At 38.5% G+C, this 72,089-nt stretch overlaps 4 protein-coding genes across 4 annotated transcripts in view; 2 read left to right on the top strand and 2 right to left on the bottom strand.

Annotated features, from left to right (window-relative positions):
* The window catches only part of LOC128099770 (NKG2-A/NKG2-B type II integral membrane protein-like), a 10,380-nt gene extending 9,481 nt beyond the window's left edge, over positions 1-899 (top strand). The window contains exons 5-6 of the mRNA XM_052721590.1: positions 666-744; positions 845-899. Coding sequence (XP_052577550.1) covers positions 666-744; positions 845-899 — 134 coding nt within the window. The remainder of the gene's footprint in view (positions 1-665; positions 745-844) is intronic.
* An 18,256-nt stretch (positions 900-19,155) lies between these two features.
* Positions 19,156-29,235, top strand: Klrk1 (killer cell lectin like receptor K1). The gene is made up of 8 exons (XM_052721832.1): positions 19,156-19,195; positions 20,501-20,608; positions 23,096-23,134; positions 23,784-23,888; positions 24,306-24,341; positions 25,056-25,207; positions 25,839-25,942; positions 28,489-29,235. Exons 1-8 carry the CDS (start codon positions 19,156-19,158, stop codon positions 28,604-28,606), a joined length of 702 nt encoding a protein of 233 aa, XP_052577792.1. The 3' UTR covers positions 28,607-29,235.
* A 15,847-nt stretch (positions 29,236-45,082) lies between these two features.
* On the bottom strand, positions 45,083-51,994 carry LOC128099769 (natural killer cells antigen CD94-like). Its single transcript, XM_052721588.1, has 6 exons — positions 51,988-51,994; positions 50,651-50,743; positions 50,452-50,514; positions 48,671-48,822; positions 47,106-47,209; positions 45,083-45,707 (listed from the first exon to the last, which is right to left on the bottom strand). Exons 1-6 carry the CDS (start codon positions 51,992-51,994, stop codon positions 45,587-45,589), a joined length of 540 nt encoding a protein of 179 aa, XP_052577548.1. The 3' UTR covers positions 45,083-45,586.
* Positions 51,995-60,066: 8,072 nt separating this feature from the next.
* LOC128099768 (killer cell lectin-like receptor subfamily E member 1) lies at positions 60,067-67,667 on the bottom strand. The gene is made up of 6 exons (XM_052721587.1): positions 67,487-67,667; positions 65,136-65,240; positions 64,627-64,665; positions 63,836-63,981; positions 62,635-62,735; positions 60,067-60,187 (listed from the first exon to the last, which is right to left on the bottom strand). Exons 1-6 carry the CDS (start codon positions 67,665-67,667, stop codon positions 60,067-60,069), a joined length of 693 nt encoding a protein of 230 aa, XP_052577547.1.
* Positions 67,668-72,089: the final 4,422 nt, after the last annotated feature.

Below are 72,089 nucleotides of genomic sequence, written 5' to 3'. Positions count from 1 at the left end.
ATGCACGGTAAGTCTATTTTGCATAAAAGAAAAAGCTTGCCATAAATGAAAAATTCAGCAGAAAACAATCCTTTTGTTTATATATTAGGGCTCAAAAGTAGAAATTGCTTCTTAGTAAACCCTCAGTAGAAAGAGAATTGTGTAAGAAAACATTCTTGTCATGAAATCTCTAACAGAAATTCTGTAATGAAGTATTAACCAAGAAATTTTATTGTCTGGATCACCAGTTTCTGATGGCTTGCAATTTTTCTTTTTCAGTCCCTTATGACATTAACATGAAAGATACTTAAACATGCTTTAGAGTTATTGTCTATAAATATGGTGGCATGATGGCTAATCTTTCATAGTCTCCCTATTTCATTGAGAAGTTCTAAGTAGGTAATTGGCGCCTTGCCTTTCTGACTTCTCTCTCCCACAATAGCCAGTCTGAATCCATTTTAACAACACTGAACACAGTGATTACCTCATCTACCAGAAGTGACAGTTCAGGACTATTTGCTGCATTATAATCAGAGAACCCTGGCCTTCCTGCTGCCACTTGATTCTTTAAGGTCATTTCGACCTCCCTTCGGGGTCACTATTTGCCACCCCAACATAATGGAAATAATAAGTGTTCTTGCTGATTGCATATGTGACTGATGCTTATTCTTGGGGGCTTCTCTCAGACCCTAACATATGGTGCATTGGCTGGGAAGCCCCCTCCAAGATCCCTGACACCTTGAGTGTTGGAAACCTGGCCAGCTGGTAAGTGTAAATGTGAGTACTTTTTTGTCTTGGTATGTCATTGTTCTGATTGTCTGACTATTCTGTGTTTCTGTTCCTTGTTCTGTGTTTCTTTCTCTAGGAAGCTCAAGGTAACTGAGTCTGGAGGCTCAAGTTTGCCTGGTGGACGCCCTTGAGGCACCTCTGCCATGTGGGCTGGGAGACATCCTGGACTCACTTGAGAGGGACGACTGGGTGCCTTTGAATGAACTGGGACAGAGGGTCCCTTTGGTTGAATGAGAACACAGGTTGCTTCTATTACAAAATGGAACTCCCCAGGGAGACGTGCCCATTTCTGATTTCTTTCTTTCTTTCTTTCTTTCTTTCTTTCTTTCTTTCTTTCTTTCTTTCTTTTTTTTTTCTTTCTTTCTTTCTTTCTTGTTCACTGTACCGGTAAATTGTGGTATTGTGGTCTCTGTTGCCCCCTTATGTTTTTTGACTGCTTACTATATAACACTTGAGTCACTTCCTGTATTTTCTAAGCTGCAATGGCCATGTCATGACAGCTAGCAAGCAGCAGCATACTGGGGCAGGACTTCAGACATCGGATAAAGAAACTGGGGTTGATTGTTGCAGCAGCTGGGGAAACTGGCAATCGTTTTTTGCAGGATACTGACTGCCAGGCAGGCACTCTGTGCCCACAGGCTGTCCATGTAGCTGCTGCATTCCCCCCTCCCTTCCTTCCTGAGCCAAATTCTTCACTGTGGACCAAGGTCCTTGGTGTTGATTACTTCCCCCTAATCTCTTTCTGTCCTGACACTGTCTAAGAAAAATTGTGCTTTTGTCTACACAGAAAAATATGTGGTTTTTGTTCATTCGGATCCAGTGAATTATAAATATTTGTTATCAGTTAGAGAGGTTGGTTACAAATTATCATTGGTTGGGGTAAGAAAAAAACTACTACTAGTCTTAGATGTTTCATGTTGGTACAGGTTTCTATGTGTTGATGTAAAGTTAGAGTTATTTTTGTTATGGTATATGTATGTGTCTGCTGCTGTTTAAAATATTATAGCCATACAATATTCTAGACTACTGAAGGAAACCACAAGAAGGACTTTGATAGAAGTTTTCATGTTGTCTGGGAAATAAGAGAGAAGGCAGGAAACTGGAAAAAAATGAAGAAAAGAAAAAGGAAAGCAGAAGTTGTCTAAAGTAAGAATGTCTGACTGAACCAGATGAGCAGAGATAGGAACCTGAGGGTATATAGTAAGTTGTAGAAGGTCAGAGGGGGTATAAAATTTGACCATGCTATGTTAATTCTGGTTAGTTTTCTTCATTTAAAAAAAAAAGCTGATGATTCTTCACTTTAAAAAAATGTATGTATTGGGAATGGGGTTGTGCTCTTGGGAAAACTAAAGGAGGAGAGCAGGCCACAGCCTTGGGCACCCTGTGCCCTGTCCTTCCTTCTCCAGGTGATTTGGAGGATGAGTTCTTTTCTGCCCCACCATCTTACCCCCAGGCACCCCAGAATGAAAGGGCTGGGAGGGTACTGGGGCAGGGATGGAGGAGACCACCCACTCCACACACACACACACACACACACACACACACACACACACACACACGTGCACACTTGCTCTTGGAGGGAGGAGCCGCCAGCTGGGGCTGACACCATGGTCCTTCAATTGCATGCTGTGGGCCCACCTGATGCTGAGATCAGGAAGCATCTAGTCCATTAGCCCTTTGCCACTAGCGACTTTTATAATCGGCAATTACAAAATCCTAAGTTTTCTGAGAAGCCTGCAAGACTCATTGACCTGTTGGATTCTATCCTTTTCACATGATTGTTTTTAGCTGCTCTAGGTCCTCTTTACTATTGAGGAGAGGGAGCAGATCATAATGGAGGCTCAAAAATTGGTTCTGGGCCCAGATGGAAGATAAACCACCAATGCAGACCTCATAAATGTTGGTTTTCCTATGACATAACCCAACTGAGATTTCAACAAGGAGGAAGGTAAGGAAAAGCTGAAAATCAACCAACAGACTCTAAGGGGGGGGGGTCTCTGGGCTGCTGTGAGGTGGCCCACAATTTGTCCAAAGTTAGTCAAGTATATCAGGGGCCTGAGGAGACACCAGGAGCATTTCTAGGGAGGCTGATAGAAGCTTATAAGACCTATATACCCTTGGATCCAGAAGCACTGGAGAATTGGTCTGAAATCAGTCTGGCTTTTGTCAACCAGTCAGGGCTAGATATCCACCATAAGCTGCAAGACTAGAAGGTTTTGAAAGTAAGAATTTGGCTGAATTCATTGCGATTGCTGAGAAAGTATTCAATAACAGAGAGACCTCAAAAGATAGACAGACTAAGGGGCTCACGAAGGCTTTAGAAAGACAGATGCAGGGGCTCACCAAAGTCCTATCTGCATCAAGAACCCCAGAGGTTAGAAGACAGGCATTGGCTACTGGATGCTCACTATGTAGAAAGAAAGGCCTGAAGCAGTGAATGTGCAATAGGCCTCATTTTCAGAAAGACCAATGTGCCTACTGTAAGTAGTTGGGTCAATGGAAGAATGAATGCCCTGGATGACAGGGCTCAAAAGTGAAAGTATTGGAACTGGAAGAAATTAATGATTGAAGGGGATAGGGCTTGGAACCCCTCCCTGAGCCTTGTGTAACCCTTGGGTGGAGGGGAAACCCATAGATTTTCTAGAGGATACAGGAGCACAACACTCCATTCTAAAACAACCCCTAGGCAAAAATGTCTCAAAAACCACCCTGGGTACAAGGGGCTACAGGAATGAACTGGTACTCATGGACTACTCAAAGATCAGTAGACAAGTAGACATAGGAAAGAGCCAGGTAACCCACTCTTTTATGGTCATCCCTGAATGCCTATACCCACTATTGGGAAGAGACTTATTAATTAAGATGCAGGCCCACATCCATATTGACCAGACTGAGATACCAATGACTGATCAGAAGGGAGGGGCATTATACATGTTTATCATATTGCTCATGGATGAATATAAATTGTTTGTGCCCCCCAAGCAAGAAGACAATAGAGACCAACTTCAAAATTGGCTCCAAGAAATTACCTAGGCCTGGGCAGAAACTGGGGAATCTGGGCTAGCAGCACACTAGTCCCCCATACCAGTGCAGCTGAAAACAGGGGCAACACTGATGCCTATCAGACAGATGCCTAATGCACCATATGTTAAGGTCCAAGACAAGCCCCCAAGAAAGACCATCAGTCACATTTGCAATCAACAAGAGCATTTATTATTTCCAACATGTTGGGGTGGCAAATAGTGACCCTAAAAGGAGGTCAAAAGCTCCCATTAAGTGGAGTTAGGGGAATTCCAGGGAGGAGGGATTAATCTGTGCTGCAAGCCACAAAAATATATGATGTAGGATTTCAGCTGATTATGACAAGATAATACCTGGGAGAAGCCAAGGGACTTCCAGAGGTCAAGCTGAGACTCAAGGAGTCTTGGTGATATTGGCTTTTGATTATTAGCTATTTCCTACTATGCATTTCTCATGCGCTACTGTAGCTTTTCTATCATTCATTTTGGCACCATTTCCCCTTTACTAAATGAATATTTAGATAACCTTCTGTGCAGTAACACAGCCGGGACCCTTAATTTCAGGCCTTTCTGTAATTATTGTCATTAGCAGCATCCGGCCAGGACCATCCCTGGATGGACAAAAGTATCTTATCAGAGATACATCTGTACTCTCTAAGAAGAGACTTAAGCATCCAGACTGTTTGAAAATGCCTGGTGGATGTACTAATTAAGCTTTAACTTTCTCCTGTAGTGGGTAGTTGTTCCAGTCTTGACTTTGAAACACTACCCCTAGTGTGGCAGCAAGTAACTGCCGTACCTGCCTATGACCTACCCCTGGGTTGTGGCCAAGAGGAGACCCCTTAAGACCTGAGGTGCATGTGTGCTTGTCTCTCTCTTGATCCCTCATGGTCCTGGAGGCTGGACTGCACCTCATCTCTCCCATGTCCTGTAACAGACCCTTTATTGGCTGTAAATTACCCCAGAAATAAACCTCTCTTGATTACCAGATAAATTATGTGTAATTGCCTCATTTAATAATAGCGATATTCTCCTTTCCAAAGTCTTCTCTCTAGTTTTAGATCCACCCTTAATAATTAACTAAAGGGTTCCAACTTAGAGGTACATCTAGCTGTGGCAGAAGTTGCCTAGTCAAGTTGCCTAGCAACCGAGCACACTTGCCAGAAATGGCAAAAGAAGAGATAGCTTTGAGAGATAAGGGTCAAAGGAATAAAAAGGCAGTTTTATTTTCAAAGAAGGACTACTAGACAGAGAAGAGAAAAGAGAATGGAAGAACTTGATGGGTAAGAACTGGAGCAGAACAAACTGAGATGGAAAAGAACTTGATTGAAGGGCTAGAAGAGAGAGCTAGAGGAACGAGATGGAAGATGAGGAAGAGCCAGATGAGGAAGGAGATGGGAGAGGAGCTGATATTGGAAAGAACTAGATGGGGCAGAATTAAGATGAAGAAACTAAGATAGCAGATAGAGGGGTCAGCAGATGAATGTAGAGAGAAACTGGGCAAGAAAGGAGCTAGGCATGAGAGCAGAATAGAAGCTGTGTAGAGAGAGAACTGGCTCAAAAGAATAAAGTGTATGGACTGAAGAGTTTTGTGTACAAATTCATTTCTTATTGTCAAAGATTAAATTATCAGATTGTTGTAGATTCATCCTGGACCCTGGGAGGGGATTATAGAGGGGCTAGACCCCCACATAGTCCTTGTTAAATCTGGTGCTGATTGGTGGAGGAAAGATTAGTCTGGGGGCTGACTGGTGGGAGGCTCTAGTGGTTAGGGACCTTCCAGCTGCAGGGTAGGGAGAGCTAGCTTCAGCTAGCAGTAGGCTGAGGGGCTCCTGCTGAGCCAACAGAAGGCTGTGGAGCACCTGCTGATTGGGTGCCCCTGAGTTGTGGTCTTCCCAAGAACTGCTTGCTCAGTTTTGGCCAGTTCCAGTAAACCTAAATCAAAAGTAAGTCCTGGTCCCTGGCAGAGCTTTTAGAAACCTGTCATGGCTCTGGTCTGGCTCCCCAAACCTCTCAGAGATCATAAAAGGAAAAGTTATTTAATAGCAGGGCAGGACTGGTCTGGCTAATACACAAAAGGAAACCTGCCTTGAACAAAAAAAAAAAAAAAAATTACCCGCCTTTATAGAACTTAGGTTGACATTCTCAAATATCTTTAGGTCCTGGACCCAGGTTACACTTTGAACAACTTAAATAGAGAGACAGGAGACTGCTAGTCTGGCACATTGGGTGTCATTTGTAAGTGAAGGATTTTTCTCTGTCCCACCCAGTCCCAAAGTCACTTGTAAAGTCATTATTAGGTTTAGTATTTTTTTTTTTGGGGGGGGGGTGGTTTCGAGACAGGGTTTCTCCATGTAGTTTTGGTGCCTGTCCTGGATCTCACTCTGTAGACCAGGTTGGTCTTGAACTCACAGAGATCTGCCTGCCTCTACCTTCCTGCCTCTGCCTCTGTGCTAGGATTAAAGGCATGTGCCACCACCACCTGACTAGGATTAATATTAATTACAAGCCATTTGGCCTATTGCTCAGGCTCATTATTAACTAGCTCTTAAAACTTAAATTGACCCATTTCTATTAAACTATGTATTGCCATGTGCTGTGGCATTACTGGTCTGCTAGCATCTTGCTCCTTGGGTGGGTGGCTGGCTGGCTTCTGCCCCTGACTCCACCCATCTCCCTGTATCTCTGCTTGGACTTGTCACCTGGCTCTATCCTGCCTTGCCATAGGCCAAAGCAGCTTTATTTATTTACCAGTGGGAGCAACACATATTCACAGAATACAGAAAGACATCCCACATCAACTTGGGCGGGTAGGAAATGTACACAGAAAAGATACTGCTAGGATTGTTTTCAAGTACACCAGTGTGGTCTCTTCTCATTCTTCTCCTTCTTCAGAATATTTTTATTGAAAATAATTTTTTTCACACAGTCTAATCATTGTTCTCCCCTCCCAATTCCTCTAAGATCCTCCCTACCATCTCACCTACCAAAATAATCATAAGAAACACATGTATATGTACACACACACACACACACACACACACACACACACACACACACACACACACACAGGCCCACAGAAATCCCCTAAAAACACAAAATCAGAAACCATAATATATAAGCAAAAGCCCTGTAGGGCAGTGCTACTGTTCTGCCTGATGGTTGTTATCCAGATTCATGTTGCCTACATAATAGAATTATACTTTCTCCCATAAGAGTACAGGAAAATTAGTTGCAGACCAGGACTTAATGATGGCTGTGACCCTGTGTTGCCCTTTTTAGCTGCCATTTAGAGACAGGTTCCTTGATATGGGAATGGACCTAATGGCTAGTTCTTAGTCAGAGTTGTCTCCTTTTGTGTGATGAATGGAGCCTAATTGGGGGTCAGTTTAGGGAACAAACATTAGAAGTGTTTTTCTCAGTAATCCCAAACTTTTATTATAGTCCAAACTTTTCTTTCCTACTGTTCTAACAAGCTGTTCATGTTGGAGGCACTGCTTAGTCAGTTAGCTAAATTCTGCTTTATGTGACTTAATACTTCCTAAGCATGTGTATTAGTACCTCCTTTAGAATGTCTGTTTTATAACTTCAAGCTTCTCTTATATCAGTAGTTCCCTAGTGATGCAAAGACTCACTAAAAGTCTCCTCTCTTCTTCTTACTGCTACATTGGAAATAACATTTCAATATTAGTTTTGAAAAAAGAACATATTAAATTCATAACATTCCATTCCTGCCCTGCAATTCAAATTTTCCCACCATAAAGCAAGACATTGAATTCCACAAAACAGGCTAAAGAAGTCCAATTTTTTTTCCAATATTAACTCAAAATTCTAAAGTCCGAAATTTTGTCTGTGAACCTGTGAAATCAATAAGCTATCCACTTTCTGTTATGCAATGGTGATAAGGAGAAAGTCTAGACATTCCTATCCTCCAGGGGAGAACTATATCAAGAGTGTGCATCATTGCCAGACAGGGTCCTGAATAAGTCAGGTATTATCATCCCTATGCTTTTGTCGAATTAAATTACTTAGGTGTAGTAAAAGCTGAATTCAGTAGTTTCCCCAGGTAGGCATTGCAAGCTACCAGTGGTTCAGCTCTGCTAGGACCATGAATGCAGCCTTGTTTACATTGTTCACAACAGAAACTTAAATAGTCAATACCACTTTGAAGTCAGTTTCCACCAGGGTTCCAGGCCCTCTGATGAAAGGTTTGAATTTTAAGGAGGAGAGAAGTCATTCTCTAACTGCTCTAGAATTTTGCACACCTGAGAATTACAATTGTGTGGAGGCCATAACTGTGAGCCATACCTGGAACATCTTGAACCATGGAACCAAAGAACCATAGATGTTGGACTTTGAATGTTTTGGAATTTTTAGACTGTGGAAACTTTAAAGTTAGACCCAATGCATTTTATGTTATGACATGGTTGTGAATCTATGTGGACAATGAGTGGAAAGTTGTGGCTTAAAGTGTTTGGGTGTCAAGTTGCAAAGCGGTAGGTGGGGTTGTTATGGTGAGTGCTAATTGTTAACTTTACAGAATCTAGAATAACCCAAGAGGTCAGCCTCTGGCGTACTTCTTACTTTGATTGCATTAATTGAAACTGAATGACTGTGGGTGATCCCATACTGGGATCCTGGACTGTATGTATGGAGAAAGGGAACTGAATAGCAATATACATTCATTGATGTCTGCTTCCTGACTATGGATGGATGCAGTGTGACCATCTGCTTCAAGTTCCTGCTGTCTTGACTTCCCTCTGAACTGTGAGCCAGAATAACCTCTTACCCCTACCTTTCTTTTGTCAGGTTATATTAGTACAATAACATGAAAAGAAATTAAGATAATAACATGTTAGTGTCTTATAGATTGCATAAACTATAGGACCAGAACATCTGTTGTGAGATAGTGTCATCTGTATATAACTTAGAGTTACACCTATGAATTCTCAACAATATTGTTCCCAAAGTAGATGTGAGAAATCTTAGAAGGCCTCACTTTTAGATGAAGAGCTACAGGCAACTAATGGTTGTTAAAGGAGAGAGAATCAGTCTTACAGGATGAGTCCCCTAATCTAATCTAATCGCAAGTGGTCTGCCCTAAACACATATACATGTGAGCAACACTAAGTGGATTCACTAGGATATATTTGTATAAATATATGTATTGTGCATTTATATAGGTGTGTAACAATAATAATTAGTGGTCATGAATTAAGAGAGAGTTGGGGAGCAGGGAGAAGAAGGAATAGGAAGAATGTAAGGTGAAAAAGGTGTAAATAGAGTACTCTATACAAAACTCTCAAAAAATTAAAACAAATGCTAAAAATAAGAAAAAAACCACTAAAATTAAACCTACCAAAAATTTCATGAATGAAACCAGAACTCTGATACCAAAACCAGATAAGGACACCCACAAACAAAAATAAATAAATAAATAAATAAATAAATAAATAAATAAATAAATAAATAAAACTATACACCAAGTTTTCTAATAAATATAATGAAAAATCTCAACAAAATATTTGCAAACTGAATTCAATGACACATTAAAAGGATTATACAACCTGATCATGTTCTTTCATTTCAGTGATGTAAGGATGATTAAGTATGTACAAACCAATAAATGTGACTGAGTATGAAAAGGGCCTTAAAAACAGAAATCTCATGACTGTCTCAATAGATGCACAATAGTTCAACATTCTTTAATGATAATAGCCCTGAAGAGAGAGATACAGAAAAAGAGACAGAGAGATCATAGAAAAAAAACATATTCAGCATAATAAAGGCCTAAAGCCAACATTATGATAAATGATGCAAAACCAAAAGCATTACATCAAAAATTTGGAGTGAGACAAGATTGTTCTTTCAATTGTTATTCAACATAGTGCTTAGAGTCTTAGCCAGAGAGAGACAAATTATTACATACTTTTTGAAATCTTTCTCTTTTAACTGTCATGTGCTATTTTACTTCTAGTGCAATATGCCACACATATCCAAAGATTCGGCTCTGGTTTTCCTGTTCATTTTTTATGTACTTCATTTGCTCAAGTATATTTCAGAGTCTATCCATTTTTCTTGTCTTTCATCAATTCAAACATATTTCTGGAAAGGTTGAGAATTTCCACTTAGCCATAACCACGTATCTGTTAGTTTCATTTCTGAGCAAGTGTCCAGTGACTACATCTGATAAGCCATTTTTAGATTCACAGTTTGAGGTGAGCATCCTGCCCGCCTCTCTCTTTCTCACCCTAAAGGGCGCATTAGCTTCAGCGGTGTTCACAGGAAGAACTTGGTTGCCAGGAGGTTAGTGACCAAGGAAACCATTATTTACATCTTGGTAGTCAATCTCAACTAATAGGAGAGCTTTATAGTTTGTTGTGTTGGTCCCAGGCTTTCACAAAGCACAGCATGTTGATCAGATAATTATGTCCATACAATACCCCTTCATGAACTTGGACAGTCAAGTTACTACTTATGCATGAATTCCTTTTGGTTTTTCAATTCATGTGAAAGGATGTCCCCAGAAGGCTATGATATATACTTTTGCAATTCCACAAACCAAAAATAATGTTCAGTGGTGGTTCCCACATGATGATTATAGAGTGACCTGGTAGTCAGTACTGAAAATCAAATGGGAATTTCCTTTAAAATAATGTATCTTTAATTAATATTTTTAACCTACCACCATACTCATCTCCTTGTGATCCTCTTTAAGATTTCTTTCCAGGGCTGAAGAGCTGGCTCAGTAGTTAACCACTCCCTGTGTATTGGATCTCAGGATTGGAGTTCAAATACTAGTATCTAAATTTACAATTTCAGTGTCCTGGAAAATATACCCCAACTTTAAGGAATCTGATGCCCTCTTTTACCCTCTGCACACATTTGTAAACATGTGTATATACTCAATCCTTACACATGTAAATAAAATCTCTAAAAAGATGTTGAAAAAATTCTTTTCCATAGTTGTGTTTAGGATGTGTATAATATAACACCATCAGCTCTATGCTCAGCTTCACCAAGGTATTCATTTTGAAGAATTTCTCTTCACAAATAAGTGTATTTTACTGACTTCTCAGGCTGTACATTACTGTTTGAAGTAAATACATGGCTCTCAAAAAGACACGCCCTGGAACTACCCTCAGGCCTGAAGATGAAAGCCAGCTGACACTCCTTAGAGTGATATTCTGGGAAACCGAGAGCCACAGTAACAAAAGCAGCACAGCCATCAGAATCACTAGGGGAAGCCATAGGACACATCTAGTTTTACCTAAGCATAGACACAAAAACACTTTAGTTAGGAGCATCAGCTGATATGCGATGCATCTACATTTGATTGTGTCACATGGAGTGAGCTCTTCTGAACAGGTGCTTGATGAGACAGCAAGATTCAGAACTGCCAGAGTTCTGTTTAGAATCCCACGATGTGGCCCTGGATTTGGAGCCTGTACACAGCATTTTCTGTCTAGTCAAACTCATAAAACTCAGGCTGTTACTGTCTACAGCTCAGCAATAATCACTGCTGTAGATAAATCCTGTTCTTGTCTGAAGTCCTAGAGAAACAAGGGGTTAGAATCACCTGATGAATGGTCTAAAGAAACATAATACTAAAGGAAAGGTATTTTAAATTAGCAGACATGGTTTCAGGGCTTGTCTCCTATGGGAGTTTCTGCCAGTTCCAAGCAATGAGAATGAGGACTTGGCACCCAATAACACTGAACACTGACATCCACCAAAATGGCAGATCTGATCCAACTGCCCTTGCTGAAGCAACTTTCTCTCATTTCTCACTTTGTGTGCAAAATCACCTCCTATTTTTCATCTACTCATAAAACTTCCTCTTGTCTTTATACTTTCCTGCCATGAGCCATCCCAGGCGGTGGATGGGTCCTGCAGAGGATATAAGGAGTCAGCCAGGAAAGATGTGAGCCAGGCCATGGTGATCGGGAGAATCTTGCAGCCTGACTGACTAGCAGCCAGAGTGTTTCTTTATTTATACAGAATTTAGTTAGCAGGGATACGTTCATGATGTTCCAAAACATAGATCATATCATTTTTGTTTTTGGACATGTGTTTCACTTCCTTTTGCTCATCTTTTAGTCATCATTAATAAACTATGACAGAACAGAGTTATCATTTTCAATCATTTTCCCTCAGGTTTTGACATCATTAATAAACAGAGCTATCATTCTTACTCATTAACCCCATAAACAAATTTTTGAGAATCTTGAGGCATATGACAGCCTGTGCTCAGGCTGGTTGCTTTGGTTGCTTCAAGGACACTAGACCAAAACAAAAATCTTCAACCACCCTGGGCATTTTGCCATGTCTCAAGCAGTGTATTATTAACTCTTAGTGGTCAGAATGGCCAGGAAAAATCCTCAGGCTAAAGCTGCTGCAGTTATTATTTAAATTCTGGCATAATGCAATCAATGTTCACATTTATATCTTCATAGAATTTGTCTATATGTCTAATCCTGGCATTCTGTTGTTCCTTGGTTATATGACATTATAGTGGCTCTACATGAGCTAACTTCTAAGAAAGGGAGGTCCTAACACCTCATACTTTTATCATCTTTCCACACCATACTTTGCTCATCAATATGTCTCTGTGTAGGGCAGAGTTGTATGCCACGTAATTATCTGAGTGTACAGTGGGAAGAGCCTTGTAATCTGAACTGTGGCCAACTCCTCTAGCCCATCAGATCTTGTTGACCTTTTTGAATTTACTTTGTTTTGAATATTTTGTTCCAGTGTAAGTACAGGGACAGATGTTTCAAGAATGTCTCATAGCCTCATGAAGGGATCTCTGGCTTCTTTGTGTGTCACAACCTCCAAGACATAAGGAAGACCTTCAAGTAGATAAGGATATCTCCCTAAAAGCAGTGGGGAGGGGGATAGTATGTTCAGGACTTTCCTGGGTAAGCTTAGAAGCAGCATTCCTGGGAGAAAGCATAAATGATTCATAAGGAATTTTACATCAACCCTATATCGTCAAATTGTACAAATATTAAAAATGCCCAAAGTCACTTGGTAGTCCAGGCTGAGTTCCAGGAAAGGCGCAAAGCTACACAGAGAAACCCTGTCTCGAAAAATCAAAAAAAAAAAAATGCCCAAAGTATGTAACAGGTGGAGATGAAAACCAAAGGTGGCATGGCAGCCATCATGTGGCTCAGCTTTGATGGATCTTTGTCAAGCAGCTGTGCTGGCTTTATGACTTCTGCCATTCCATTCAGATATGGCTGTGACACTTTCCCTTTTTATCATGCTAATCTCTGCTCTCATATCCATTTCTCTTTTATAAAATAGCTTTATTGTTAGAAAGAGAAGGTTCTTTGATGAGAGGTGAGAGCTCCACTCACCTGTGGGTGTAAGGATAGGTGTTTATAATGAAGTGAGGAATTATGCTGGTATAGAAAGTGGCAATAGTAGGATCTCCTCTAAGAACCATGAACTCACGCGCCTTGGGTAGCTGGCTAGGTTTCCAGTACCAGGCATGACTTACCTCCTCTTGAGTAGTCTTTATGCTCAATGATACAGCTGTTATTTACTGTCAAGATGAGTGCCATTGTTGCACCCTGAGGGATATCTGCCATCCTGGTCATTCATAGGTTCAAGGAACATTGAGTAAGAGGGGGCAGGAAGATTGTTAGGGCCAAAGACCCAGCAAAGCTGCTATGAGATTGTATCTCCTGGAAATGACAGATTTAATCATGACATCTCAGGAATGTGGCTGCCTACACAGGACCTGAACAAGTACAACATTTACAAACAATGCTGACATGGAAGAGCAAAACTTCATGGTGTGCCACCACAGACTGCTGTATTTTTGCGGGAGGGAAAGGGGGTTACTCTTTTCTATTTGAGGACCTGCCATCCAGCTCCCAAATAAACACATAGAGGCTTATTATGACTTGAATTATTTCTAGCCAGATTTTCTTAAATTATCAAATCTTTTTTGCCTCTGGGCTTTTATCTTTCTCTATTCTATATAACTTTCTTTATTTCTTACTCTGTGGCTTGATGGGTAGCTGGGTGGCTGGCCACTTGCATCCTCATCTCCTCCTTTTCTTGCTCCTCTTTTGCTCTCTTGCCTCTTCTATTTATTCTCTCTACCTTGCAGCCCTGCCTATCCCTCTTCTATAAAGATATTGGCAATTCAGCTCTTTATTAGACCAATCAGGTGTTTTATGCAGGCAAAGTGAAGCTGTGTTACTTTGCTTGCATAAAACACCTGATTCACAGCTTCACAGAGTTAAACAAATACAACATTAAAGAATTCAACATATCTTTGCATCATTAAACAAATATTCCACAGCATACAAGAATGTAACACATCTTTAACTAATATTCCACAACATTTTTCCCTTTTTGTCTGAATAAAAAGAAAGGTTTTAACTTTAACAGTAAAACTACATACAACAAAAACAGTTATTGTAGTGATATTTTATTTGTATGTTAATAAATAAAGTTTGCCTGGAGATCAGAGGAAATAGCAAGCCATTAACCAAAAGTCAGACAGTGATAGCACACGTCCTTAATCTGATCACTTGGCAGGCAGAGTCTCTGTGTGTTCAAGATCACACTAGGTAACAGAGCCAACCATGGTGACACAGGCCTTTAATCCCAGTACCAACCATAGAGACCTGGAGGGCTGTACAGACAGGCAGTGACAAGGAAGTGAGATAGCTGGGCTAAGAGCCAATAAAGGCAGTAAAACAAGGCAAGAAAGGCACAGGTTAAACAGGAAGTAGCTTGCATTTGGAAGGTACAGAGCTGGTGAGTTAAGGTTGGCTGGTGTCTATTCTTGTTTCCCTGTTCTCTAAGGTTTTCACTCATATATTTGGCTCTGTGTTTTTAAATGCATCTGTAAGTTATCAAATAAGAATGACATTTACAATATTCAGTCCGTTTGTGACTCATAAATTTAGAGAAAATAATCCATTATCTATTGTATCTTAGTGAGTGCAGTTTTATACCTAATTTGCTTTCCACCATAGCTAAGAAAACCTGCAATTCTAATTATTTAGTCTTTAATTCCATCAAAGACCCCAAAAGGATGTAATATTACCTAACAAAGATATCTGACTGCCTGGACAGTCACATAAAGTTCCTCTGTAATGTTGGGCCATCCATCTTCAGCCTACAGGCCTAAAATATCTGGCAGACTTTTCAGTGAGGCAGAAAATTTAAAGTGCTGTCCCACCTTGTATTGTCAAAGTTCATCAAACACTTTCCTGTGTGTCCTGCAGAATATCTGGCAGGCTTTTCTGTGAAGCAGGAATTTTGAAGTTCTGTTCTGCCTTGTTTTGGGAAAGTTCAGGCCTGTATGTCCAGTTTGCACAGCATACTGTAGACAACCAAGACAAAACAGTTTCTAGCCCAAATGGCTAGCCTTGCCACATTGAAAGCAAACTCCATATGGAGTTTCTTTGATGCCAATCAGATGTGTCTCATTGTCATGAAAAACCTTAGTTTATCAAACAGCTTAAATGCCATATTCTATAGGTCTTTGAAGTGTTTGAAAACTATCTACCTGTCTAAAATACACATATTTAATCTTGAAAACATACCTAATATGACTACAAGTTTGATTATTATAGATTAACTAATAATCTCATTTCTTAATTATATATGGCATTTTTAAATGAGCTGCATTGGCACAATACCCCTAAAGAAGTGTAAATATACATATATATATATATATATATGTATATATATATATATATATATATATAAAATAACAAAAAATAACTTTTTCTTTCACTGTACCAAAATTCATGGCAATGAAAAATATCTGATATTAATAGTTGTCTTTTTATTCTATATTCCTATATCCCCTAAATTATAACAAATATTCATGATCCACCAAATAACCAAAAGCCTCTCACACCCAAACTCTTGGAAATGTGGGCATTATTTTCTCTAGACTGCTTCCTGCTGTCTGTAAGTGAAGGCATCTTTAAGGGGCCCTGAAAAGATTGAGATAATTGCTAAGTCCTGGAAAAATCAGCAGTAACCTATGTTACATACAGAATAACAAAAATAACTTTAAATTTATATCAATAAACCAAAATCCATACCAATGTAAAATATTTTAAGATTAATAGTTGCTTTTTTATTAAAGTAGATTCAATAATCTGTCCTTTTATCTATTAATTTCTATATCATATCCCCCTTTTTTAATTTAGAAAGAGATCTTTGAATTTAACTCCTTTGTTTAGCTTTTTTTTTCTGACTACAACCAATAATCACCACCACCACCCACTTTAAATGATGACAAACATCTATAACTCATCTTTTGGGAATATGAGCATTGCTTTTATTGCTTCCTATTATCTGTGGGTGTTGTGTTGGGATCATTGGGGTAACCTTGAGAAAATTAGGATAATGGTTGTTTTGGCTAGAGTAGTCTGTGAGGCTGGATCATCTCAGGCAGCAGTCTTGAAGATGTTCTGGATATAGAACATTTAGAAAACTGCAAAAAAAAAGTTGCTCTGAAATGTTGGATCATGTGGGCTATCATTTTTATTGATGTCTGGTCCCCTTGCTCTGAAAATACAATAGCTTTTAAAGGTAACATACATATCTGTATTAATACATGTATACACTGTTGTACACAAGTCAAGAAAGATGATGTTTTGTTTTATTTTTGAGCAGGTAAAATATACATCACGTATCTCATAGATTTTCTAAGTTTATTTCTTTATGTCTGTAGCAAGGATTTTTAGGAGGCCTTCCTCGACCCAACCCAATCATCTTCAACCTTGAATGAATCCATAGTCTTTCATATTCTGTGGGAACAAAAGCATAACCTCTTTTCCAAAGCAGCACAACTTTTGACATCTATTTTAAAGTCAAAACATTTTTTAAATATTTAGGTTGGTTTAATTCAGCATCCTCCACAATCCAGTGTATTTAGCAGCTATTGCTTGTTCATCAATAATAAAAAAATATATTAAAGACAACATAATAACATACAGGATCCATACTCTCCATGTATTTTCCATTGTTATTTGGCTTTTTTTACTTTATTCATTTTTAAGGAATTATTAAACTATTATTTCTATATGACTGTCTATACCCTTTCTCCTTTTCTTTATAAGTCTATGTACATTTTTAAAAACACTGTACCTGCTTAGAGGTTTCTTCTGTCTGGATCTGTCTTTATTGTTCCCTGATTGCATGAAACAGATCTTGAGCTGCTATGTAAGCACTAGGTGCAGCTTAGCTTAGTGCATGGCACTAGACCATGATGGCTAGCTGCCAGGAGACAGGTCTCTGTGCTGTGACTGGCATGAGACTGTGAAACTAGGAAGCCACACTTACCTCCATTTTTGTGTGTTTGGAACTTCTTTTTTAAACTTTTTCAGGTTTTATGTGGAAATTTGTGTCTCACATTAAAATATCATGTGTAGTCCGAGTTTTCTTCTCAGGGCTGCCAGTCAGCTCTTTCCTTCCAGCTCACTTCCAAATAACTACACAGAGACTTATTATAGATTATAAATGTTCAGCTGATAGCATAGGCCTGTTAGTAACTAGCTCTTACAACTTAAACTAGCCCATATTTCTTATCTACGCTCTACCATGTGGCAGTACCTTTTTTCAGCATGGCAAGTTCATCTTTTTGCTTCCATTGTGTCTGCTGGTGACTCCTCATGACCCCTCTCTTCTTTTTCCCTGTTATCTCTTTTTGTCCACAAGTCCCACCTAACCTCTTCCTGCCTAGCTATTGACCATTTAGCCCTTCATTAAGCCAATGAGAACAACAAATATTCAGTGTACAAAAAGATTGTTCCATAGCATACATATAACATATATGTGTGCATGTTTCTATGTGTGATCAGGAAAGATAGTTTCATGGTTCCAACTTACACAATGCAGCAGACTTGATCCCAATCAAATGAACCAAAGCTTGTGCACAGGGTGAGTAATGAATGTATTTATTTTTCTTCTGTTTAATTTCAAACAGAGATTGAAAATCATGTTTTACATTGTTTTTACTTTTGATTCCCATCTTATATAACTCCATACTACTTCCTACCATTAAAATCATAATTTTCAAGCCCTAAAATGGTGTTAGGGCATGACATTTATCCAAAAACTGTGATCAAACCTCATTCACCAAGTAAGTCAAACTATGTGTGCACAGGAAATACAAAAGTGTTGTGGTTTTATGATGTTTCATTACAGGAAGAAGAGACTAACCTCTACATTATCAGTCTCAGAGATAGAAATTACCCAGACATCTCTACTTTCAGTTCCAATTCATTTCTGGGGACAAGGCTACATTTTCTAGTTGAGTAGAAGGCTTTGATTCACAAGAAACAGGACTTCCCTTCTCTGCCCAGGTCTGTGAGTGTACATGCTTATGCATGTGTTTCTAACAACTGTTTTCCAAGAAATAAAAGTTTTATGTCAAGTTAGGAAAGTTCTATAATTATTTACACTATAAGGTAATTCTAGCTTAAGGGTTTGAGTAGAATTGCTGAATGAAAAGAGTATTTTTCTTGTCTGACTTATTGATATATTCTTTATCACAATATCCAGTGTTCATAATCAGGCCATATCTACTGAAGAGTAAGAAGTTGTGTTGCTGAGATAATAAGCCCTACCTCTTAAGAAAAATATCTTTTGGGGATTAAAAGGCTGATGTTTGAATGAGAATTCTCACATGTTATGGAAGGTGCTTTTGCTTCTGAGATAACACAACTCCACACTCATGAAAAGACAGAAGTTTTAAGTTACTAAAAGATAACAAGAAAATGTATCACAGAAATTCATGTATCTGACATGAATTTATCTTACAAAAAATATTCATCACAAAATAAAACAAACAGAAAATTGTATGTGCTGATGTTCAACATCAGGAAGCCAAATAAATTTTCAACTAAGTATCTCAATGTAAGTGAATTAAAAATATTTATTATGTTTTTATGGTATTTAGAAACAATGAGTCTTTATGTTACAATAAAATGTTAATTAATTTCCCCTTACCTTGTTACTTCTATTATTTCATGTTTAGGGGATTTTTTCTGTATTTTACTTATTCAGCAAAAATATTTCATCTCAGTACAAAGATATCAGAAAAAAATTCTGTATACTCTACCTTATTTTTTCAAGAGTCCTTTGTGCATTATAGAAATTAGATCAGAGCCAAGAGTGGTGACACATGTCTTTAATTACAACACTCAAAAGGCAGAGACAGGCTATCTTTAGTAAATATGGCCAGCCTGGTTTATGTCGTGAATTCTAGGATAGCCAAGGCTGCATAGAGACACACTGTCTCAAAGCAAAAAGTTAACTAAATAACAAAAACCAGAACCTGGATCTGTTCGTGAAGTAAATGTGTCATAATCCTCACACAATGACAGTAATTCATGATCGAAAATCTCAGCTCAGCCCAGGTACATAATGTGCATGTAAGCGTATAAGTTTACTGCTTTGTAATATAAAACAATGGAAGGCCTTGGAAGCTACTTACTGCCATTCTCATTATATTTATTTTATGTTGTTTATATTTTACTTAAAATTTAGTTTTTGTGAATGTGAAAAGAGTTTTCCTATTTACTTCACCATCTATCTACTATGAAGTCATTTATAACAGGATAGCTTGAAATAATGAATGGACATGAGAACTTGAAGTCAAAAGAGCTGAGTTTTAATCAGTCTTTCCCAGCTTTCCATTTTAAAATTGGGACAGTCCAAAGGCTCTGTGGATTTTTATTTCCTTTTCTACCAAGCAAAAAGTAAAGACTCCTGGATTTACCTGAGTGGAATTCTAGACTATGCAACACATAGAATATAGAATTTGAAAGTGCTTATTATTCTAAAAGTGTTATGAATTATTCATAATTTCTAACATCATGAAAATAAATAATATTATGCTGAGTATCTCTGGTATTCAAATTTTTCACCCAATATAATAACTGGTACTATTTTCTTCATGTTAACAATGAAATTATGTGCAAGCAGTGTTTAGGGCTAATATTTAAGCCTAAAAGAATATGGATACTGTCTTTTCTTTTACAAAATGATTCAATTAATGATGGAAATTTCAAGAAAACAGCTAAATGGCTTTGTTTAACTTGCTTTCTTCAAAGTCAAGACTGTCGTACTTATTCAAATTTATTCTGAGACTTTGGAGTCTACTATTTAGGCCTTTGTGTGTCCCTGACTCTCAAGAAATTTGGCACTTTAGATTTACTGTTTGTATGCAGTTATCATTATTGATACCAAGTTAATCACATTTCACTTCATTGTTATGATGTCCCTAGGATATTGTGCTGATACCTTTTATCTTCTGTGATGTAGGAAACTTAATACAGATTTTGAATTACTTCTGCTTATTATTATTACATCTGGGTGTATGGTATAATTAGGTCTGTCTTCCTATATTATTTCCTCTCATTATATAAAGTTTGTTTTGATGTCAGATTTCATGTTACATTGTGAATTGGTTTACTTCAAAAGTACATATTATTTTGCTGACACTAAATCTCCAAGGAATAAAGATTGTTATATCTATGTTACGAAATATAAGCATCTTAATAATGAGATAACAGAAAGCAAAAGAAAACTCATGCTGTCTCTTAAAAGGATGCTCATGGGAAGTATATCCATAGATAGAAACACAAACTGAAAGGTAGAAACTTATTCTTCAAATGGCAGAAAGTCCATGGAGTTGTGTCAGCTTGAAATATTTTCTCCAGAGATGAACAAATGTCATAACTACAAACTCAAACCAACAAAGAGGGGTGCTTCTCAAGGGTGGCCGAAACAAAGATCCGCACTACCTACCAGACAACCCAGAGAGAGTGGTAAGTCTCGGTTCCATTCGTCTCCTCCTGGGGACTGATGTGAATGTAGAAACCATGCTACTGTCAGTGACAGCACTCATTCTTACCTCCCCAGGGAAGTAAGTTGTATTTGCTCTAAAATAATATTAGGAATTAAAATCAAGTTACAGGTGATGAGATAATTTGTCATAAGGACAAATGAAAGGAGAACATGAGGGGTGGTTTACCTTTAAGTAAGAATATCTAAAAACCATAGAAAAGAAAACTTAAAAAACATCCAACTATCTTCTTAAGCATGATAGAAGCAATAAATTGTAGCAATTTTCAGAGATCTTTCTGAATGTAGTAGAGACAATCTGTACTCAAACTATTTTCAAGCCTGACTAAAATATGTGATAGTTTTTACAAAGGGGAAAACCTGAGCCTGGTGTGGTCACACATGCCTGTCAACCCAGGACTTTGTAAGTAGATGCAAGGGAATTGGGAAGTCAGGTTGTCCTCAGTGATAAAGAGTTCAAGGTCAGCTTGGTTACATGAGACACTGTTTCAAAAATGTGATGGAATAAGTCATTTAAAGAGAAAGATTAAAAACTAAAAATTAAATTAGTAACAAACATTATTTTAAAGAGGTAATTTGGGAATTCAATCATGTGACATGTAATAACCAAAGTGAATGCTTATGTAGTTGTGTACATGATGTTGAACAGACATTGAATAAAATTTGATACAAATTCTCATTTTATGAGACTTTGATCTTCAAATTTCAATAAACATAAACTTTTTTAGTATGTATATGAGTGTATAGACACATAGACTATAGAAAAACATCCCTTATTATACTATTAAATGTCAGGAGGACATTTCAATGTAATTATTAAAATGCAAAAATACTGTTATTGCCATTGTTGAGCATTGTTTCAATATTGTTAAATTACTATTCAAGACAGGTAAAAATGTGATATTTATCACATCAGAATTTAAAGCAAAAATATTTTATTTGTAAAAGATATTAATCAAAATACTTGAAAACTTGTAAATGGATACTTCTTAAATGTTAAAATTAGTAGTAATAGAATTTGAATGTAGGCTTAACAAAAATTAAGACACAAATGAAAATCAAGTTATTTTCTAAATAAAATATAAACAAAGTATAATGCAAATAATTTTCTGAACAAAGATTAAAGATAAAAGTAAAAAAAGTTTTATATTAAAAGTAATCTAGAAATGACTCTATTGCTTACTTCAAATTGCTCATGAATATAGAATAAAACACAGAGAATGGAAATAGAAACTATTCAAAGATAAAGACAGCACCTTACAAATAAAATCTTCATATGTATACACAGTTAAAATGATTCTATTTAGATATCAATACACCATAGTTTAAAAGTGCCACAGTCTTGAAAAGTTCATTTTAAAGATTTTGTTTAAAATGATTGCTTTATTTTTATTTCTTCGTGTGTGTGTGTGTGTGTGTGTGTGTGTGTGTGTGTGTGTGTGTGTGTGTGTACAGATGAGTACAGGTGCTCATGGAATCCAGAAGAGGGTGTCAAGTCCCCAGGAGCTGGAACCACAGGTTATTATGATCTGGGAACAGAACTCAGGGCCTGTAGAAGAATAGTAAAGCACTCTTAATTGGTGAAACAACTTTCCAGCCCTTCATTTAAAGTCTTAAGGCATAAATAAAGTGCTGTAATACTCATACTAATATGAAAAGGAAAGGAAATATGCTGTTATAGGATAGGCACTATTAAATATTCAAGCATTTTATGAAGGTAGGAAAATTGCACATGTATGGAACAGGCAGGCTGATTAGCAGATGTATGAATAATACATATATAGTAGGGCCATAATATGCTAATGAAAGCACTTCATATGAGTGACAAGACACAGATTTATTCTATAAGTACTGCTAGAAAAGTTCTGTGTGCATTCTACAAAGAATGCCTCCTGTAAATTTCATTTCTGCCAAATATCACACACACAAAATTAAATGGCCCAAATAACAGTAAATATGTGACATTATTATAAATGCATTTTATTCATATCTAAAAAACATGAGCCATTAAGGGAAGTTTGATCAAATTAACCTGGGAAAAATAAGCAATTCCATCCCTGTGAAGGTATCATAAATGGAAATGATATCTGTAACATATGTATGCAAAATATATGACAAGGTATGGTGTCATATTCACCAACTGAGAAGTATAGAACAAGCCAGTAACTCAATAAAAACAAGAAAGGCCTCAGAGAAATAAAAAAGTATTATTTAAACATAAGTAAAAATTCCTCAACTTATTCATAACAGGAAATAAAAAATCAAAACAGAAAAATTTGCGCACTAAGTTTATACATTAAAACACGTAAATAATGTTCACTACTGAGGTAGATACAACTGAGCAGAGAATTTCATTTGTCTGTTCCACTGTAAAAATTAGTGTAAGCTTTGTGTATTGAAATTTTCAGTCACTAGAAAATGTAACAAGGGTGTGTCCTTTCATACACTAGCTATCATAAGAAGAAACTCCCCTATAGAAGAATTCAAAAGTGAGTATGAAACATATTATCATTTCTAACACTAAGACTTAAAATACAACTGAAATGTCCACTGAGAAAACTAAAAGTCTATTAAAAGACTTGGTGCAAATATCAGTGAAAGTAAATACAAGTATTTATGCAATTTCATCTCTTTATATATCAAAATATGGCACGATCCTAGAATGTTGTCCTAACAAAAAACATATAGATTATTTTCCTAATATCTGAAATGCATGTTTTTAAAACCATGATTATAAGAGTATTCATATTTAATAACTTTTATATCTACATAGAAAATAAAATTGAGAGATGTGATTTATTCTAAGAGAGGAAAATAGTGGTATGATCCGTAATCCCACAACTCAGGATCTGTGATTGGAAGATTGCAAATTTGTATACAGTCTGAAGCTACAGAGATAGACTTTGTCTAACAAAGAAAAAAAAGGTTTAGAAAACTTGCAAAGAATCATGGAAGTGGTTACCACATTTTGTACTCTTATATTTAAGTCATTTATAGAGCATTTACTCTGCTTGGTCTAAGAAAAAGCACTTCCTCTACCTTTTCATAAAGATGCATACCAGCATTTATACTAAGCCGGAAACAGGGTTGTCCGTTAGCCTGCCTTTTGCTTTGACCTTGCCTGTTTTCCTTTGACAGTATCTCCATTGTTCGTTCGCCGAGTCATTGCTGCAGCCATGGCAATACGCTTCGTTATTATCACACTGATATGGTTTGCCCTTTTCATAACCTGTAAGTTAATCAGTGGGGTGTAATGTGTTACCTTGATTAGACTTCAGAAGCACACTGAGGACCAGAGGGATGGGTCAGCCAGGTAAAGGTACTTTCTGCATAAGCCTAACAACCCGAGTTTGATCCCCAGACAGCTCAGAAAAGTGGAAGGAGGAACTCACTCCACAGAGTTGTTCTCTGGCCTCTATACTCATTCCATGGCACATAGGTGCCCTCACACACATGCCTACAGGCACGTGCAGATGGGCACACACACGCAGTTTAAGAAGTAAAAGCTAAAACTAAGTATGGAAGCACACAGTAGCAATAGTGAAAGTGTTTTTTTTTTTTTTTTTTTTTTACCATAGTGCTGCTGTTCTACAAACATAAAAGTCACTTTTGCTTGCAGTAGAAGTTACTAACTTTTAAAAATTATAATTATTTTGATAGTGTTATGCAACAATGAGGTTCCAATTTCTTCAAGAGGTGAGTGAATCTTTTTAACATTAAACACAAATTGCAAACAGCTATGTGTACTAGGCATTCAAAAGACAGAAATAAAATAGTTGGGTTTTGTCTACAACTCACTATAAAATTTATTGCTTTTAACTGTGGAGGCCAGGTAGTGGGTAGAAGATCCAGTCAGGGTATTACATTCCTTTAATTCCAGCACTTCACAGGTTGAGTCAGGAGGATCAAGAGTTCACAGCCAACCTTGGCTGTGTAGAGCTCAAAGCCAGAATGGGTTACATGAGGCCCTATCTGGAAACAACAATGGATAAATTATAGATTTTGCTTCATCTATTACATTTTATTTTGTCATATTTGGTTGTTATCTCTTAGACGCCTGTTATTTTCTAACGAGGGATGGAAAGGGAATGGATCTGGATGGGAGGGGAGGTTGGAGGTGCTAGGAGGAGTAGGGGAGGGGAAACTATAATCAGTATATATTGTATGAGAAAAAATCTATTTTCAGTAAAAGAAAAGCAATAAATAAATAAAAAGAACCTATTTTCAGTAAAAGAAGAGATAATAAATAAATAGTAGAAAACCCTTAGTTTGGGGACATTCCTTCATTTATATTATAATGATTCAATTATTTAGAACTTCAGAGTTGGAACAGGAGAGGTGTTTAACTTGCCCAGATAAAATCTGCTTCAATAGTCAGGTATTCATAGAGTTAATCTATTCTCTTTCTAGAAGGTCACTGTGGCCAATGCCCTAACAACTGGATATATTATAGAAACAACTGTTACCATTTTTTTAATGAGAGAAAAAACTGGAACCAGAGTCAAGCTTCCTGTTTGTCTCAAAATTCCAGCCTTCTGAAGATATACAGTCAAGAGGACCAGGTTGGGTATTTAATTCCACTTAATTCTAATACATGAGGTGGGTAACTCACTGGAGATTGAGCCTGGAACATACAAGAAGCACAAAGATGTTCTAACATGCACTCCAGACAATACTGATAAAAATTAAGGAAGTAGGAGCTGGGGAGGGGGCTTAGTGAGCTAAATTATTTATTCTGAAAACTTGAGAATGCAAACACAAACCCCACAGCACCCAACAGGCATTGCTGCACATGTCTGTAACCCTAGCACTGGAGTCAGAGACAGGTAGATCCCAAATGCTCCTAGCCAGACAGCTTAGCTGAAAAGGTTTTTGCTTCAGTGAGGGGTCATATTTCAAGGCAATAAGGTAGGGAGCAAATGGAGGAAGATACTTGATGTCTTGTCCTACCTTCTATGTGAGGAATGATCTGCTGCACAGTCGTAAGCATACACACCACACAACTGTTGACCACCTCCAAAGAGAGAAAAATTAAGAGAGCAAAGATACTTTGCGATTACCTATGGTTAAATGAGAATTATGCTGGCCCCGGGACAATGCATCCTTCCCCAAGTGGGAAGTGAGTGATGTGGGTTTGTGTTTCTGATGCTCTGAGCACGGGTTTCATCTTACTTTTCTTATGGTTTCTGATAGGATTTCTTTAAGCTGGTAAAGTCGTATCACTGGATGGGACTAGTCCAGACCAAAGAAAATGGCTCCTGGGAGTGGGAAGATGGCTCCCCTCTCTCATCCGACCAGTGAGTCTCAGACCAGCAGGTTTTGAGCTGGGTGTCTGTTCAGCTGCCCCTATGAGCACTCATTTGTCAGTTTCATTTTCACAATCTGATGCATTATCATATTCTAGTAGAGTTTGAAAAAATACTTAGACCCTAAACCTAAAGTGCAGGGAGAGTGGCAGAGTAGCCAACATGAACATTAACGAGTAGCATAAATTGGTTACTTTGGGCTAAGTGCTGAGAAAGATTGATCTTATATTATGTTCATTTTATAGATAGGAGGATGAAGCACCACATATTTTTATTTGAATATTTGTGACTAGAATTATGGAGATAAAACTGATGTACAATAAGCTGTAGCCTTCTGTAGCATGATTCTTAACAAGTCTTATTAATAAAAACAAACCTGGAGCCAGATGTGAACACTGAAAGATCAGAGAGACAGAACAGGCCACAGGTAACCTCACCTTGCCAACTTCTCAGCTGATCCTCTTTCCTCAAACCGGAAGCCTCTGAGTCCACATCCAAATGGATCTCAGCTGAACTGCTGCTCAAAAGCCTAAAAGCTTAACCAGCTCTAGTTCTTGGTCCTCACGCCTTATATACCTTTCTGCTTCCTGCCATCACTTCCTGGGATTAAAGGCGTATGTCACTATGCCTGGCTATTTCCAGTGTGGCTTTGAACTCACAGAGATCCGGATGGATTTCTGCCTTCGGAATGTTAGGGTTAAAGGCATGTGTGCCACCATTTTCTGGCCTCTATGTCTATCTAGTGGCTGTTCTGTTCTCTGGCCCCAGATAAGTTTATTAAGGTACACAATACACTGGGGAACACAATATCACCACACTCTTCCATTCCTAGTAGCCCCCTTTCTGTTTTTACATTTATAGATATTTTAAAAATGATGTAACTTATTACTAGCTATAGGCACTATGTTGTATAATGGCAGAATAGAAATAACAAATGCATGAGGCCCCAGAGATGCTAAACATCTTCATATGCTCAGTACATGACATTTAAGTGTATCACATCATGAGGTTATACCCCACATATACATACAATTATAGTGACAATTAAAAATTAATAATGGATGCTTTAATGTGCTTGGATTGAAACCCACAAAGAAAATTCCTAATAGAAATTCATCCCATTAAATGAGGATAACATCAGATCACTGTCTTTTCAGTTTTCAATTTCACTCTGAAGTGACATTATTGATTTATTGAGTCTTCTACTTCTGACTTTTTCTTAGAAGAAGAAAAAGTTCACTTGTTAATCTATGGAATTCCAAATGTCAAGACAAAAGTAAAACACACACATTAGCATGCATACACACATGTGTCAGCACACATACACCACACTACATCACCATACACACACACACACACACACACACACACACACACACACACACCGCATTCATCACACATGCATGTGCACACGAGCTCACACATATACACCAGAAGCATACACACACACATACACACATACATGAATGAATGCATATACACATACACAGTTATTTATATGTATATATGTGGATTGTGTTGAGGAAATTACAAATACTTCTGATTTTTTACCAAGTAATATTGTGTATGCAGTCACCCCTTGGTAGCCATGGGTGACTGATTCCAAAGTCTCACTCTCTCCATAGACACTGAATTCCATGAATGATCATCATCTTTATTCAGAATGGCATAGAATCTGCATGTAGACTATGGACAATTCTGTACAATTTAAATCATTTTTATATTGTATTAATTGTATATATTATATAATATTGTATATATATATATATATATATATATATATATATATATATCCAGGACAAAATACAAAGTTCATATTCAGTACAGATGTGGGATTTGTTTAGAGTATTAGTCAGTTGTATCTGACAATGATAATCTGTTTACTTGTGGAAAATTGCGTATTTTTGCACAAAACACTACAGCAATAAATTCTAAGTTTAGTTCTACATCTATTTATAATGTAAATATTTACTATTAAAGAAACATGTTGAAGTTTTTTTACTCAGGTACACATATAGACAATTTAGAATTGTAAGGTGATTAATGACTGGTATGACCAAAAGAGCCAGGCGGTGGTGGCACAAACCTTTAATCCCAACACTCAGAAGGCAGAGGCATGTGAATCTCTGTGAGTTTAAGGCCAGCCTGGTCTACATATAGAGTTCTAGGACAGCCAAGGCTAATCAGAGAAACCCTGTTTCAAAAAACAAAAACAAAACAACAAACAAATTTTTAAAGACATTTTTACATATATATATATATCTCCAGGACAAAATACAAAGTACATGTTCAGTACAGATGTGGGATTTGTTTAGAGTATTAGTCAGTTGTGTCTGACTAATTATTATTATTTTTATTATCTGAATTGGCTCTATTTTGGATGTGTGTAAGTTAGAAGGGCTAAACATGGTGCTAAAATGTGACATGTATTTGAAATCCCCACATTCAAATCCTACAAACAAGATTCCATGTTTGTATCCTTCATTAAACAAGTCTGGATACCGTAAACAAGTCACATACCACTCTCTCTATTCCAGGTTAACACTGGTGGAAATGCAGAGCGGATCCTGTGCTGTCTATGGCTCAAGCTTTAAGGCCTACACAGAAAACTGTTCAGCTCAAAACACATACATCTGCATGAAGAAGGCAGTGTAAGAACTTCATTAACCATCTTAGCAACAGCCAGAACAAGAGAAGGAATTATCCCGGGAAAAACTGGGACTAAAAATAAAAGAGACAGAACATATGTCCAACACAAAACTGCAGGCCTATGCCTTGCAGAAACAAGCCACAGAATGATTAGATGAACATTCTGTGTCCCTTAAAACAAGGGAAGCTAACTCAAAGGTCATCAAGGCTACCATTCACACCATTCTCCAATCTGCCTAGCATTAGGAGAAGGAGGCAAGGAGGAGCCTCGATTTCAAAATGGGACCAACACATAGGGGAGCTGTGAGAGTGGGAGAGAACAGCCCCATAGGAGCATGGCATTGTAAGCTCCAGCACTATACAAAACTGCATGCTGAGTGGGACCGCAGCAGAGAACCACAGGGTCGTCAACACTGTGCCCAGCATTGTTGCCATCCCAGTGGTTCATGAAAGGAGGCTTCTGTCTGGTAGGGCACAGTTTGAGTAAGGGCAAGCAGGACTGCTTTTGCAACTTGAAGATCTCATAGAGCTTGCCTTGTTGATTTTTGTGCTTTCTTGGGACTTCTCCACTCCTTTTTTCTTGTGTTTTCCTGTTGAGATGGCAATGTCTACTGAAGGCCAGTCCCACCACTGAATTTTGAAAATAAATGGCTTGTTTCACTTTACAAGTCACAACTAGAAGAGAATTTTGATTGTCTGATTCACATTTGACTTGGGTCAAATTTAGATGAGTCCTTGGACTTGAAGTTTGAAAGGTGACAAGGTGACACTGGTGGGAATTGAAAGCTCTGCAGTTGTTAAGGTGAAATGGGTAAGAAAATGAATTTCTGGGACCATGGGTATAATGTTGTACACTGAATATGTATGTCCAAAATTCATATTTAAAATCCCAACTCCCAGTATTCTTTTAATACTAGGACATAAGCATTGGAACATTACATTTTAAGTCATGAGAGTGAAGCCTTGTGAGTGAGATTATCTCTTAAGAAAATACCCACAGAGACTTCTCTCCTTTTTGGCTACAAGAGAATACAGGAAACTTCTGATGTACAACCTACAAGATGCCCTCAGCAAACTCAACAGATGCTTTTACCCTGGTATAAGATTCCCCAGGATTCATAATTATGAGAAATGGATTTCTGTTATTTACAACTTGTCTGGGTATTTTATAATAGTACCCCAAACAAGCTGAGACCAGAGGAGAAGACAGCCAGATATTAGGTCTTACTGAAATTTAAAAAGAAGGGCTGGAGAGGAGGCTCAGAGGTGAAGAACACTAGGTTTAGTTCTAAGTACCTACATGACAACTCACACCACCTGTGACTCCAGTTCCAAAGGCTCCAACACTCGCTTCTGGCTTCTGGAGATGCCTGCATACACATGGTGCACACACACAAGCATGAAGATGAGCACTCACACAAAAAATAAAGATAAATCTAAAAATAGAAAGTTTTATGACATGGTTTTAAAAATATTTTGCAATATAAAAATATAAACCAATAGGCAGGTAAAAACACATCTGTAGAATACCATAAGAAAATAAAACAGGGAATCATAACAGAAAAGCAACCATAGAACCTGGCTTTCATGTGAAAGGTTATAGCAAACCTGGGGAGCCTTGGATTTCTCTTTAGAAAGTTTTTGTGACTCCTTGGAAATATGAGGTTTAGCTTAGAGATCACCTGAATGAGGAATTTCCCCAAAAGCTAGAAGCTTATTCAAGGAATAACAAATAAGAACCACACTTTAGAAAGCAGCATCAAGGATCCTTGCAATCCTTACCTCTAAAGAGGTGGGGGGCAGGATGCAAACCTCCATGAAGCATTTGTATCCATGAAAGAGCCTTCATTTAAGCTTACAGCCCCATGTCTCACTAACAGTATTTGCAGTCAAACGACTCTGAAGTCAAAAGCAAATAATACTCTACCAGCAACACTTCATTTTACACGTCTAGTGTGCATCCACTGTGCAACACAGCCACCCAGCAATGCTTTGCTTAAGGAAAATAACTTCAACTCACCCCTTAAAGATTTTTCACACATAGCTTGAAAAGTAAGACAGAAATTGCAAAACAGTGATAAAGAGACTAGGGGCAGTTATTAGCTAACAGCATGTCCAGGGGACCCGGGTGAGGGGGAGTATTCTGATTCATTGAATAATTAAAGAAAGTTAGGCTTAAACTCAAGAAACAAAAATGGGACATTCCTATCTTCCTGACACTGTATTCAATCTGAAGATCCAAAAAGTGATTAATAAAATCCCACTTGCTTCCAAGAACTCAATTTAGACAGCCATAAAATATAAAAGCCAAACTAGAAGGTTAGGCAGGTTGATACAATAGGCCACAGAGGAGGGAAATTTGGTTCTGATAGCAGTGTCAGTAACTTTACCAGAACTAGATGTTTTAAAAAGACAGTTAAATAAGGAAAACATGAGAATAAGTATAATATATTTAGATACATTTCATGATGTGTTTAGAAAATGACTTGATATTTCTATAATAATCATCTCCAGTGTCATGCAGAGAGTGTTATACTTGGTCAGGAAATTGAGTTAATTTTGAAATGTAAACAGATTCCACTGTGGCTAGGGGAAAGCCGACTTAACACGTTGTGGTTATATTTAAATAGATAAGCTCTCCAGACAAGTGACTCACAGGCATGAAGGCATTTGCCACTATAAATAGTCAGTCTTTTTCATTGGGATCGTTGACTCCCCAATAATGACCTAGAGATTTATTATTAATTATAAAAGCTTGACCTTAGCTTAGGCTTGTTCCTAACTAGTTCTTATAACTTAAATTAACTCATATTTTTTAATCTTTTATGTGGTTGCCTTTACTCTGTATACCCCATTCTGCTTACTCTCAGTCTTGCTGGTGACTCCTCCTTTCTCTTTCCTGAGACTTCTCTGTCTCCAGAAATCCTGCCTAACCTTTTCCTGCCTAGCTAATATCCATTAAACTCTTTATTAAACCCGTCACAATGACACATCTTCACACAGTGTAAAGAATATTCCTCAACAATTAGAGCAGTTTAAAACTTTACCCAATTTCCAATACTATGTGATGAATATACCCTGAGGTGTTAGAGCCTCTTGTAGCCCCAGATCAAGAGAGAAAACTTTCACTTGACAATCACTTTCTCTTGAGTTCCTACTAGCTGTTCCATGGAAAGATTGGAAAAGAGGAGTAGACCCTGATCATATATGTTCTCTGTCTATCACAGAGGTGCATGGCCTGCTAAGGTCTAGGGGTTCTGGAGAACTCTAGAGTGGACCCTCTGATTCTGGAGTCAAGGCAAAAGCCTTAGATCCAGGAGTCCTGACAGACAGAGCTCAGCACTGATTCTAGAAAGGCACTCAGACCAGCAGTGGTGATAGGAAGGGGCTTTATTGAAGCATTAGCACACCCACAAGAACAGAAGTCTAATGACTTAACATCTTTCTTCAACGTGTTTATAACAGCAGGAAAAAGAAACAAAGCGAGGGTCAGTGGGGTTCTGTGGTATCTATCTTGGTTGTCTTGATCTGGCTGTATTGATATTACTTTGGGTCTTTATCTCAGAATCCTCCATGTAGTGCTATGATAAGAGCAAAGACAATGTCTGTAATGTAGCTTCACTTCTTCATCTTAAAATGTTCACCAATCAGGCTTGTTGTTCTTAAGATGCAAAGTAATTGCAAGGAATAAAACTCTAGGAGATTCTAGTAGTGGTGGTGCATGCCTTTAATCCCAGCACTCAGGAGGCAGGAACAAGAAGGTTTCTATGAGTTCAAGGCCAGACTGGTTGATATAGTGAGTTTGAGATCAGTCAAGGATTCATAGTGAGACCGTATTTAATGAAAATAGCAACCCAAGAGAGCTCAGAGCCAAGAAAGAGAAACAAGACGGCATCAGAAAGAAAATATATAGCCAGTTGGTGCCTGAGAGCTCCAGTGTTTTCTTCCCCTGATTTTTGCTGAGTAAAATGGATGGTGATTTTTTCTCTTTGGGAACAGACACAAACCCATGTAGTGTCCTTATTCTAGGACCAAGGTAAAGACAAGCAGCCAGGGGCAAAGCATTCAAACATTCTGACTGCTCTCTACCACTTTGGGGCCTTGCACCCCAAGCTACTCCATTTGTTCTAGGCATGAGAAAAGAAGTTCAGCTGCTCGCCAGGCTGTCTATACTCCACACTGGTAATAGTTAAAGACATTTGCTTCTAGAAGTGAAGCAGGAAACCACCTTGTAACATAGACTCAGTGGTGGAAAATCAAAGACCTCAGCTAGCAAACAGGAAATTGCTTCACATATGAGATCTCACTGATGCCAGGCAGATGCCACAGAGATGGGGGCAGGGAGCCCAGCCACCCAAGGAACAGGCAGCACCCACTAAGACAGATCCCAAAAGGAAAGCCTTTAAAATCAGATGGAGATGAACCAGACACATTCTAGACAGGGAATTGAAAAGCAAAGATCAATACTTTAAAGGCTGAAGCAGAAAGGATGGCAATCAGCATGACCATAGAAGACAAATTCAATAGATATGTGAAATGTGTAAGAAGCATGAAATGGAAATGTACATGGGAAAGGCAAGTTATTAGATGAATGACTTGCTTCATGAACTCTCCTCTAAAATTCAACACTGCAGACTAAAGAAAAGCATTGATAATACTAGCAATTTATCCTTAGACCATGCAAGCATTTGCTCCAAAACCTGGCATTACATACCTCTCCTATTGTAATTTCTTCTTATTATTGTTCCTGTCATTGTTGTTTTCCTTCTTCTCCTTCTTCTTCTCCTTCTCCTTCTTCCTCCTCTTCTTCCTCTTCTCCCTCTTCTCCCTCTTCTCCATCTCCCTCTCCCTCTCCTTCTCCTTGTCCTTCTCCTTCTTCTTCCTCTTCTTCCTCTTCTTCTCATTCATTTACATTTTATTTTTATTTTATTCATTGTATTGGCAGGGGCACACATGCCACAGTCAGCATGTGGACACCAGAGACAACCTACGGAAGTCAATTCTTTCCTTCCAGGATGTGAGTTCCAGAGACTGAATTCTAGTCATCAGGTTTCGTAGCAAAAGTTATGGACTGAGCCATCTTGATGGTTCCTGAACTTGAATTTCTTGAACTTGTATTCTTCAGTCTCTAATAACAAATGAACCTGCTTATCAGAAAGAGATTGGTTAGAAACAGTGCCTGAACTCACCTTGTATTCATTTCAATGGCATCCATGTCTTTTATGTCAAATCTTAGTTTTGTTTAAATCATTTATGAATTTGTGATGGGAAACACAGTTATAAATTGGTTACTATTTTAGATTTGTTATCCAATGTAACCAAAGTTTACATCATACACTAGACAGAGCTCTGTTGGGCTGTGTGGACAGAAGCAGAGACATGAGTGGTTCAGTGATGTGCTGGTGTTCAAGGTAGTGGCACAGGCTAAGTAAGACTTTTAAAAATACTTATTCAGAGTTGGACAATGCCAGAGTTGGACAGAGTGGCTTATGCCTGTAATGTCAGCACTTGAGAAGAAGATTAAGACTGGAGGATTTACATAATTCTAAGGCTATCTGAGCACTGTGCTGAGTTAATGAGTATTGTGAAGCACCAATTAGACTTTTTCTGAAGAATCTAAGAAAGAGCAAAGCCAGTAAGCAAGCAGTTTCTATGGAAAAGATAAGATTACATGACAGAACTAAGAAGAGGAACATTTTTTAAGGTATAATGATTGATGGTAAACTACTGTCTTAGTTAGGGTTTCTATTGCTGTGGAGAGACACCATGACCACAGCAACATTTATAAAAAAAAATACATATATATATATATATATACATATATATATATATATGTATATATATATATATATATATTTAATCAGGGTAGCTCACTTACAGTTTCAGAGGTTCAGTCCATTATCATCATGGCAGGGGGCATGGCAGCATGCAGGCAGACATGGTGCTGACTACATCCTGATCAGAAGGCAACAGGAAGTGGACTGTCTCACTAGAAGTGGCTTGAGCATATATGAGACCTCAAAGCCCACCTCCGCATCGACACAGTTCCTTCAACAAAGCCATACCTATTACAACAAAGCCACACGTCCTGATAGTGTCACACCCTCCCTGAGCTTATGGGGGCCAATTACATTCAAACTACCACAACTATAATGTAGACAGTCATTTGTTAGAAAAGATTAAACCACACACACACACACACACACACACACACACACACACACACACAAATGTTGGTTTTATTCTATTTTAGTTCATATTATTAAATTTTTTCATCTTGTTAAATAAAAACTTCAAATTAATATCAAATGGCACTAGCAATCTCAATTTTCAAGATTAGAATTATCCTTTAACTTCATGTTGGAAAATCTTTAAGAAATAAAAATATATGACATCTATTTCCCATTATCTCAAAAACTGTCAAATGCATAAGAAAGGGCCTAATAAAAGTGAATCATTTCTGCCAAAACTAGAGGTGTTCAATGAACAATATAAAAAAGGATTGAGAACACTTGTTCATGGATTGGAAAAGCCAGCACTGTTAGAGTTCCTTTATTTAGTCATATACACAGTCTATGCAATTTTGTTGTATATAAAGTTGAGACTATTTGGGACCTTTTAGCTTCTTCCTGTGGTCTGTCTGTTTTAATATTTGCAAATGCATCCCACACTTAGTAGATGCTGTTCTTTGTCATGGATGTAGCAAGAATTGTTAGAAGGTCTTATTAATAGAAACAAACCTGAGCCAGATATTGGGGTGAATGCTGGAAGATCAAAGAAGCAGAACAAGCCACAGCTACCTCACCTTGCCAATTCCTCAGCTGATCCTGTTTCCTCAGACTGGAAACCTCTGAGTCCTCATCCAGAATGAATCTCAGCTGAACTGCTGCTCAAAAGCCTAGAAGCTTAACCAGCCAAAAGCTTCTAGTTTCTGGTCCTCACACCTTATGTATCTTTCTGCTTTCTGTCATCACTCCTTGGGATTAAAGTCTCACTTTCTGGGATTAAAGGTGTGAGTCACCATGCCTGGCTGTTTCCAATGTGGCCTTGAACTCACAGAGATCAGAGGGATTTCTGCCTCTGGAATGCTAGGATTAAAGGCATGTGCTACCACTGCCTATCCTCTATGTTTAATATTGTGACTGTTCTGTCTCTGACCCCAGATAAGTTTATTAGAGTGCACAATATATCGGGGAACACAATACCACCACACATGGATGTACCTTTTCAGTGTGTTTTATCTCTGTGGCTATTTTTTTAACTTTCTTTTTATTTATTCTTTGTGTGTTTCACATCATTCATCTCCATCCCATTCATTTCCCTGTCCCTTTGTATCTACCCTCTGCCCTTTGCAACCTCCCCTTCCAAATATAAAATAAAATAATATTTAAGAGAAAAAAAACAAAAGAAAAAACAAAAACAAAAAGGAAAAATCAATCTCATTATGGAAGCTGTAGTGTGACACAGTGAGTCAAGCAATAAACCCTTTTATCCACATATCTTTACTTTCAACTGTTCACTGCAAAGAGTCATTGGTCTAGTTCGAAGCCTCTGATTTCTGCTACACTATTGATGCTGGACCACTGGAACTCCTCTTGATTGTCCTGTTGTTGCCTTGTGTTGTGGAGATCCTGCAGCTTTGAGTCTTCAGGATTGATCCCTTCATGTGTTACAACAGATCACAGGTAGGGCAGATGTTGGGGTAGGGTCTACTCATAACCCTAGTTCTGAGCCTGGTTAGTTGCAGAGTTGGTCAGCCCACCGACTCTCCCTTGTCCTCACCACCAGGTTGAACTCTCCTGCATTGCCCTGGCTGGATCACTCCTTGCAAGCGGCAAGGCCAGTTCTCCTACTTTCTTGTCTTCAGGGTCAGTTCTGCCTCACCTACACCTACAGGGCCAGCTTTGCTGTGTTGCCCAGGAGAGGTGTAGGGCCACTCTCCTGAGTGCTGCAGCTGATGAGGGGCAGGGACAGCTCTCCTGCTGGCTCTTATGATCTCAGGGCCAGCTCTCTCACCTGCCTCAGTATTGGGTAGGGTATGGGGTGGAAGGCTGTGGGGATGGGGGAGGACATGTCTTCCCTGCCCAGGCCACCCTTCCCATGCTCATAACTTCAGGGCTGGCCCACAAACACCTCCTCCAACAGGATTGGCTCTAATGTGCTGTCCAGGCAAGGAGCTGCTCTCCATAGTATTGCAGATGGTGGGAGACAGGGTCAGCTCTCCCACCTGTCTCAGGTGTTTATGGGCAGGTGGGCATCGCTCCCCTACCCATGCTGCCACACAACAGATGAATAATGGTACAGCTCTCCCATGCTCTCAACTTCAGAGCTTGCTTACCCACACCTCCGCCAATGATGTTGGCTCTATTATGCTGCCCAGGTGAGGTACAGGGCCTGCTTTTCCCAGTGTTGCACCTGGGGGAGGGGGGCAGCTTTCTTGGTCATATGGCCTCAGGGCCAAGTCTCCCACCTGCCTGAGGCATTAATGGGGAGTGGGCATCTCCCTTTCTCCCCCCCACCCCATGCTACTCTGTGGCTAATTTTACGTATTATCTCTGTCAAACTGCTCAGCTACATCAAATATGTCACTAGATTTCTAACGGGAACAATTCATTTCTTTTTTAAAAAAAGTTAATAAAAAGGTTCAAAAAATAAATGCCTTTATATTCTTGTCTACTTTTCCATCTTTCAGTAAAGATGTTTGCATATGTTTCTAATAGCTTTTTTTTAATTTACTTCTAAATATTTTGTCTTACTCATTGCTTTAAGTGTGGCTTTTCATCTATTATGTCTCCTTAACTGATTACTATTTGTGTAAGTCAATGCTATTGGGCTTGTGTATATTAATTTCATTAAGTTAATCTGCTAACTTGCTGAAGTATGATTGTTGAGGTTAGGTTTATCACTGACTTGGTTGTTTAGATGTGATTGGTGGTGTACAGATACTTCCATTTTTCTATTTTTATCTTTATAGCTACTTATTCTAGCCAAGTTATATTTGGCTGACACCAAAAACATGCTAATGAAGTGCAAAGGGAATTAATATCTGTGCCATTTTCTTGGCCTTACTAGAAGTGCCCAAGGTGTGAGATTGTTACCAAGAGCCTGACTGGGCTAGGGTCATTTGAAAGTTTGACTTCAGTAAAGAGTCCTTGCAAAGAAGGCTTGTTCATTATGTAGATGATGAAAACAGATGTCAGTCCTTCCAGACTGCCTTTCAGTCTTTCTTTCTTACAGTCTGCTCAGCAGAGGTGTTAATGGTACTATGCCTAGGTTCTCCCAGATTAACTGAGGAGACAGAAAGAAAGCGTCTAACAGTGTCTAATGGTCTGTCTTCAGAAGTGATGAACTCCTTGCTGCTCAGTTGCTTTATTAGCCTGGATGTAATGTAGAAGGAACTCACTCATTGTAGCATTGGTGCAGACACTGCAAGCTGTCACAACACGTACTCAGATTTCAGAGCAAGCACATACTTAAGTCAAATTGTCTATAAATTTTTACATGTTATTTTTGGACTGCTCTCAATAGCATAGGTGTAGAAAAGCCCCTTGACAAAATTCAGCTTCCCATTGTAGTGCAAACCCTTTGTAAATCAGAAATATCGGTATCACACTTCGGTATAACACATGATTATATATGACAATATATGACAAGCCTACAGCCAAAATAACAGTAATTGGAGAGAAACTGGCATTGTTTCCTTTCCTATGAAATCAGGGAGAGGACAAGGGTCTCTGATATTTAATGTAGTGCCTAAAGTCTTAGAGATAGTTCAGGAAAAATAAATAAAAGGTATGCACTTAGAAAAGGAATAAATCAAATAATGTCCATTTGTAGATGATATTCTTTTGTTCTTAAAAGACTCTAAAGATATCCTCAGAAAATTCTTGAATATGAGAAACATGTTCAGCATACAATAGGATACAAAATCAACAAAAGATTCAGTAGCATTTCTAAATACTCATAAAGAACTTGTGGAAAGGGAAATCAGGAAAACAAATCTATTCACAATAGTTTAAAAAATAGGAATAATCCTGACGAAGTGTATGTAATACATCTATAATGAAAACCTTAAAATGCTGAAGAAAATATGAAGAAGATGCTAGGTGAAGAAAGACCCACTGCCAGGCAATGGTTGACTAGAATTACTGTTGTGAAGCAATTCTATCTGTCAAAGTCTTCTTCAGGTTCAATTCAGTTCTGATACAAACACTGAAACCACGTGGATACACTGTTACTATTCTGACCTGCCCCTTGGAAACCAATGTTAATATTCTGACCTGCCCCTTGGCCCCACCCTGCATCCTGACATAAAAGCCTAATTTTAAGGAAAATCTTCTCCCCTTCCTCTCTCTCTTCTGCCTCTCCTCCCAAAAGGTGTGCACCCTCAAACCCCTCTCTCTTCCTTTCTCTTTCTCTCTCTTCTCTCCCTCTTTCCTATCTTTCTCTTCGTCTCTCTATTATAATAAACTTATTTCCATGCAGATGCAGTGTCTGGGTTGTGAATGTTCACCCACCACCCTGCTACTATGCCTGCATGGCACGGGTCATCCGCCAGCCCACCATTGCATCTGCCTAGCATGCCAGGATGTTTCCCTGCACACTTAGGATACCCTCGCGGTCCTCCATGCAATATATAATTCATAACATTGGTGCCTGTGACATCAGCAGGCAGTCTCACTGCTTTCTCCTGCCTGTCGGCAGTCTGACAAGCTCTGGGACCCTGTACCACCCACGGTTTTTCTGACAGGAGCACTGTCAGGGACTCTTCACCCTAACGGTAAGACTTCTTCCCTTCCCTTTTGGCCCTTTTCCCACAACTGAAGATTCGCTCATCTCTCAATAGTGGTGCAGGCACCAATTGTCTTCAGACTTTAAGCCCTTCAGCCCCTGTCCCTATGTGACAGCATATAGAGACGACCAGTGCCCACTCAAATCCATGGCCCACAGCCTTTGTTACAATGGTCCATTGGCTATCTTGTGCTATTCATTGGCCCTGGCTGACCCTCTGAGATGGGACATTGGAGGTCAGTACGCTGGGCCTTATACCTCACCGTGGGAAATGTACCTGTGGCTCCCCACCCCCACCACTGACACCGACCCATGGCTTGGGTTTATTCCTCTGCTGCAGCCTGAGGGATCCCTTTCTCCTGCCTGGCTGCACTGCTGCTCTGTTTCTCAGTCCCCTCCACAGCACCACCTCTGAGCTCCAATGCATTAACTGTGAAAGTTTCTCAGGAAAACTTTTCTCTGCCTTCTTTCACAAAGTCTATTTCCTGTGTGTAAAGGGAAACATGATTGATATGGCCATCTATATTTCTTTCTGACTGACGTTTAAATGCTTTGATTTACCTGTTCCTTATCTGCTCAGTTTATTTTGGAACAAAAAAATTCCCACATGAATATGTGGTCAGGCACCATATTTGATAGAGGTGATCACGTGGTCAAAGCCATCTTAAATAAGGTAAAAACAGACAGGTCATATGGCCTCATCACCATCTTTACTAAGGGCAGCAAAATGTCACTCTCTGTGGTTTAGCATGGGCAAGGCACCTGGCACTCAGGCTATCTGCACCGGGAAGAGGCCAGGAAAGTTGCCTCACACAGAGCACTGTTTTAGAGGCCAAGGAAAGTCCTCCAGTCTTGGCTTTGCGTTCCCCAGTGGCCATTCTCAGGCTTGAGCAGGTGGGGCCTGGAGACCCATCCTCCCCACATGCTGGTAATATAGGCAACTTGTCAGCCCGCTTCATTGCCTGACTCAGTTGTGGGCTGGGGTGGCATGCTCCTATGCCGGGATAATGTAGCAATAGTGATGCTTAAGAGATTTTAAATCTTTTTAAAATGCCATGTACTTTATTTTTGATATTGCAAGAAGACATTTGAGAGATCTTGAACCTTTCCTTGGGAACAGTTTTTAGGAAATGATTCAGAATATAAATAGTTTTTAATGCAAAACTGTAATTCTGCCAAAACTCAAGGGTATGAGTCTACTTCTGTTGTTTTGCAGATACTTTTGTCTGCTCTATTATGATATGGATTTCAGTACTGATTGATAATACTAATTTATCTGAAACTTTTATTATTTTTTTATAAAATGAAAATTCATATAAGCCTCAGAATCAAAAGAATCCATTGGATCCACTTTACAGAGGTCAAATGAGCTCCAGATAAAAGAATTTCCTCACATGTCTATTCCTGAGGATGGTATTTCTCTCCCTCCTGGTCTCCCTTTCCCAATCACCAAGACCATGGGCCAAAAGGTTCCAAATAAGTTCATAAATTTTGACTCTCATCTCAAGTTTATATTTCAGCAGGCTGGCAGAAACATCAAAGCAGCAGTTGTGGACCACAACCTACAGTGCGTTCCCTGCTACGGATGCCAGCAGAGACTCGTGTCTATGTGGCATGGACCAGTCCAGCCAAACATAATTGCTCCTAGTCTCTATAGCTATGTCAGAAGACCACATACTTCTGATAAATACCCCATTTCCTCAGTTCCCTCTTTACCTTTAACTAGCTGGAGTCCTGAACCCCTGCGGCCCATTTCATCTTGAAGCAGCTATGAAGAATACATTGTCCTGTGCTCCCTGCTCCTAGGACAGACTAGTGTGGGGCATACATGGGCTGCAAAGAGGGTGCCGAAAGAAATTTAGATAAATAGAGCTTAAGCTTTATGCTATTTGTGCAGAGAGTGGATACAAATGGTACCACAGGAAGTTAGTTTAAATTGTTTGTGTGGAGAATAGATACAAAGGATGGCTAAAAGAAAGTTAACTTGGGTTGTTTGTATGGAGACTAAAGACAAATAGTGAGAAAGGAAGTTAGCTCAAGTTATTTACGCTAAAAACAGGAGATGATGTCAGGGCATAAACAACTTGTAAATAGGGTGATCTTTAAAATGATTGGTTGATTCCTTCATCCCCTCCTAGGGTTCTGAGGTTTTCTGGTATAAAAGGGGCTTACTGCCTATCAATAAACGAGTTCTTGCTTGACTTGACTCCCCACTGCTGCGTCTGATTGTCTCCGGGTAAGAGGGAGGCTGGGGAACAGGGGAGCCACGCACACTTGCCTTTCCTTGGTTCCAGGCCACCTCTTCACAGGTGACCTAAGTTCCTGGTGGGGCAGGTCCCCACAGGCTAGGGGCCAGGTTAAGGATGGAAATCCTCGCATAGGGGACCGAATTGGCTATCTAATGCCCATTGTCATACCAGGAAACTAGACTCAATATTGTCAATTGATATTTGTTGGCTAGAATGGGCTTGCAGTAAGATGGGACACTTGACCTTCTTTATGCAGAACCAGGGAAGTAGTGTATGACCTTAAGAAATTATTATTTCAATATAAATAATTCAGGATTATAATCTGGCTGTACTCAAAGATCAGAATCACAGATCCAGGGCCTTAAAAATATATAATAGATTCTGATATCACTGCCAAGGGCTAAAAAAAAAAATGTCTCCCCTTGATCAGGATCTATTCAGGCTTAAGAATGTAGGTCTCTTGTGTGGGTATCTTTGTGGATTTCTGTGGGCCTCTCTAGCACTTTGCTTCTTCCTATTCTCATGTGGTCTTCATTTACCATGGACAATGGTCGAGAGACAGCCCGAACTGACCTACTCTGGTGATGGGATGGCCAAACACCCTAACTGTTGTGCTAGAAACCTCATCCAACTACTGAGGGATCTGGATGCAGAGATCCATGACTAGGCCCTGGGTGGAGCTCTGCGAGTCCAATTGGCGAGAATGAGTAGGGTTTATATGAGCGAGAATTGTTGAGACCAAGGTTGGATAAAGCACAGGGACAAATAGCCAAATGAATGGAAACACATGAACTATGAACCAATGGCTGAGGGGTCCCCACTGGATCAGGCCCTCTGAATGGGTGAGACAGTTGATTGGCTTGATCTGTTTGGGAGGCATCCAGGCAGTGGGACCGGGTCCTGTGCTGATTGCATGAGTTGGCTGTTTGAAACCTGGGGCCTATGCAGGATTGCTTGGCTCGGCCTGGGAGGAGGGGACTGGACCTACCTGGACTGAGTCTACCAGGTTGACCTCAGTCTGTGGGGAAGGCTTTGTCCTGGAGGAGATGGGAATGGGGGGGCGGTGGTTGGGGGTAAGGTGAGGGGGACGGGAGGGGGGAGAACAAGAGAATCCATGGCTGATATGTAGAACTAAATTGTATTGCAAAATAAAAAAAAAAAAAGGAAAGCAAAAAAAAAAAAAAAAGAATGTAGGTCTCCTTGTCCTTACTGACTTTTTTAGGCTGTGACCAACTGGTAAACCTGTATATTCAGATTTAATTTTTATATATGCTCTCAAAGTTATATATATGCTCTCAAAATTACGTATATACATTTAACAGATTTTGTTCCCCCAGTCCTTAAATACCCGTTGAGATCTAAGAATATGGCATTTAGTATAAAAGCTTTTGATGACAGAGAGACATGTCAGCTCCTGGCAGCATCCTGTATCTCCTCCAAGAAGATGAATGGCTTCAGAAGAACTTCCACCCGAAAGCTTATGGCAAGGCTGGCCACACAGCACACAGCAAAAAGCTGAGATCCTGTCCGGACTGTGAATAAGAGGAGCAATAGGGATCAATTGTCCTCTCTGCCAAGACAGGTAAGATGACCTTCCCAAATTTCTACTCTACAGAAAAAAAAAATCTGTCAGATCTTTTGTGCCTATCAGATGAACAAGTGCTACCTTTGGGGCTTCTGTCCCCCAATGACTACAAAGAGACTTGGGATTGCTGCCTAGGTAGCTGGAAAGCTGTTTCACTTCTTCTTAAATTTATCCTTCTCAGATTTGATAATGTTTAATGACCAGGGTATCAATTTAATAGCCCCAGTCCCAAGATTATATATATATATATATATTTATATGTGTGTGTGTGTGTGTGTGTGTGTGTGTGTGTGTGTGTATGCTCTCCAATTACAGACAAGTATGCCTTATTCACAGACTTCATGGCACAGGATAAACTGGTTTCAGATATAACCCCAGAGGTTCAAAGTTTTAGTATTGATAAATAAAATAAACTGATAAAACATTGATTACAAAGAGTTCTTAAGAGTCCTTAAATTGATTTTTAACCCTTTTGCTATGATAACTATCTATTCCAGCAATCTTACAGATATCTACAGGCTTCTGGGAAAAGTTCTGCTACTGTATCAAGAAATCTGGTCTGATGAAAACTAGCAGTCTCCAAAACCCATTTTTTGACCTCACCCATTTCAAGCACATTTTGCAATTTCTCTCCTCTTGCCTAGGCCAAGCACATTTTGCAATTTCTTTCCTCTTGCCTGGGCCAAAGGGCTTCCCTGATATGCCAGCCCCTGCACCAGCTGGCACCAGCTCCAAGGACACCAACTGGGATGGATGCACCCCCACCTCCAGAGAAATGGCAGATGTGATGGCTTCTGTACTCCTAAAGAACACATCATCGCACATCATCCCTCAATTCACTGCCAGTACCACCTCTCTAGGCTCAGGTAGGCACCTGCCCAGCAACTAGAACCTGGTTTTCCATGATGTCCCCATAAAGAGCATATTTGCTCTCATGTGTTACTCATTCACCCTTGCCTCTTCTGTACAATCAGGGCACTTCTCTGTTCCATTCTTTCTGACAGTTATCACTCTTTCCATGGCCAGCCCATCACATAAGGCCAATGGAAAAAATCTATTTTTTCTCCTAGCAACCTCAAGGAACACACACCTAAGATCTCCACATCTGAGATCTCCACAGTGACAGCCAACTGTGCTTCTTCACTCACACCTCCCCCCACGCGTGACTCCGGCTTCCCCCTCCCCACCTCGCCCCTTGTCAGCTTGAAGCAGTCGCAGGAATTCAGCGTCCTTGTTCCCCCACTTGCTATCCATAACTCACCTTTTTTATAATAATCAAAATGGAGGAATGTTAATATTCTGACCCACCCATTGGAAACCAATGTCAGTATTCTGACTCACCCTTTGGTGCCACCCTGTGTCCTGATGTAAAAGTCTCATTTTAAGGAAAAACCCTTCCTCTTCCTCCCTCTCTTCTGCCTTTCTTCCCATGAGGTGTGCACCCTTGACCCCCCCCCCTCTTCCTCTCTTCATCTCTCTGTTATAGTAAACTTATTTCCATGTGGATGCAGTGTCTGGGTTGTGAAAGTTCACTCACCACCCCACTGTCATGCTGGCATGGGTCACCCACTAGCCCACTGCTGCATCTGCCCAGCATGCCAGCATGTTTCCCTGTACTTGCGGAATACCCTCAGGTCCCCAGTGCAATATATATCATAGCATACATATGACTTGATTTAGAATAAATTTTATTTACTGTTTCCAAAAAATCTTTACAAGAATATGTAAATAAAATTATATTTTATATCTGTAGCTGAAGTTTTCTACAGTCCTACCTGGCCCATGGTCAGGACAAATCTCTCTCACCCGCCAGTCCCGCAGTCACTCAGACCCAACCAAGTAAACACACAGAGACTTATACTGCTTACAAACTGTATGGCTGTGGCAGGCTTTTTGTTATCTAGTTCGTCTATCTTAGATTAACCCATTTCTATAAATCACCTTGCCACATGGCTCATGGCTTACCAGTATCTTACATGTTGGTACTCATAGTAGCGGCTGGCAGCATCTCCTGACTCAGCCTTCCTGTTCCCAGAATTCTCTTCTCTGCTTGTCCCGCCTATACTTCCTGCCTGGCTAGTGGCCAATCAGCATTTTATTTATACAGAGCGAGATCCACAGCATATATCAGATATGCATTAAATCAAAATATTGATAAAAACTCTGTACCTTGTTATCCTGTTTTTATACACAAGTATGAAAAATCCATCAAGCATAAAATAATTGAGTTCAAATGTATAAAAATGATAGCACATAGAAACATTCTACCAACTCAAGATGGAAAGATAGTAATACTGTCAGAGGTAAGTACTTTTTAAGTAATCCTGGACCTTTCTTGTCTATACTCTTTGCCTTAAATATTTAAATACGCGATTGCTTACAGATAAAACCATTTTTAGTTTCACAGGAGTCAATGGAAACAGCTTTGCTTGGACTAAAAACAGGACATCCCCTTGGCTTGGTATTTGAGAACACTGGCAATCTGTAATGAAGAAGAAATTGTTAACATTTGAAAAACAGTAAGGATGTTTAAGGTTGTTTTTATTAACTCAGAATGTGAGATAACATTTGAGTGAAATACTAACAGAGTAATTTGAGGATTTGTTTATTTGGTCTTGTTTTGTTGCCTTTCACCAACAGCTTTCACGGTTCTAAAGTATAATGCTGCACAAAACTCAGTTACTTCCTTACTGGCCACTAACAACTAAGGCCAGAGAATGGATTCTAGGTTTGGTTTTGTTATTTCTCTGTTGGTTTTTTACCTCTATCACACACAAATGGCTAGGTGGCCTGTTTTGTTTTTTGAAATAAGGTCTCATATGCAACTTTGGCTGACCTGGAACTCACAGACTAGGCCAGCCTTGAACTCAAACATATATGCCTGTCTCTGTCTGTCTAGTGCTAGAGTTAAAGATGTGTGCCACTATGCCAGGCCAGAAATGATTTTGATTATATGTTGGTCTTCTGTTTGGTTAAGAAGTATGTGTTGGGCAAAACCAAACAAACAGAAAGAAAAGAAACAAAGAAAAAGCACAAGAAACATACACATATGCTGAGATATATGGATTAGCACACACAGAAAACCCATAAATCAAAGTTGGAAAGCATAATATATAAACAAAAGATCCGAAAGGTTAGAAAAAAAGTGTCTCAATAAAGCATTATGGAACAAACAACAACAACAAAAAAAAAACCCTCACTACCACTAAGCTCATTTTGTGTTGTTTTGTGTTGGTCAGCAACTGCTAGGCATGGGACTTGCCCTGAAGTGTGGTTTGTACAGGATACTTTTGGGGGTGGTGAGCAGATCTGGGAGGAGTTGAGATAAGGAAAACTGCAATCGGATTATACTGTATGAAAGAAAATCTGAGTTGACCTAATCTAGAGGGAAAGAGCATAAACTTTGTCACTGTGTGAGTCTCTAGATTTCATGCTTGTGAATGAGAATGAGATCCAAGGATAATATTTATACAGAAAATAATTGCTGAATATTTGAAGATGATAAAAAAAATTAGTGGAATCATCTAGAACAATAAAAATAAACCTGCTTTGTTCTCTGGGCATGCCTGTGTCTGAGACCACCTGGGAATGCATAGACACATCTGATGTTTTCTATTATGTGACAGTAAGGAAAAGACTAAAATTCTCTTACAGTCTCTGTTACACAACTCTCATGTTACTTGAGCATGAACATGAATGTTATGGATGGAACAATGACTACCATCCTGTTCGCCCTCTGGGATTTTATATATTCTCATGCTCTACACAGGATATTGAACTTCTGAGTCCCTGAAAAAATGAGTTTTTAGCAGTCACAGCTATGACAAATTCACAAAAATGTACCCCCCCAAAAAAAAATCCTCAGTAGCCAGAAACTTACAGATCTTTTACGGGGAATGAGCCATCCTCCCATAGCCAGGCTTTCAATTCTTCACTATAATGCATTCCAATCCAGAAAAAGTTTTGACTGGCGTTCATAAAACTCTGCTTAGAGGCAAGAAGAGTTTTAAAGAACAAATTAACCAAATCTGAATGTACTTTGAGAACAACATACATTTTAAAAGGCATCCAGCATAAGATTCAGATTGTGAGTGTGCAAATTGAAATCTTTTTGAACTTCTGATTTGGGAGGCATAGTAGTCACATGTCTTGAATTTCCCATTTACCAGGCCCATTGATTCAAGTGGAAAAACACTACAAAATCTTGCTTCTTGAGAGATGAAAATTGTCATAAAGAGAATGAGACTCTGTGATGCATTGATCTCCTTCATGGGATCAATGCTCAAATGCGACCCCAAAGACAACATCATGAGGGATAACTCTCATACTTAGAACCCCTTCAATCTGAGCAGAACAGTGCTGTGGGATGGTCTGTATGTCAAATGTGTTGCTGATTGGTCAATAAATAAATCACTGATTGGCCCGTGGCCAGGCAGGAAGTATAGGCGGGACAAGGAGGAGAATAGAGCTGGGAAGTGGAAGGCTGAGTCAGAGAGACACTGCCAGCCGCCAGGATGACAAGCCGCATGTGAAGATGCCGGTAAGCCACGAGCGATGTGGCAAGGTATAGATTAATAGAAATGGATTAATTTAAGCTGTAAGAACAGTTAGCAAGAAGCCTGCCACGGCCATACAGTTTGTAACCAATATAAGTCTCTGTTTACTTGGTTGGGTCTGAGTGGCTGTGGGACTGGCGGGTGAGAGAGATTTGCCCTGACCGTGGGCCAGGCAGGAAAACTCTAGCTACAGAACAGCTTGAGAATTTCTTCATAAGAACTGAATGATTTCCAGGAGAAACCTGGTGGTTCAGGCCTGTAAACCCTGCTCAGGAGACTGAAGCAGAGTTTCACTTTGTTGTCTACAGAGGGAGTTTAAATGTAAGCCAGGGATAGCTCCCTCTGTCTCAAAACACAGTCATTGTTTTTAAGATACTTGGGTATACAGCACAGTGGTAGAATGCTTGCTTGACATGTGTCAGTTCCTAGGTTCCTTCCCCTATGAAATGCTAAATAACAACAATCATAATCTGATTGATTTTATATTCATATGATTCTCTGCAGGTTCTACACTACATTCCAGAAAGATGGCAAAAAGGCATATAACACTTGCAAGAGGTTATGTATTCTGCTCCAATAAATAAGAATTAAAAGTCCCTCTGTTGGTTCTTTTGTCACAGTTAAAAGTAACAGCCTACTAATTCTGGAAAAGTTGGGTTTCTTTTATACATTAGCTCCTAACCTATTTAAAAATACTCCTATACTACAAATCTTTGAAGGTTTTTTTTGTAGGCTTTCTAGTGAAAATTTCAAGGTACATCAAACTCAGGGTCTCAAGAGCCACCATGTCTACCTGGTGATAAAGACTTACATGAGAGTGCTCAGCTTAGTTGGGTAGCACATTTTAGTAAATGAGAAAGAACGTAAGAAACAAGAATGAAGTACATGCCATTTCATTTCTGGTTTTGAGCTGAAGAAGACTGGAATTCTGAGAGGCACAGAAATCTCTGCTTTCTTCCCAAGATTTTTCTTCTTTGGAAATGAAGTAACAGTTGCATTGATATCCAATCCACTTTTCTAGGCAAGCACAGCATTCAGAAACTAAAAGACAAAACATGTCATTACAGATTTCAACTTCTTTGATGTTACTTGACATTCAAAAAATACTTGCTAACTATGCATTTTTTTCTATAAATGCTACTTCAGAATATGTTATATACATCACATTTTGGGACTAATTATCCAAATACTTTGCCTCATGGAGAGGATATGCTAAAGACAGATTCAAAATTAAATCATTTTCTGTCCTTTGTTACATCTAGTGATAATTAGATGAGAAAAAAAAAGAAATCCAGCATGTAGCAGAGAACAGGATGGAGCAGAACTCAGAAGAATGACTTTGAGGATGAACCCACAGCTGAGAATTTTGGTGAACATAGGACTAACTAGATGAAAGATACTTACAGGGAAGGCCCCTACCAATTCTCTAAGTCAGAGAAAGATAAAGTACTTTAAAAGAATTGTTACATGTTCTAAAAATAAGGATAAGTAAACCAATTAGCTTCAAGACTGATAGACAGTTTATGGGTAACAGTGTGTCCTCAGCACCTTTCTTTCTCAGTAATAAACATCAAGACACTCAATAAACATCATAGGCACTCAAATCTTTATTATATAAATGACAGTAAGTTAAAATAAGAGAAAATTAACTGTATTATCAGAAGGTTATAAATTTCAGAAGCATTTGAAAAAGAATATTAAAATAGAGTTTGGGGCTATCTCTTGAGGGTAAGCAAGGTTTACTACAGAGACGTCTACACTGTATTCTGAATCACAGAAGTTGAATAAAGGAAAGAATATGAAAACATAGGTTATTGGCAAACACAAAATAAGATTTGTCTATAATGTTTATTGTAATTTAATTTTGTTCATTAATTATTCATGAACACCCTTAAGAAACATGTACCTGCCGGGCGGTGGTGGCGCACGCCTTTAATCCCAGCACTCGGGAGGCAGAGCCAGGCGGATCTCTGTGAGTTCGAGGCCAGCCTGGACTACCAAGTGAGTTCCAGGAAAGGCGCAAAGCTACACAGAGAAACCCTGTCTCGAAAAACCAAAAAAAAAAAAAAAAAAAAAAAAAAAAGAAACATGTACCTGCCGTTTCAGGCTGGTATCTTCTCTTTTTGTGAAATTTATTATGATGTTTTGCTAGACTCTGTACCTGGAATCTTCCCCAAAGCCCATACATGAGAAAATTGGCACCCAATTTGGTGCAATGAGGCAGTCACACAGCCCTTCAGATGTAGAATATAATAGTTCTTTTTCAGGATACCGGCGTAAACTTTTGAATAGAGAGTGGAAACCCTCCTATTCATCTTCTTCTTACTCTCCTTGGTTTCTTGCCATGACATGAGAGGCTCTGCACCCACACATGCTTCCACCATGATGCATTGATTCAGCATAGTTACAAGACTAACAAGCCCAGCTGATCACAGACCAAAACTTCTAAAACTGTGAGGAAAAAGTGAACATCTTCTCTATTCAGTGTTTAAAATACTTCTTAAGTGATCTAAATGCACACAGTTCAGTTTTATTTTTATTTTTCTTATACTACAGCATAATGCCATGAGACCGTTTCACTGAGTGCAACCATGCTACTGTACATGAAAATGAACCACTCTGTCTTGTCCTGCCTCAGTCATAGAGTTTGTGGAAAAAAATGAAACCTACCTTCCTGGAATTCTACAGTGGAAGTTGGAGTAAGTGTTGGTTGAATACTCTGCATAGTAAATGCTATAAAATATGATATAGATTTGCTTAGTTTGACATTCATTTATGAAATAAAATATTATACATTAGAAAAATTAAATATTCAATTAGTTCATTGCCATGTTGATTTTTTTCTATAGATTTGCCTAGAAACACTTACAGTTTTTCATTAAAATTCCCAAAGTAACCGTCAGCAAAAGACATTTTATTCCAAAAATCGCAGACATCAACCTCCACATAGTGATCCTAGAAACTATAGAAAAACACCAAACACATAGATCAGTAACTAACACATTAAAGGACGAACATAAAAGATGGACAGAAAGAACCCAAATCCTTCCTATGGTGGCACAGACGTTGCTCCAGAGAAACACTGGAGAGTGAAAACATGGCTTCAGAACTCCACCCAATAGCAATCTTTTGATGTGGTGTACCTTACTCTTTGATGAGGTTATTCATACATATTTCTGCCTCATTAGAATCATTTATCACTGACTCTTTAAATCAGTAGTGAAATTTATCTCTACAGTAAGAATAGTTCAACAAGCAGTCATGGTGTTTAGTGGGCTTACTAAATAGACATTTTTTCTTTCAGCAATATCATGCACAAAAATATTATGCATTAGAGAGATGAGAAAACTAAAGGATTAATTACGATGTTATTTTCTTATGGTATAAACCTAGTAAGTACCTAACAGAAATCTAACAGAATAGTGTCAAGATCCACTTTGTCATTAATTATATTCCATCCTTGTCAAGAGGATAACGTCATGGAATATATTCTCTCCAAGTCTGAATGCCGACCATGATCAGACTAGCAACTTGTAGAGGTCTGCAGAAAAACAGAGAGAAAGCTTCTAGACCTGGTGTATTGGGAGGTCCCACACTGATGTATGAATTGAGGATCTGAATTTAGTCCACAGCACCTTGAATTATGATACAAAACTATTCTTTGACTTCATGTTTTCTCAGCATTATGATAGCTCATATCTAAAGTCAGTTACTTATTGGCTGAAACACTTCAATATTGCATGATTCTCTCTTAACATTAGAATATTGTCAGAAATAGTGCTGCCATTAACAACAGTACAAGGTATCAGTGAAGAGGCCACAACACAGAAAGGAAGTTTATAAATTTGTACGTGTTGTGTCCCTAGTATTTGCCGTTCTCTATTCCCATGCTAGAAGCATGGTGCTGACGAGTTAATCAATTTAGTTTCAGTTTCATTCTGAATTTAACAAAAACCACTCCCTAACTCAGTTAGAAAAGGTTTAAACAAGGTTTAGCTTCATAAAGCCATGTTCAAGTTTCAAAATGTGGAATCAAGAAAACAATGAATGCAGAAAACATTAAATCAGGGAAAGTCTAAAAATATCCGATGCTAATTATGTACTTTCTGTTTTACTTTTATGAAAGTATGCCCTGAAATTACTTAATCCACAAGACATCATTTCCGGTTATTATTTTAATCGTTGCTATGACAGGGGCACACGTACCTGCCATGAGAAGTGATGCTCCAAGGATGATTCAGAGGGGACGTGTTTATGCTTAAGAATGATGTGAATCACAGAGCTGAGCAGGAAGCTAAGGAGGAGACATTAAGCATTAGAAGAGGAAGGAACATCGTGTGTTGCAGTGATGCTCTTGAATCATCTGTTGGTGATACACTGATGCACAGTAGGAATGAGCAGAAGTAAGGCCACAAGCTTCAAACATCACCTAGGAACCACAGCACAGGAAACTCCCTCTGTAATTTTGTCACAAAACACTAGAGCAGAAAGAGATGGGTGGGAGCTTGTTTTCAGTGAGTGAACATCAAAGCTGTCTCTAAAAATCTGTTTAGAAAATAAGGATAAGATGTACAAACCAATTGATAAATTCACTTAGTATTATAAAATCCCATACAGAATTTCCACCTTTATAATAACAAATACTTATTTACTTTGTGTTCAACAAATTTCAAAGCACATATCATGTTTCAAAATACTTGCTTTTGATGGCTTAATCAAGAAGATGCCAAATTTAATAGTGAGAAAACTAGGGCAAATAGCGTTAAGTTGCCTAAGGCTACATAAGCTTGATGCCCACTCTTTCTCCAAAGCACACGGAATTTATTTCAAACCAAACCCCTACCTGTATTTGCATTTCCTAGGTTGACATTTCCCTTCTTTAGTACAGACTGGTTGGAATATCCATGTCTTGTTCTGTGTTTCTGTTCCCTGAAGTATTAACCCAACCACAGCAGACAAAACTCAGAAAAAAATGAAAGCAGCATCACTACTATTGTGCTCTCCCCACCCCCACCTCTCCTCTGCCTTCCTCCTCCCCTCCATCTCTCCACAGACACACATTTTTAAACTTGCCTGTAATTCTTCTAAACTACAAACTCCATTTGAATCTGTTCCCGTTTTTGTACACAGAAAACTAAATTGTTTTCACACCATGGCATCCGTCCTATTCATCTTCACTCAAAACGGAGTTTATCTGCTACAATCATCTTGCTTCAATATCTGATAAACTCTGGCCAAATACTGTCTGAACCCCTGTATATATGGTGGCTATTGTTTTTCTTTTAGAACTGCTGGAAATCTTGATGCTCTCACACGTGGCAGTCCACAGTGCTGACTAATTATCATCAGGCTGACCTTTATGAACGTATCTCAGAATTTGATACAGGTCAGCAACATTGGCCTCCAGGCAAGAAAATGTGGACACTCTTATTTGTCCCAGTTCTGAGAATCAGCTAACCATTGCAGGGTCCTACTCCAAGTAACTGGTTAAGAGAAAGAACAATCACAATTGTGTTTGCCTTCTTCTCACTGTGTTAATAGTCCCCTTCTCACCCCAATTTTTTATATATTCCAAATAAATTTTCTACCCAAAACTTTTCTCAGAACTTACAGAAACACCCAAACTGATGCTAAGCAGGATATTGAGCTTTACTGTATCTATTTCAGATAGTTACGTATTCTTCCAAATGTTCCTTTTCTCTCCCTCTGCCTCCCCTACTCTTTTGTCCACTTCCCTTTCTCTGTAATTCCCATAGAATTATTTCAAATTAATGTTGATTTTAATATCTACATCTTTAAAACTTGATGAAAGAGCTGGGAAAAGGTATCTAATGCCCATTGAAGATATGAGTAGTGGAGTATTTTCTATACCTAGGCATGTACAGCTAACACTGTAGAATGTCTTGGCAAGAAGCATTCCAAAGGAGAGATTTATTTTCATTTCACTGCTTCTGAAAAGATATATTTTCCCATGGTGCACCAGGTTGCAAAGCAGTCTTTTTTCCTGAAGGCTTCCTGAAAATGAAAACGTCTGGCCTGCCGTAAAGTCTCTTGTAAACACTATAATGAAAAATCTAACAAGCTCTAGTGGGTTTTGCTTGATAAAATCCTTATATATTGGATATTTTCTTGAGGCTATGTTAGTTTTCAAATTAGAATTTCTAACTTGATGAAGTCTGATTTCTTGCCAAGTATGATGACACATACCTGTTCTCCCAGCACATGGAAAGTGGAGATGGGAGAATCAAGAGTTCAAGGCCAGTCTCAACTAATGTATTTAGTTACATCTTTATTGAAATAGAAAACAATAAGAAAGTTGAGTAAATATGTTTTATTCATGACTAAGTCCATTTCATTTTCACAGAAATATAGGTATCTTTTCAAATATGTTGCTATCCACTTTTATTAATCATAAATTTTATTGAATCATATGACTTTTTGTCTAAAATTTTTGCCTACAAACCAAGAAACAAACATTTTCGGAATTCACTATCCTTTTAACCTTCTAGTCACTTCTCTTTCTCTTTCTGTGTTTTAGGACTCTCTCTTGACTTCTGATACGATAGTTTAGCTTACCTGTTTTTAAAAGGCATGTACCTGGAACAAAACAATGCAAGCTTACTCCTATGTACAAGTCATCCAGAAACCCCTCCTTTCTGCTTTGTACCTGAATGGACTAAACAGAAACTTCCTGTAGTCAGTGGATAAGAAACTCTGGGTGGCTTGAACGTCATGAGTGAGAGTCCCATTTTCAGCCCTGGAGCTTCACTTAGATAAGAATGGATAGCAGCAATCATCTCAAGGAGATGCTGATGTACAAGGACACAGCACAGCAAACAGATTGACCCCATTGATACTTCCTTGAGTTTCCTTGTTTAGTTTCTTATGTTAGGATTTTTCTGCATGAGGCTTTCACTAATCTACCTGTGAAAGTTTACTCTGAAGTATAATCATTGGGGAAAGATGACAAAAGGGGATATACATCTGAGTGTGATGCGTACAATGTCTGTAAAACATGAAACTTAGATTAAGAATGACTCCCTTGAACTTTTATTTGGAAGCAGTACATCCGCCATCTCTGATGTGGGCTAAGTCTTTTATTAAACAATATAATAAATAGAATTGTGCTTTAGAAAGAGAGCCAACAGAGGGTCTGAAAAAGGAAGGATGGGAAAATGGTGTTAGCTCATGTTTATATCAAGACAATAAAAATACTGTTAGCTTCTTTTTTTAATATAGACTAGCAACAGGAGCATAGGGAAATCATTTATACTATGGACTTCATTTTCCCCAGTGTTGATATCTTACATAGCTAGAATGCAAGTGAAAATCAAGAAACTAACATTAGTGAAATACATAGGAATTTACTCAGATTTTGCCAATTACATAAACATCCATTACTTTGTGTGCATTTGTGTGCATATATGTACAAAACCATACATAGTTCAAATAGTGTACACATTTTTAATCATGACCATATAATGTCTTTTTTACCAATGTTTATCAATTTTTGTGAAAATAGTTTGGTTCAATAGGGAAAAAATTAATACATTATATGCCAATTTTAGAGTTTGACTTATATGTCTCATTTGAATATACATGTGCATGTATGTGGATATGTCTATATATGTATATATACATTTGTATATGAGTGTATGTATTTTTTAATAAAGTATTTTGATACTCCACTCTTTCATTGATGGAAAAATTGTTATTCTCAATAGTATCTGTATGTAAAGAGAATCACAGAAATGTACCCAGCAAAAAGCAATTCCTCCTATCTCTAAACTTTTTTCCTGGAGCTTAAGATTCTGATATCGTTTTAATTAAGCAGCCGAGATCCTTTTTGTCATTGATCTCTGCCATAGAACATTGTTAAGAATTTACTAAGACTGTTCTTTCATCAGTTTTCTGTGGATTTCTTTAAGGTCCTTTAGAAACAGCCACCCAGTACCTCCCATCCAGATGAGGAAGTATTTGACAGAGTATAAATGCTTGCCATTCTAATTTAACACCATGTTTTACTTGACCTCTGATATGCTGTCTAATAATTTTGAAGTTATACTTTGGGTACTCAATCCTGTCTTTTTCCTAACAAATGCAAAAATATCATTTTACAGTTTCAAGCTAGGTTGCAGATTTAATCATGGTTATTCACTAGATACATTACAAAGTACACTACCACGTTTCTGTATTCACACTGAGTTAACAGTACCGAGAGACACACTTCTCACAAAGAACTAAGAAGAATGTCCAAGCAGCAATCCTCACCTTGTTCAGGCAGTTTACTCACCCTGGATGAGAAGAAGTGACAGCATGCGATTACGGGATACTGAAGTTTCTTCTGAGCACCCAACCCTGTCTAGGTGACTATTTACAAAGGAGTGATATCTTCACGGAAGTGTCCAGATGAATATGACACAATGATAACATATTTTAAACAAAAATGTTCACATTCTTCCTGGTTGTTTAGGGAAAAGGATGTTTATAAAGCCAGAGTAGAAAAGCATATACAACTTGATTTGTAATTTTAGTCCCTAATGTATACTTTTTCTAAGTATTATATGAGTGCACTAGAGAGGACGTCTAAGCAAATGTAAGAACTTCCTTAGAGAGTTGCAGCTATGGCTCCTCACCTCCTGGGTAGCTGAAAATAGTTTAACTGTGGTGAGTTTGGGTGGGTCTTTAGGTCATCATTCTGAAATATCACAGCAAGGCTGACTGGTCAGTTCTTGACATCCAAAGCTTAAGTACTTCCATGGATTATCAGTGAGATATCACTGATTCTCTTTCTTGTGTGTTTTTTTTTGTTGTTGTTGTTTTTTGTTTTGTTTTTTTTAGCAAAATGTCTACCTCGTTAATCTCTAGGTAACTGTCTGCCAAGGAAACTTGGACAAAAAGAAGAGGGACTGTGACAAATATAAGAATTCCCTAAGAACAAAAGGCACACGAGTCCCCAGACAGAAGACTAGGAATCAGTAAGGCCATCTAAGGGCTCAGCATACAGCCTTTGGACACTAAGCTTTCACTTGGGAAGTGAGTGTCAAACAATTTACGCGCTATTTTTTCTTTTTTCACTATTCATCAGGCTTTCCTGAAGCTTACTATGAAGTCCAGAGGTGCATGAAATTGAAGTAATTCTCCCGTCTCAACCTCCCAAGTGCTGAAATTTCAGGCATATGCTGGCATGCCTGAGTTCAAGACAATGGCCATTTATCATTATCTACAAAGAGTTTGGAGACTAACTCTTTGAAAGGATTTAATTTTATTATTTTTAAAAAACTTGGGTGTGTTTGTATCTGTAACTGTGTGTGTGTCTGTGTCTGTGTGGGTATGTCCACCTGAAAACAGTTGTTTGTGAAACAGAGGTGTGTATTCCCCTGGGGCTGTGATCCACCAGACTTGAGTACTAGGCACTGAGCTCAGGTCCTCTAGAAGAGCAGCAAGCATTCTTAACCCCTGAACCATCTCTCCAGGCCTGGAGATAAGCTTTTAAAGGACCTCTCTGAATTATGATATGAGCCTGGCCACTGTTTGGATCGGACTTGAGTCAATAGCTAAGTATACTCCATGAGCATAAAAGGCAATATTCACTGCACACTGCTGAATATTTCCAATCATAGAGGTACCACCACCTAAAATAATAGTTTTTGCTTACCTGAGCCTTGATGTGACCATGTGGTATAGGAGAGAAGTAGAGGGTGATTGACAGGGAGAATGCTATATCCTAAAATAAGAGACTATTGCAAAAGGCTTTGGAATTGAAGCATTGCCACTGACCAAGTAGCAAAAGATACAGGAGGGAAGAAAGAAGGGGCACAAGAGAGGTTTGCAAGTGTAGTTGTGGTTGATCATTATCTTTGTAACTGCAACATTGGTGTGATTCTAGCAAAGCATGGCCACAGGAAATAACATTAAATTTGAGCCCATGACAATATTTACTATCTAAAATGAAGGTGAAAATAAATGTCAACCACAAAGATAACCCAAAGAACATGAAACATTGAGTGGACTGTAAATACCACTCACTGTTTCCATGGGATCCTTTAACTGTCTTCTACTAGAGGACTCAGGTAGAATGACCTGTGCATGGAAATAATAAACAGGCAATGGCTGGAGAAAGACTTAAAAAATTCCATGCACAGCTATAAGATGCTTGTTGTAGTTCCTGACATCAGAGACAAGCCCAAGGTAGTAAAAAGAGTTGAATTAATGCTCTGATGAAATGTGTCATGCTGCCACTGATTTAAAAACAAATATGGAAACATTGAACTCAAGGTGAGAGAAGTTCTTCATCTTCTTCCCCTGGTCCTCACTGAATTCCTGTCACCAGAATTGGAACAGGAAAAATCCAGAACAGGGTTTTATAAAAGCTGTTCAGCTCAGATGAAAAGAAAGCTGACACCTGGCAAAGACCATTAATATGAACTTTATAATGTAGTCTAATCAACCCAAGTTTAGCAGTCAGCCATGTGGCTGTTCTACTCTGATAATTTAGCATGAACACAATCTTAGATTAAGAACATATTTTGCAAGTAGAAATTTTGTCTTTAGTTTTTTAACACTTTACAGTATCTCATCATTTTATTACTAATTGATAATAATTTTCTACATCATGAGTACCCTGAAATGCTATATGCATATATGGTGTAAAAATTAGACCAAATGTATTTTCAATACGGAAATGGTATTCTCATTCAGGATTACAAGGATCATATTTGAGTCGAGGTACAGTTTTGACAACAAAGTCAAGAAATAAAGTAAAATCAAGAAAAAAATAACCAGGGATTGCTCTTTTACACACAATATTCTCTCACTATCTCTTTAAGGAATTAGAACTCAACTTTAGTAAAGTATATTGTGCAAATATAAATGTGATGTTATTTATTTAAAATTTGGAGGCAAAAGCTGTTTTAAGGTTCAGATTTTTCAGAGCCAAGAGATGAAAATATGTTTAAAAATACTGACCTAGGGGTAGAATTGCCATGGCCACTCAAAATAAAACATGGACCAGCTTAGGAAAAGTACTTGACATCACTCTTTGCCTGAACGTGCACACCGCACACACTATCAACAATAAGTCTCAAAATATCACACTAAGGGAATATGTTTTATGTGGGGAGTACATGCTATGTTTATCAATCTTTTTTTTTTCACAAAGAAAAGGAAAGGCTTAGATACTGCAAAGAAATAGAGCAGCAACTTGCTCTGGGAAATGGTAGGGATTTACTGAAATGGGCTTAATTAATGTCCTAGGATATCATAATAGTATGTATTTGACCAGTAGTTACAGACTTACTGAGTACTATGTTAAGATTTGTGAATATATATATATATATATATATATATATATATATATATATATATATTACTTCAAAGAAAGAATTGTAAACAGATTATGAAACTAGTCATTGGTAAGCATGCTCTAAGACTATGAGGGAACTATCTTGACATAGAGAAACCATTCTGAAATCCGTAAATTTTAAGATGTGTCAATGAATCAGTAGTGAGAGAGGAGATGGATACATTTTTGATAGTGAGATAAAGAGCAAAATGTTAGTAATAAAGTTTGCAGGTTGTCCTCAGTATTGCAGCAATCACTAAAACTTCTAAAATGGCTGAATTAAAATAAATGCTTAATAACCGTCTAGTTCTAGTATTTTTAAAAACTGTGTAAGATACAAAGAAAAGAAATGAAAATTTGGCTATTTCAGTTTTTAAATCAAATTACTTTACAAGAAAACCTGACTTAAACTTTTGCCCCTAGTTAGTTGTCTTGGAGGATTAGATAGTGAATTTAATTGGACAATGTATTAAAATCAATCTGATAGCTAATTCCAAAATTTTTAAAATCATTATAGTTTTTGTGTGGTCAGACAACTCATGTTTTTTTACTATAATATCTCTGTTTTCAGTTAATAATACATTTTGACACTTTGTGGAACACACACACACACACACACACACACACACAGATGAATATGTTGAGCAGAGAACTTGACATAGGTCAAGCTTTTAAGTGTCTAATGGTTTAACCTGAACTCATCAGCTTTATCTCATTATTTCATTCAGAACTCATTTATTATAGTGTCTTCTAAAATGCATGCAATATGCAATAAATATGTTAGCAGAAACATTGACAAAGAATGATACTGGAATGGATTTGAATATAATTTATTCAAGCAAAGGCAAACATTTGCAATGTTTTCTCCAGAAAATAAGCACCCAAGGAAAAAAGTTTGATAAGAAATGTTTCATTTTCATATCTTCTGTGACCTCATAGGATTAAATATGGTACTTCTTGCAAATATATGTCAATTTATTTGTACATTTTTCAGCCAAATAAATTCCTTTTGATTTATAAGATGCACAGAAGCATTGCATATTAGTATCAAGATCATAAAACCTAAAATGAAAGAAATTCCACTGTAATCAAGAAATCACATGGCATTCAAATCCCCATGAGACTACAAAATTGTTACCCTTCATATAAAATTAAAAAATCCAATCTGTGTGATTTCCATAACCCATAATTCATATTGTTAAGATGTTAGTAAACTGCAAAGTTATCAAACCAGTATGGAATTGTAAATATTAATTAATATTTCAACTAAGAAGAAAGAGTCAATGGGGAAGGGATGTCAATTGATTGTCAGGTTAGAATGATAATTTTTTTAAAACGTGAGCCTGTGAATAGGACTGAGAGGTGTAACTCAGTGAGGGAGCATGATGCTGGCAGGATTGGGGCCCTGCATTAGACCCATGACACTACAATAAAAAAAAAATAGAGCAAAACAGACTGTGGATAGCTCACCTAATTAAAAGTTTCCAGTGGTATAAATATACATTTAGGCACCACAGTGTTTAGTCTCATGGTGAGTGGAATATTAAAGCCCTGGAGGACATTAATGATAATATTGTCGATGACATTAATCCTATATAATGCAGTCATTGGTCTGACAGGCCAGGAGACAGAATGCTGAACTAAGGAGGGTTGTTCTTGAAACTTAGAACTAAAGAACTTTGTGTTAAATGAAGGTGTGTCAACTTATCTTCAGTCAGATAGAAGGAGTTGCCTGATCGTCTAGTTAAAGGTACCATTTCCTGAACGTTTGTTTCTCTCTTCTGGTAAACTGCTGAGAAACCTTCCTGATGGGAGGGGAAGTGGTGGATCCAAATCAGGAAAGAAGGTGTCAAGACAAGTGTGTGAGGATAATGTTCATCGGCAAGGGAAGTGTGTTCATCGTCAGCTCCAGGAGCATCTCCCCCTGCTGGTACTTTTTATAAAGTGATGGGTGAACACAAGACTATAAACAGTTTGCTCTTGGTTTTGTTACTCAGTTCTTGTAGTGTTTTAAAAGTAAAGTAGAGAATAAAAGCAACTGTTAAAGTAAAACAAAACAAAACAAACACTGGTGAGCTTTGCCTCCCCAAAAGTTTCTAGTTTGCCTGAGGTTCAGTGTGCATTTGTTTCTGCTTCTTCTTTCCAGAATGAGGAAAATGTGCCCCATATGTCTGTCCTACTTTCAAATCTCATAGACAAATCATGCTTGGATCCACAGATTCACACTGAAGAGAAGGTTTCCCTTGGGGAGAGTCAGATCTCCAGTCGACTGAAAATTGGTGCTGGGATAGAATAGATCTCCTCGGTGCTTTTAGAACAGTGTGCAAATACTTTTGCATTAGGGGAGCAAGAGGGCAGAGTGTTTATTATGCTACCACAAATCCTCACCTCCAGTGCTCAGAATCTGTCTGGAGGTGGAGTCCTTAAGAAATAAGTGAATTAGTGCCTGGAGAGATGGCTCAGAGGTTAAGAGCACTGGCTGTTCTTCCAGAGGACCTGAGTTCATTCCCAGCACCCACATGGTGGCTCACAACCATCTATAATGAGATCTGATGCCTGCTTCTGGTCTGCAGACATACATGCAGGCAGACCACTGTATACATAATGAATAAATAAATCTTTTTTTTTTAAGTGAATTAAAATGAAGTCATTAGGGTAAGCCCTAGTGCAACTCGGCATCTTCAGGAGAGGAATTAGTGAAAGGACAGAGAGAGGAGGGCTAGTTCTAAACTGAGGAGAGCTATAGTGATATTTTATTTGTACTGAAATGTGATTTTATTTGTATGTTAATAAATAAAGTTGCCCTGGGGTCAGAGCTATTAGCAAGCCATAGCGAAAGCTGGGCGGTGGTGGTGTACACCTTTAATCCCAGAACTTGGTAGGCAGAACTAGGTAGATCTCTGTGTGTTCAAGGATACAGCCAGCATTGGAGAGACATGCCTTTAATCTCAATACCAACCATAGAAGACCTGGAGGTCTGTACAGACAGGCAGTGACTAGGAGGTCATGTGGTTGGGTTTACAACCAATAAGAAGGCAGAACAGAAACTCTATAAAAAAAAAAGACAGACACAGGAAGTAGGTCTCTTTCAGAGAGGTACAGCGACAGTGAAGGGTAAGGTTTTTAGCTCTTAGCTATTGCTCTGACCTCTTGGCTTTCATCTCTGTATTAGCTCTGTATTTCTTATTTAATAAGACGGTTACATCTACAAAGAGTTTCAGACCTGCTGACGTCTTAGGCTAAGACTTCTAGCTGGGAAACTATAAAAAGAAAATAAAAAGCCTTTTGTTTATGCCACACAGTTTCTTTCAGTTTATTGGGGAAGATCCTGAGAAAATTTTCAGGGGAAACTCAATGAAAGAATAAAGTAATGCATCTTTCTTCTGAACATGGGATGGGTATAAAAGACTGTCTGTTTCCTCAGTTCTCTAATGTTGCTGAAATTGTACCCAGAACCCTTCATTCACACCGTAACTAAATTAAACACCTGATGCCGTGTGGATACTTACATCTCATAGGGTAGAACAGAATGGTTTTCCCACCGCCACTGTCTCCCAGTTTCATCATAGTAAATTCCAACCCAAAAGAAAGACTTCAAACTGAAAAAATCCTGAAAGTGAAAAAACACAAACACATAGGGTTCCCATCATTATCTTTTCATCAGCTCTATGGAAGTGCCTTTGAAAGAGTCAACTCCCTCTGTATACATTTATTCTGTGTCTGAAGTCTGCAGCCTCACTAAATGATGCTATATTATGAGACAGACCTCAGCAATGAAAAGTAAAACTTTTCTGCTCCTACTGGAGATTCAGAAAATAAACAAATAAATTGAGTAAAAGTTAAGAAAAATAAATTAAAAAGTAAAAAACTAAGTGAGTAAAAGGATAGTGTCGGTTTGAGATGAAAGGAAATGAGAATATTTTTAAAAGAGTCTGCATAGTTTTCTTGGAGACTAACTTTACTCTGGTACCTTCGTGTATATAATGAAGAGACTCTCTGTTGGGGAAACACACAGTAGACACTTTAACTTGATGCTGACATAATTGTTAGAGTTATAAAAATTCATTTACATTGTCACTTGGTATTCTAGACCAAGATGCCTGTGTCATCTTTGTGTTGAACTATGCGGGGTTGTTTTGTTTTTGTTTGTTTGTTTTTGTTTTTCCTATCTCTCTGGCTGAGATATTACTGAAAACAAGTTTCCCTCTGAATTCATTACACACATGTGTCTGTCTATCTATTTATTTATTGGTAGTGCTGAGGATTGAACTTTAGGCCCTACGTGTATGACAAATGTTTTATCACTGAGTTACATTCTTCAACCGTGTATAGACTTTTTTTTTGAGGGGGAGGGGCCTTGTTAAGTTGTCCAGGCTTTCCTTCAACTCACTCTGTAGCCTTGAATATTTAATGCTCTAGCCTTGGATTCCCAAGAAGATGGGATTACAGGCCTGTGTCACCAGGCCCAGCTTCAATATTTTTTTCATGAATGAAATTCCAAATATTACTTTACTCTCTCTCTCTTTTTCATACAATACACAGCTCTATCCTATATTTTGCACATAAAAACTGAAACAAAAGATAGAACAGTTTCATCCTTCAGCCATTGATCCAGTGCTAAATTTAAGCAAGTGTAAGTGGCGGCCAGTTTAACCCAGTTAATCCCTTTGGGGATCTGGCACCCTGTGACTCCCATTTGCAGCAACTTACCATCTCCTCTTTGCTTATCCTTATGAGACTGGAATTGAGAGATAAGCAGGCACGCTGACTCTCTCTCCAGCTTAGCATTTCCTTGGAGAAGTAATAACAACTGCATCTGAACCAGACCCAGTTCTCTGGGCAGGGATGATGAGGTCCTAGGGAAGGAGTGTCTGTCACTCTACTGAAGAGGTTCACAGACTCAAGTGTTGCTTTTCACTTGTTTAAAACACAGAGCATGCACACTTAATACACTGTAACAATATTCTGTAAAGATAACTAAAATGGTTATAATAAAACTACGAAATGGAAACACATATCTTTGGCTCTATTTTTATCTGAACTTTCAGACCTTTTCTACTTCATAGAACATACATCTGCTGAGACCTATCCATCCTCATTGCTGAACTGTTAGTTTGCCTAAGTCTACTGCACTTGGAGTGGAAACACCCCTTTACATCATCATTGGATTCTGCTTTTGTTGAGAAGTTGCTCTTTCAAAATTTGTTCTCACATTAATCCTATTCCCATACAAAACCACAGATCTTGCAAGATTGTTTATGCTGTATACAGAGGTACATAATAACACCAACAATGTTTCTATATTTTGTTACAGTTTGGTATACAAAAACCTTTGTTCCATATTAATGTTAGTTGTTAAATTTCTGGGACCATGTCAAATCTTTTCTTAGTTATGCTGAAGTATCTTGCTTTTGAAGACTATCTACTATTCATGGAGTTAATACAATGAAATTGTTTTCCTGATTGAATCTGCCCACAGAGGCTAGGAAATGAGAACTTACCTCTTTGCCGGATCATGGAACATGTTCTTTCAGAAGATACTACAAAAAAGTCCACATAATAATTTGATATTTATTTTATTTTATTTTATTTTCAGTTTTTTATATACAGGGTTTCTCTGTGTAGCTTTGGGACCTGTCCTGGAACTGTAGACCAGCTTTAAACCAGGCTGGCCTTGAACTCACAGAGATCTGCCTGCCTCTGCCTCCCAAGTGCTGGCATTAAAGGCGTGCACCATGACCGCCTGGCTCTTTCTTTTATTTTGACACATCAACAAACAATAAAAACCTCTGTTCTAGAATAATGATAAGCAATGTTAGAGAAAATGTTTAAAAGGAAGTTTTGTTTTGTTTTGGTTGCTGTTTTCTGGTGACGGTACTCAGGATCCAACCCAATGTCTCACACATAGCAGACAAGCGCTCCAGCTGTGCCCACAGCCAAGGAGGAATTTTGGTAAGTTGCTGCAAGTCTGCCCCAAAGGAGAAAAGGGAGAAGCACTTGGGACACTCACAGTGTGTAGTGGAAACGCTCACCGCTATGGCTACAGCCATCAGGAGAAGGCACATGGCACCAAGCACACTAGAGATGAGCCTCCATGGAGAAGGTGAGAAATTCTCTGAGAAAGAGAAACCAAAGGGTGGGATCAAAAGCAGCTGGCAGTGGGAATGAGGTGATGGGACAAGTCTGTTAAATATCTTTCATCCAAGGGTTAAAGCAAATAATGACATGTTAGTAAAAATGCCTGAACAACAGAAATATATTTACTTACTAAAGGTCACATGACAAACTAACGTACCTGAAATATTCCATGGAACTAGTTTCAATGTCCTTAATTTAAAACAGAGTTCAGTAGTCAATATAGGAAATACAAATACCACAGGAGAAAAATAAGCCAAAAATATCAGTGAATAATTCACAGTTTGTATGATACAGGAACTAAAGTAAAAAGCTTTCTTATGTAGCATTTATGGCTAAAATAATCAAATAGAACTGAGCCTGTAATTCCTATGTTTGGTCTCCAAACCCTACTCTCTATCACCCTCTTAATCCTAAAGAGGTTGTATGGGGAGAACTAAAAAAGAATACAATTTGAAACCTAATTGGAAAAAGATTGGTCTAGCTCCAAATTCTGCCCTGTAAAGGTGATTGCATCCTGAATTAGGAAGCCAGAGGAGCATCATTTGATCAGTCTTTTTTCCCTTCCATATTTCCTGACTCTTTTCTTTAATCTAATGAACATATGTCACGGTTTACAGTGCAAGGATGAGACTTAGTAATGTAGCTCAGAATTAGGGGTGGCCCCACTGCCCGCATTTCTCACTGTGTCTGCCTGAATAACACAGACTCAGCTGAATGGATTCTATCTTCTCTCTGCAGGCAAATAGCTTGGGGTCGATTCACATCCATGATAGACTCTAGCCTCACCTTGATCTTCAGTGCCATACAGCAGCCCTCTTACTCTTGGTCAGCTTCCCACATCTATATTTTTGTTTTGTTTTGCTTTGCTTTGCTGCCTGCCAATATTCTATTCCAAATACTCACTACTGAGTGGATACAATTTCCCGTTAGGAGAAATCAGCAAAAATCAACAGACTCCAAGCGAACGTTCAATAGAAGCAAGTGTCAAAGGCTTATGCTTCATTGCAATGGGCTTTTGTTTTCTTTTCATTTGGGGGTTAGTTTTCAGATTACCTGAATTGCTATGAAAAACTTAATTCACTTTCTACTTTTTCTGCTTTAACAGTATCCTTCACTGGGTATATGCCTGTCTTTAAAGAAATAAGGTAGGACAGAATGAAGGTGGCATATGGTTCCCAGCACTTAGGCACTCAAGCTCAGATATATGTATTGGAATATATATATATATGAATCTGTGAATTGCTTCTTCAAATTCCTAAACTCCCTTCCTTTATCTAAGCTTGGATATTCCAGATATTTAGGTCTGGAAAGACAAGCCTGTGAAAATCAAAGGAAAATTTCATAAATACGCTATAACCTATACATTAACTACAAGAAATCTTAACAAAAATCTATCTTTGTTGATATCCAACTTGTTTGGAGTTCCAAGTCTGAAGGAAATACATTCATCTTTTGTTTGTTTCAGGATATAATGAGAATAAAGACTTGAGTCTCTGCTACACGTTACCCTTGTCCAGAAACCCACCAGCCCAACTAAATTCTCAGTACCCAGAACAAGACTCCCAAACCCAGTGCCATAAAGAGCTTCACCCTGTAATTATTTTACACTTTAGTTCTTAAAACGTTGTAGCCAGGGAATTCAGTTCCAACCTTTTTCACTTCTCAAAAGTTGATTTTTTTCATTCAAGGCTAAAACAACTCTTACTTAGTGAAATGTCTAAACTATCCAGATTACTCTTTAAATTGTTATGGTATTGACCATTTGGTCTTTCTTATTATATAGACTAAACTGATACCTCATTTTAACTTTAACCCTTGAGGAGAGAAAGATAAGAGATATTAGAGGGATAGAGGGGAAAGAAACAGAAACTCAGGATAGCCTTGGGAGGGCCTGGGTCATTACCCACCGGCCCCTCCTGTCTCTTATATTTATAGGAATGCCAAGGGGTGGAGCAAAAGACCTAGCTCAGCCAAATGTAGACCCTTCCAATCACCTTGTAACTAGGCACGTGGTCAAGCAAACCTCTAATGCAGCCCTACTGGGTCAAGCAAGCTCAGATCTCACCAGGAAACCTTTTTGGGTCTCCACATATTTCTAACTAAATTCACAAAGTAAGAAACCTTTTTGCTACTTTTTGTATCTCCCTAATACTTAAGAAACCTTAATCCTAACCTTAATTTTTTTTAACAATCTCTCCTTATTCATCAAATACAATATTATACCTTCACCAGAGATGTCTTCTGCTGTGTTTTCATGCTTCTTACTATGTTTTTGGTATTTTTGCCTCTGCTCAATGAATGACAATTCAGTTGAATGAAATGTATTCTTAATATTGTTCTTTGCTTTGCACTTCTGCTGGGAGTTCACATTTAGGGTAGAATGAGTTATAGGTTCTTCATTCATCTTCATAAAGGGAAAAAAGCTGTGTGGAAGAGAATGCAATATCAGCATTTATTAATTTTGGGAGGTATATTTTAGTAAAAATGAATAAAGAAGTAATTCTAAAAGATTTTGTGTTGAGGAACAGATATGCCCATAGTGTTTATGATTGTATGTTTTCAACTGAAAAGCTTAAAATATATGTAAACACAGTACCAAAAACTTACAAGTAAATGAAATAAAATAAGTTTAGAGGGGTTCAAAGCCATCTTTTATTTTCTAAAATGTTGTGATCCTGAGGCTCTAACACAGCACCTTTCCATGCTGTGTAAGTGCCTTACCAGTGGGCTACATTCCCAGCCCTTGGTTTTATGAGACAGAGTCTCATAATACAATTAGACAGGCCTTGAATTCTAATTCTCCTGTCTTTATTTACAAAGAAGTGGTTTCCAGGCATACGCCTGGCCAAATTAGTTCTTAAATAAATGTGACTAGGCTGGCTACATAGCTCATTAGTACAGTGCTTGCTTAGCATGTATAGAGTACTAAATTTAATTGTAGCACCACAGAAAAAAAAGAAGTAAGGGAGAAAAGAAGTAACTCTTGTCTTTAATATAAGCTGAAAATAATTCAAACATCCAGGAGGCAGAAGCAGGCAGATTCCTGAATTTGAAGTCAACACCTGGTCTTCATAGCAAGTTCTAGACCAGCCAGTGCTATATAGTGAAACTCAAAAACAAGTCAGCAAACAAACAAAAAGCAACTCCAAAACTCAGGTCCAAGTGATCAAAAACCTCAACATAAATCAAGTTACACTGAACCTCATAGAAGAGAAAGTGGGAAATAGCTTAGAATGCATTGGCACAGGAGACAACTTCCAGGATAGAACACCAGTAGCAGAGACACAAAGCTCAATAACAAAACTGAAGAGCTTCTGTAAGGCAAAGGACACTGTCAATACAACGAAATGGCAACCTACAGAATGGGAAAAGATTTTCACCAACCCCACATCTGACAGAGGGTTGATTTCCAAAATATACAAAGAACTGAAGAAACTAGACATCAAAAAGCAAATAATGCAATTAAAAAATGGGGTGCAGATATGACTAGAGAATATCAACACAAAAATCTCAAATGGCAGAGAAGCACCTAAAGAAATGTTTAACATCCTTAGCCATCAGGGAAATGCAAATCAAAACAACTCTGAGATTCTATCTTATGCCTGTCAGAATGGATAAGATCAAAACCACAGATGACAGCTAATTCTGACCAGGATGTGGAGCAAGGGGAACCTTCCTCCATTGCTGGTTGGAGTGCAAACTTGTACAACCACTTTGGAAATCAGTATGATGGTTTCTCAGAAAATTGCAAATGGATCTACCTCAAGACCCAGCTATACCACTCTGGGGCATATACCCAAAGGATGCTCAATCACACCACAAGAACACTTGCTCAGCTGTATTCATAGCAGCATTATTCACAATAGCCAGAACCTAGAAAAAAACCTAGATGCCTCTCAACTGAGGAATGAATGAAGAAAATGTAGTACATTTACACAACAGAGTATTCTTCTGTTGAGAATTCGCTGTTTAGGTCAGTAACCCATTTTTTAATTGGATTATTTTGTTTCTTAATGTCTAATTTCTTGAGTTCTTTATATATTTTAGAGATCAGCCCTCTGTTGGATGTGGGGTTGGTAAAGATCTTTTCCTATAACTGTAAAATAATGGATAACTATGCTACAATCCATTGACCCAAAGAGGCTAGGTAATAGGAGGGCCCAAGGTGGGACGATGGATCTCCCTAGGAAGGAGAAATAAAAGATATCTCCTGGTTGGACTGGGGGAGGGTGGGCATGGGAACTGGAGGGATCAGGTTGTGCGACAGGCAGAGGGGTTCTGTGCTGAAAGAGATGACTGGAAAGGTGGGGGGCTTTACAGAGTTGGGTAGAAACTTCCACGAATCTACAACAATGGCCCCAGCTAAAGCTCCTGGCAGCAGTAGAAGCATAGCCTGAACTAGTTGTCCCCTGGGATTGGACTGGTGACTACCCCAGTTGTCATTAGAGAGCTTTCATCCAGTGACTGATGGAGGCAGATTCAGAGACCCATGGCCAAACACTGGTTCAGTTCAGGGAGTTCTGCTGAGAAGATGGAGAAGGGATTGTAGGAAACTAAGGGGTCAAAAACATCACAGGAAAACCCACAAAAACCATAGCCTGGCTCATGGGGACTTACAGAGTCTGAACCAACAACCAGGGAGCCTACATGGGACCAACATAGGCCCTCTGCATACATATGACAAATGTGTAGCTTGTTCTATATGTGAGACTCCCTACAATGGGAGCAGGGGCAGTCTCTGGTACTTTGACCGGCTCTTGGTAATCTTTTCCTCCTGTTGGATTGCTTTGCCCAGCCTGAATACAGGGGGAGGTGCTTGGTCTTATGGCAGCTTGATGCGCCATGCTTTGCTGAAGCCCATGGGAGGCCAGCTCCTTTCTGAGCTATTATGGAGGAAAAGTAGACTGAGGGGGGACAGAGGGGAGGGGGAGAGGGAGTGAGAGAAGAGGGGGCAAGGGAGGTTGCAGTTGGAATGTAAAATAAATTAATTAATTTAAAAAATGAAAGAAAAAATGTATCCACAAAAAAAGATAAAAATAGCTTGAGAGATTTTTTTAAAATCTGTATTGATACTCAAGGAACGTGATTTGTCAAATGAACCAATTATTGAACCTGAGAAAAGTCAGTTGTAACTCTAGAATGAACTAATCTCCAAAGTTTCTGGACCCAACCTCCTCTAAGATCACTGATGCTCACACCATGAAATCCAGGCAACGCACCAAGTGATTTTCTGCTTATGTGCCTAGAACTCTAGCATTATAGAGCCTATAATTAGAGTGTGAGGCTAAGATATGCTTTTCACTGTTAACTCTTGTGTGGCCATAAATGACTCTTGAATACTACCATTGTATTAAGTCAGTAATTAAGCAAGTCCATACCCCATTGATTCAGTCCATGAAAAACAAACAAACAAACAGAAACAGTCAATACAGACCAAATACCAAAATATCTAAAGCTTAAAATGAGAAAATTTCATTGCAAGCTATCTCCTAACTGTGGTACTCCACAGAAGAGCTGGCAAACACTGACTGGACCACAGTCACTTGTTTGTGACTCAGATTTCCAGAAAAGATTCACTGTGAAAAATTACCATACCTGAAAGTTACCATACAGAGCTGGAGTTGATGGTGTCCTTTGTTTGATCTGCCATGAATTTCTGTAGATTTGGGAATAATGAGTCAAATAAAATGAAACCTTGCTTTCTTATGTACTCCCGCTAATGTTTGTTCTCACTAAAATTGTCTTAAGTGAGGCTGGAGAGATGGCTCAGTAGTTAAGAATACTGGCTGCTTTTCCAGAGGACTTGAGTTCAGTTCCCAGAACCCACATGGTGCCTCATAATCCTCTGTATTTCCTGACCCAAGCTATGTCATGCTATCTTGTAGTCACCTGGGGCACCAGGTATGCACATGCATGAAGGTACGACACCCATATTTATAAAATAAAAAAAAAACTGCAAACATGCCTTAAAGGGGAGTTATTTCCCCAAGAACAAATTATATTAGTTATATGTTTCGAAACTTCAACCAGAAGTGGTTAAACATACCTGAAGCAAGGAGGAAATCCCAGGAACATACGCTAAAACTTTAATATGTTGTAATCAGCAGAGTTGGGAGCAGGATATGTGAGAGAGAACTGGAAGCCTGGGAGAAAGCGTGCTGCTTGCTCACATTTCACAGTCCCAACAGCAAAGTCCTCACTGATGCTTTACATTTCCCTTTAGCACCCACAAGAAGGGTGAAAGCACAGCCTAGAGCTCAGGTGAGACCAGTCACACAGGAGAACATTGACGAGGTCAAACATACCTTTCCCAGAAGTACATTTTCACCAAAATGTCGTCATATCTGCCTCCCCGGAGCCACAGTTTAAACTCACTTGAGTCATAATGGTATGAGAAACGTGTGTGTGTGTGTGTGTGTGTGTGTGTGTGTGTGTGTGTAGTAACCTTCCTTTGAAGTTAACTAAATTTTAGACAGTTTTCTCCCAGACTAAAGCTCACTGACCTTCATGTTTTTAAAAACATATACTTTTGAAGACTTGCTTATGAATTCTTTCTATATCCCTTTGAGATATAAATCTTCTGCCTGTTTCCAGATGTATACCCTAGGAATGTCTCTGTCAAAGACTTGGAAGCCATTCCTTTAGGATTCAGTCATTAAGAAAGAGAAAGAGCCTCTGCCTAACTTCAGCACACACTGGGAAAGCAGACATCTAAGCCATTAGCTGACCTCTTCCATAATGCCCTCTGGGATTTTCCCATTAGTTCACATTGGCTATCTCTGTTGCTTCTGCTTTTTACTTCACAAGAATTGAACCCCATTTCCCC

This window comes from Peromyscus californicus, unplaced genomic scaffold, assembly GCF_007827085.1.
Source record: "Peromyscus californicus insignis strain IS unplaced genomic scaffold, ASM782708v3 Scaffold_6__1_contigs__length_162567912, whole genome shotgun sequence".
Taxonomy (NCBI): domain Eukaryota; kingdom Metazoa; phylum Chordata; class Mammalia; order Rodentia; family Cricetidae; genus Peromyscus; species Peromyscus californicus.
Note: the sequence above shows the minus strand (reverse complement) of the source record. Positions and strands in the feature narration are given on the sequence as shown.

Coding starts and splice junctions, on each gene's coding strand:
- Klrk1 (XM_052721832.1), top strand. CDS start 19,156: ATGACAGTAATTCATGATCGAAAATCTCAGCTCAGCCCAG. Junction 20,609..23,095: donor CAGACAACCCAGAGAGAGTG/GTAAGTCTCGGT, acceptor TTCATACACTAG/CTATCATAAGAAGAAACTCC. Junction 24,342..25,055: donor GGTTCCAATTTCTTCAAGAG/GTGAGTGAATCT, acceptor TTCTCTTTCTAG/AAGGTCACTGTGGCCAATGC.
- LOC128099769 (XM_052721588.1), bottom strand. Junction 50,515..50,650: donor GGGAATTTTAATGAAAAACT/GTAAGTGTTTCT, acceptor CATATTTTATAG/CATTTACTATGCAGAGTATT. Junction 48,823..50,451: donor CACTGTAGAATTCCAGGAAG/GTAGGTTTCATT, acceptor TTTGTCTTTTAG/TTTCTGAATGCTGTGCTTGC.
- LOC128099768 (XM_052721587.1), bottom strand. CDS start 67,667: ATGAATGAAGAACCTATAACTCATTCTACCCTAAATGTGAACTCCCAG. Junction 62,736..63,835: donor GGATAAGCAAAGAGGAGATG/GTAAGTTGCTGC, acceptor TTTCACTTTCAG/GATTTTTTCAGTTTGAAGTC. Junction 60,188..62,634: donor TCTGTTCTACCCTATGAGAT/GTAAGTATCCAC, acceptor CTTTCATTTTAG/GTTTTATGATCTTGATACTA.